Source organism: Nicotiana tabacum, chromosome 22, assembly GCF_000715075.1.
Source record: "Nicotiana tabacum cultivar K326 chromosome 22, ASM71507v2, whole genome shotgun sequence".
In the NCBI taxonomy this organism is placed as follows: Eukaryota; Viridiplantae; Streptophyta; class Magnoliopsida; order Solanales; family Solanaceae; genus Nicotiana; species Nicotiana tabacum.
The window spans coordinates 28,973,274-29,045,362 of NC_134101.1; the positions used below are offsets into that span (position 1 = coordinate 28,973,274).

Consider the following 72,089-nt stretch of genomic DNA (forward strand, 5'->3'; position numbering starts at 1 on the left):
GCTAGTAGCATATGGAGTCTATCCGATATTAAAGAATAGATGTGATTTACTGGAGAAGTTCTTCTCCAGTAAATCATCCAACATTTTGCAATTATCTTTTCAATCATTTCTTCATCAACGATATCAACTAACGCCGAAAGAATAGTACTTGTATGCAAGAAACACTCTGCAATTTATGAAAAGTATAAAACGTAATTAAATGACAATATAAGACTGCAATTTGCAATTCAGTCTATAACATAAGATTTACATCACCTTTCTCTAATTGGAATACTAAAAACATGAAGCAAATGAATTGGTTTAATAGAATTGCAAATAAACAGTCCAGAGTGAGATTTGAACCGCCAACTTCACTCGTAGAGGTACACCAAATTGTGTCCTTTAAATGAAAGGAATTTAGATATCCAGATTCAATCATTAAAAGAACGGTATGGTAGATGAAGATGTAATACATAGAATTCAAAACCGAATGACTGAAATGGAGGAGCCTTGCTGGCTAGCAACGTGAGTGCCACTTATTAGAACAATTGGAAGACCAACAATGTTACATGTGTGTAAATACTGGGCCTAGGTGTCTTAGAAATTTGAATGCTATGAGGGTAATACCAGATTATACGGGATTAGAGATGATTGCGTTAGCAGAGAATGCAACTAACTCACGTACATGTATATGATAAAATGAATAAGTAAGCCTAAGATGATTTGGTTATGCTCCACGTATTCCTACAAAGACATCATTTCATAGCTCTACTTATCCTCAGTTTATGTTCTTCAAAATTAAACTAACAGTGGTGTCCAGTGACTCTGCAGAACAATTTAGTTGAAGGTATAGTTGTATCACTGTCCCTGGTCTATTTTACTTTACAACTTTGATCTCCCACCAATTTTGTTAACCTGCATATCATCATTAAAAACTGGCAAGACAGTCAATATTCTTCACTTGTATGCTTAAAGCCTATTCCAAGGGGAACTTTCTTAGCAATGATGAACAGTGTGGAATTTTGGTTTGAGAGTTGATGTTTATGCCATCCTTGGGCTTGTAAATGGATTAAGACGTCATGAAGTACAGTAAATCGTAAAGATAGAACTTGAACTCTTTTTCAAGCCAAATTCAAATTGAAATATTTTTTCTTGCAAATTTGAAGTCTCAAATTCCTGAAACTTATTTATTTGAAACAGGAAAAAGTTGAACTCACCAGGGTACGTACAATGCATAGTCCAAGGGCAGTGCCATATGCCTGAGTATGAAAGTAATCATAGTATCAAACAATGAAATATCTTTAGTTAGGTATTAAACAGCTTTAAGGTGTGCAGGAAGTAAATTCATTCAGTAGGTGCGGCACTACAGACACCTATCACTATTCCTTTATATGCTAAGATTCTTTTTAATTTTCACAATCGGATAGATTAAAGTTCACGTTTTTATTCATTTTATTATTATAACTTATTTTTCTAATTTTTTTATCACTTAAGAGTGTTTAGACTTCTAGAGACATTTGATTTTTGTATGGACTATATAAGTGATGTTATATATATTTTTTAACTTTTCTTAAAAAGACGTGTAAAGGAAGAAGAAGATCTCAAAAATTGATCTCTTCAGTTTATACATTTAATATCTACTAGTATGTATGTATATATATATATATATATATATATATATATATATATATATATATATATATATATATATATATATATATAATCTTTTCTATTGAATGTGAAAATAACAACGATAACAAAGAATGAAACGAAAAAGAGGTAAAACGAATCCATCTATTCCAATCCATGGAATCACTTGTATGGTCTTACGCAATTTTTTTCCTTTGATTTTCCCTTTTCTTTACCTATTTCATATTTTTCCCTTTTTTCTTATTCCTTCCATACTATCTACCCATGCATATTTAAAAAAAAAAATTACAAACTTCCTTACTTCTTCTCGATAATAAAGAAAGGTAACTTAAAAGACTCAAGACATAATTATAAAAGGAGGTAACCAGAGACTCAAAGCATAGTAGAGGTATGTATTCAAAGATAGTCAAAGCATTATTAGGATGATTTTTTCAAATCAATTTAAAATGAAAAGAGAGAAAATGGCAAAAATAAGAAGGTAAATGAGGTATCTTAGTATTAAAAGTGTCTCACATCACATCACTGTAGATCATAATAATATCCCAAATTCTCAGCAGGGATGTAATCTTTTCATAAGCAAGTAATCTAAAGTCATCAGAAAAATAAGAAAATAATAAAAAAAACTAAATCCCAGTGGGACTTTCACTTAAAACTAAAGATATTCCAGCGTGAGAGCTTTAGAGGTGCTTACAATCTATCCTTCATAACAATTGAAATTCAGCAAAAAAACCTCAATGAAATATCTCAAGCGATTTTTGATATTGACTGAAAAGGTTTTGTAGAACATGTTAAGGTTTTGTTTTTAAGATGAAATATTCTTAAAATGAGGGTGAATGGGAAATGGAGGGAAAATGAAATTTTGAGTAAAATTTTAAGTTTCCCCCTCTTGACAATGAGACATTGTCCCATATTGGAAGAGGAAGACATTTTTGGTGGGTATATATATAATTGCTCTTCTTGTAGCTCTTAAAGAGTTAAGAAGAAAGAAAGCCTCGCGCCGTCGTCGTCGTCGCTCGGCTCGGCTACGGCTACGGCTACGGCTACGTAAGATTATCCGCATTTGTAACGGATATTTTCCAATCCGTGTATTGACCATTTGGCAGCCGCCTAATGCTCTTCCCACCATGAAGTACTTGCTCCACAAACATGTAATGCTTGCTCCACCATGGAGGGTGGACATTTGGTCTTCTTCAACATTTTGCTGCTATATATATGTGCAGCAGATGTTGAAGAAAGACACTCAACACACAACACACAATTCGCTCAACAAATTGGCTATACATTTGCACTCCTTCCTCTCAGCATTTCCATACGATTTTCTGAGTTTATATTCCTTCGTTCTGCATTGTTTTTAACTTCAAACAAAGCAACTGTAAGTGTGATTTGCTACCAAACTTTGTGTTCGCTGAAACACTGGGGTTTGAAGTACCGCTACACCAGTGTGTTATTCGTTCTATCCTGGGAGGAAATAATCCATTACCTTGGGTACTAGGAGGGGATTAAATTCCTTAAGGAAACACTGTGAATTCAGTGGGCTCGAATTTATTATTATTCATAACATTAACTTATATTTTGCAGAATTATTATTTACAAATACAGCAATATTGGCGGGGATAACAATCTTAAGGAATTTAATATTTATTTCTGTATTTGTGTTATTCTTATTATTCTGCAAACTAAAACCTTTGTGGTTTGTGTACTCCCGTTTTGGAGAGTTAAGCCTTCGTGGCGTTTTGTTGGATATTAAAATCTACGTGATTTTTACTCCAGTTTGAAAACGTGTATTAAACGTTTGTTTGTGTCATTCTTTTACAGAAAAAATGATGACTGAAAGCGAAAACCAAGCTGTTTCGATGGTAACTGCCAACGCATCGACAAGCCGAACACCGGCGTTGGCACCGGCAGAAAAACCCGAAAAATTTTCCGGGATTGATTTCAAGCACTGGCAGCAGAAGATGTTCTTCTATCTAACTACGTTATGTCTACAGAAGTTCATCAAGGAAGATGTTCCTAATCTGCCAGATAAAACTTCAGATAATGAACGCTTTCTCGTGATTGAAGCGTGGAAGCATTCTGATTTTTTATGCAAGAATTATATTCTTAGCGGACTGGATGATAATCTGTATAATGTATACAGTAGCGTGGAGACGTCAAAAGAATTGTGGAATGCGCTTGAAAAGAAATATAAAACTGAAGATGTCGGGATGAAGAAATTCGTTGCCGCAAAATTTTTGGACTACAAAATGGTAGTTAGCAAATCTGTTATTACCCAAGTCCAGGAATTGCAAGTGATTATTCATGATCTACTTGCTGAAGGTCTTGTCATCAACGAAGCATTCCAAGTAGCAGCAATGATTGAGAAGTTACCTCCGTTGTGGAAGGACTTCAAAAATTATTTGAAACACAAACGAAAGGAAATGTCCCTTGAAGATCTCATTGTTCGGTTGAGAATCGAAGAGGACAATAAAGTTGCTGAAAGGAGAGGCCGTGGAAATTCAACAATAATGGGAGCAAATATTGTTGAAGCTAACAAAAAGAGGAAGAAGGCTTCTGGTCCGAAATACAACCCAACCAAGAAGCGGTTCAGTGGAAACTGCTACAACTGTGGGAAAACCGGACACAAATCTACGGAGTGTCGTGCTCCGAAGAAAGACAAGAAAAGGGATCAAGCAAACATGGTAGTAAACCATGATGATGTTGATAACTTGTGTGCCATGCTTTCTGAATGTAACTTGGTGGGAAATCCTAAACTGTGGTGGTTTGATTCAGGAGCCACTCGCCATGTTTGTGCAGTTAGAGAAGCTTTTGCTACTTATGCTCTTGCTGAACCCGGAGAGACAGTTTATATGGGAAATGCTTCAACAGCAAAAGTTGAAGGATATGGAAAGATATTTCTGAAAATGACTCCTGGCAAGGTCATGACTTTGAACAATGTCCTTCATATTCCCGAAATGAGAAAGAATTTAGTCTCTACTGGACTTCTTGTTAAGCACAGTTTTAAGTGCGTTTTTGTGTCAAACAAGGTTGTAATTAGTAAGAATGAAATATTTGTAGGAAAAGGTTACCTCACCGAGGGCCTTTTCAACCTAAATGTAATGGTTGTGGAAAATAATAATAATATTTCAGCTTCTTCTTACTTACTTGAGTCAAATGATTTATGGCATGTACGTTTGGGTCATGTCAATTATAAAACCTTGCGGAAAATGATTAACTTGGAAGTACTGCCCAAGTTTGAATGCGAAAAATTAAAATGTCAAACATGTGTGGAATCTAAGTATGTTAAACATCCTTATAAGTCAGTTGAAAGGAATTCAAATCCTTTAGACTTAATTCACACAGATATTTGTGACATGAAGTCAATACCATCTCGCGGTGGAAAGAAGTATTTCATAACTTTTATTGACGATGGTACTCGATATTGCTATGTTTACTTACTGAATAGTAAAGATGAAGCAATAGACGCATTCAGGCAATACAAAAATGAAGTTGAAACGCAACTTAACAAGAAAGTAAAAATGATAAGAAGTGATAGGGGTGGTGAATATGAATCTCCTTTTGAAGAAATATGTTTAGAATATGGAATTATTCATCAAACAACAGCCCCTTACACGCCCCAATCTAATGGGATTGCGGAAAGAAAGAATCGCACATTAAAGGAGATGATGAATGCGTTGTTGATAAGTTCTGGTTTGCCACAGAACTTGTGGGGGAAGCCATTCTTACGGCTAATCGAATATTAAATCGAGTGCCCCATAGCAAAACACAATCCATTCCTTATGAACAATGGAAAGGAAGGAAGCCCAACTTGAATTATTTTAAAGTGTGGGGGTGTTTGGCAAAAGTGCAAGTTCCTAAACCTAAAAGGGTAAAGATAGGACCGAAAACCGTTGATTGTGTTTTCATAGGATATGCGACAAATAGTAAAGCATATCGATTTCTGGTTCATAAATCAGAAAATCCCGACATTCATAATAATACGGTTATAGAATCAGATAATGCTGAGTTCTTTGAAAATATATATCCATATAAAAAGGAATGTGAGTCGTTTGATGAAGGATCTAAACGACCTCGGGAAGAAACAAAAGAAAGTACATGTAATCAGGAGAATCCAAGACGTAGTAAATGTCAAAGAACGTCTACTTCATTTGGACCAGATTTTGTGACTTTCTTATTGGAGAATGAGCCTCAAACATTTAAAGAAGCTATGACTTCTTCAGAATCATTGTTTTGGAAAGAGGCAGTCAATAGTGAAATAGAATCCATATTGAACAACCATACATGGGAATTGGTTGATCTTCCTCCTGGAAATAAACCTTTGGGTTCTAAATGGATTTTTAAGAGAAAAATCAAAGATGATGGCACTATTGATAAATTCAAGGCAAGGCTCGTAGTCAAAGGGTATAGACAACGAGAAGGTCTAGACTACTTTGATACATACTCTCCAGTTACAAGAATTACGTCCATACGAATGTTGGTAGCATTAGCTGCAGTGTATGGTCTTGAAATTCATCAAATGGATGTTAAGACTGCCTTCTTGAATGGAGAGTTGGAGGAAGAAATTTACATGGAACAACCTGAAGGGTTTGTGGTTCCAGGTAAAGAAAAGAAGGTATGTAGACTTGTTAAGTCTCTTTACGGACTAAAACAAGCACCCAAACAATGGCATGCGAAATTTGACCAAACAATGTTGTCAAATGGTTTTAAGATAAATGAATGTGATAAATGTGTGTACATTAAAAATGTTCCAAATCACATAGTCATTGTTTGCCTATATGTGGATGATATGCTGATAATGAGTAATGACATTGCCAACATAAATACTACTAAGCGTATGCTCAATAGCAAGTTTGATATGAAAGACTTGGGAGTTGCTGATTTAATTCTGGGAATTAAGATCCATAAGACTCCTCAAGGTCTGGCATTGTCACAATCTCATTATATTAAGACAGTACTTGAAAAATTCAAGCACTTGGGCTTTAAAGTTGCAAAAACTCCAATTGACGTGAATCTTGCATTAGCAAAGAACAAAGGCCAAAGCATATCACAATTGAATTATGCTCGTGTATTGGGATGCTTAATGTGTATCATGAATTGTACACGACCAGATATAGCTTGTGCTATAAGTAAACTGAGTCGATATACGAGCAATCCAGGCCAATCTCATTGGATGGCAATGAAACGAGTTTTGGGATATTTAGAACATACCCAGAACTTTGAATTGCACTACAGTAATTTCCCTGCGGTGATTGAGGGATACTGTGATACAAATTGGATCACCGGTTCAACTGATTCTAAGTCCACGAGTGGATATGTATTCACTATTGGTGGAGGAGCGGTATCTTGGAAGTCATCCAAACAAACATGTATTGCCCGCTCTACAATGGAGGCTGAATTCATAGCCTTAGATAAAGCCGGTGAAGAAGCTGAATGGCTCCGGAATTTCTTGGAAGACATTCCATTTTGGTCCAAACCGTTGGCACCAATATGTATACATTGTGATAGTCAAGCGGCAATTGGAAGGGCTGGGAGCGTTATGTATAACGGTAAATCTCGTCATATACGACGAAGACATAAAACCGTTAGGCAATTACTCTCTAGAGGAATTATCACGATTGACTATGTAAAGTCAAGTGATAATGTGTCGGATCCACTTACAAAAGGCCTAACTAGAGAGGTAGTTGAGAAATCATCAAGGGGAATGGGGCTATGGCCGAGAACAAGTCATTGTGGCGGTAACTCTACCTAGAAGACTGGAGATCCCAAGATCTAGGTTCAAGGAGATCAAACAAAGTCATTAATGACGGTTCAACATTGTCAAATAAAATTTTAGTCCGTTCTCGTGATGAGACAATGTTCAGTACCAAGGATAAAGCATTAAGGCTTTTTAATGATTTCTAAATTTGATACGGGGTATATCAAATAGTGTATCTATAGGATGACACGTTTAGGAATCACCTATGTAAGTGTGAAGTGTTAGCCGCTTCAAGGAGAACTTTGTAAGGCCAGTTCTCTACGCACTTATGAAACCAGGCGGTGTTCATGGCTGAAACGAACACAACAATGAGAACCAAAGACGGTTAAGGGTTGATTGTGTGACTTATGGTTGTCTAGGTATACACCAAAGATCGACGGTTCAAAGATATCAAATCTACCGATTGACCGAGTATATCCGACATAAGTTTACTACGAAAAGTTCAAAGGGAAACCTACTTATCCAGATGCGATTAATCCTTACTTGTAAATCACACAGTTTTTCCATGCATACTTCCGTGATATAGCCATTCCCCATTCATGTGGGGGATTGTTGAGGTTTTATTTTTAAGATGAAATATTCTTAAAATGAGGGTGAATGGGAAATGGAGGAAAAATAAAATTTTGAGTAAAATTTTAAGTTTCCCCCTCTTGACAATGAGACATTGTCCCATATTGGAAGAGGAAGACATTTTTGGTGGGTATATATATAATTGCTCTTCTTGTAGCTCTTAAAGAGTTAAGAAGAAAGCAAACCTCGCGCCGTCGTCGTCGTCGCTCGCTCGGCTCGGCTTCGGCTACGGCTACGGCTTCGGCTTCGGCTTCGGCTTCGGCTTCGGCTTCGGCTTTGGATTTGGATTTGGTCAAATGATCGATTGATTGATTAATTTTTTGGACCAAATTTATTTGTTAATAGTAAATATTAACGTAAGATTATCCGCATTTGTAACGAATATTTTTCAATCCGTGTATTGACCATTTGGCAGCCGCCTAATGCTCTTCCCACCATGAAGTGCTTGCTCCACAAACATGAAGTGCTTGCTCCACAAACATGTAATGCTTGCTCCACCATAGAGGGTGGACGTTTGGTCTTCTTCAACATTTTGCTGCTATATATATATGTGCAGCAGATGTTGAAGAAAGATACTCAACACACAACACACAATTCGCTCAACAAATTGGCTATACATTTGCACTCCTTCCTCTCAGCATTTCCATACGATTTTCTGAGTTTATACTCCTTCGTTCTGCATTGTTTTTAACTTCAAACAAAGCAACTGTAAGTGTGATTTGCTACCGAACTTTGTGTTCGCTGAAACACTGGGGTTTGAAGTACCGCTACACCAGTGTGTTATTCGTTCTATCCTGGGAGAAAATAATCCATTACCTTGGGTACTAGGAGGGGATTAAATTCCTTAAGGAAACACTGTGAATTCAGTGGGCTCGAATTTATTATTGTTCATAACGTTAACTTATATTTTGCAGAATTATTATTTACAAATACAGCAATATTGGCGGGGATAACAGAACATCCTCTGTATCAAACTTTCCCCCTTCTCACCTCTCGGGGCCCAAAGAAAGAGGAAAAATAAAAATAAAAATTTGTTTTCTTTCTCTCTTTAACTCCTTTGTCTTCCTTGCTTGTGGTACTGTATTCATCTTTGATTTGTTAGTGCTTCTATAGTTAATGAAGATAGGCACTTAGAATAATAGGAAATTCTATAACATTGTGATAGAACATGCCTAGAATAGAAAGGATCGAATTTGATGGTGTTTTTTTTTGAATTCTAATTTCCAAAAGAACCTCTTAAATATAAATATAACATTCAAATATATTATACAACAGATATTATAATATTATTGTCCCAGATATAAATTGCTTAAAGAATATCTTGAGGAAAAAAATAATAATTAGTCACATCTTGGATCACTTCATTAGAAATGGACACCACAAATGTACTTGCAAATTGCAATGCAATTTGTATAACAAAAACACCTTACGTATCCGAAATTTACATATCGGCAACACGTATAAGATAGTTAAAAACAAACAAACAAACACCAAAAAAGGGGGGAAAAAGAGAAAAAAAAAAATCAGCAATTCAATATTCAAACAAATCAGAGTTTCTGAAATCATAACCGAGTTAAGTTGGTAAGAAATAATCAACTCAATTCTAAAGGAATAAACTAGAAAAAAAAAAGAATTATAAAGGACAAACTGATAAAAAGGAATTAGGAGAGAAAACTAAAGAAACTTATCACCATGCAATGAATAAAGATTGATATGAGAAAGTAGAGGCCTTTTTCTTTAATAACAAAAGAAAAGAAAAAAACGTGAGTTATCTTAGACGTTGGAGGGGAAGAGGCCTTTTGCTTTTACTAATACAGTTAATACAGATTAATCACATTATTATAGGGGCAAGGAGATAAGAGTAACAAAATATTTAAAAACTTTTGAATTTTTTAAAATAAGATAAAGGGAAACATAAGGGGGAAAAACCAAAAAAAAGGAGAAAAAAGATAAATTGTTATAAATAGAATTATATTTAAGGTGAATGTCTATATTCTAGAGAAATTTCGGATCCCACTTTTTAGTGAGAAACAAATATGATACATTCTCCTCTCTCAACTCAAATCTCTTTCTCTCTCAATTTTTTAATTATCCTCTTCCTTGTCTTTCTTTTCAGTTTTTTTCATTTACTCCAATTGCTTTCTTGCTATACAGAAAAGTAGAGCTTAAACAAAAATCATAAAAATTTCTCCTCTGTTATCTTCTTGTACGCTAGCTTTTAGCATATTTGATCAGCATTGTCACATAATAGCTGCTTGTGATTAAGAATTAATTTATGCTAGAATTATTGACCTAGGTGGGTTCAAAATTAGATATGATAAGTAATTGATGGAGTATGTTTTTTGGTTGATGATGGTTTTTTTCCTGGGGTTCATGGTAACAACACCAAATAGAAAACTAAAAAATATATAACAACCACAACTACTATTGTGTTGCTGTTAAGTGGCTGCAAGTAAGGTGATTTTCATTGTGGAAAGCTGCTTCTTTGGCGGTGAGATGGTTTTGGGCATTATTCTTGCATGAAATAGTAAGGTAGTGACAATTGGGGATCTTTGGAAATTTTTTATATTTTATGGAATAAAGGATATTATTGAAGGAGGCGTGACGATGGTGTTTCAACAGTGAATGAGGTGGGACAATGAGATGATTCAGTTGATTAATATTTATGGGTGTAATGAAAATTTGTTTTATTGGTGTAGAAATGAAATCAAAACTCAAAAGTGGTAAAGAATGGAGGAGATCGACGACTGTGGGTCTGGTGGGTGAAATTATTTTGATAGCTATGCTCCACAGTACACTTGTCATATAATAAATCCCTCACACAAGTATTATGTGGTATATCTCGCACATAATCAAAATTTCTCGCGCGAGATACAATTTTATTATGCGTGAAACATAATTATTACGTAGCAGACATAAGTTGTATAAAATTTCTCTCATCTTTCGCCAAGTGTCTGTTGGGTCCCACTTTTTAGTGAGAGAAAAATATGATACATTTTGTTGGAACCAAAGTCTCCTCTCTCAACGCAGATCTCTCTCTCTCTCTCTCTCAAAATTTTTGAACTATCCTCTTCCCTGTCTTTCTTTTCTGTTCTTTTCATTTACTCAATAGATTTCTTGCTATACAAAAAAGTAGAGCTTAAACAAAAATCATAAAAATTTCTCCTCTGCTATCTACGAGTAATCTACCTTTCGGCATATTTGATCAGCATTGTCACATAATAGCTGTCTATGATTAAGAATTAATTTGTACTAGAATTATTGACCAAATGAGTTTAAAATTTGATTTGATAAGTAATTGATGGAGTATATTTTTTGGTTAATGTTTGGTTTTTATTCCTTGTGTTCATGGTAACAACACCAAAAATAAAACTAAAACAATATATAACAATCACTATTACTATTGTGTTGCCTTTAAGTGGCTGCAAGTAAGGTAATTTTTATAGTGAAAAACTGCTTCTTTGGCGGTGAGATGATTTTGGGCATCATTCTTGCATGAAATAGTGAGGTAGTGACAATTGAGGATCCTTGAAAATATTTTATATTTTATGGAATGAAGGAGATTGAAGGAGGTGTAGACGATGGTGAGTGAGCGATGAATGGGGTGGGGGAATGAGATGATTCAATTGTTTATTGTTTATGGGTGTAACGATAATTTATTTATTAGTGTAGAAATGAAATGCAAACTCAAAAATGGAAAAGAATGGAGGAGATCGGCAGCTGAGGGTCTGGTGGGTGAAATTATTTTGACAGTCGTGCTCTATAGTACACTTGTCATATAATAAATTTCTCACACAAGTATTATGTGGCATATCTCGCACACAATAAAATTTCTCGCGCGAGACATAATTTTATTATGCGTGAGATATAATTATTACGTGGTAGACATAAGTTGTATGAAATTCCTCTCATCTTTTGCCAAATGTCTTTCGACTCCCACTTTTTAGTGAGAGAAAAATATGATACATTTTGTTGGAACCAAAGTCTCCTCTCTCAATGCAGATCTCTCTTTCTCTCTCTCTCTCTCTCTTAATATTTTGTCACGATCCCAAATTCACCCTCCATAGGATGTCGTGATGGCACATGGTCTCTAAGACTAGGTAAGCCTAACAATTTTTGCGGAAATAGATAAAATAAAACTGAAGCCAAATTCTCAACATATGGAATAAATATAAAATTGCAATCTAATAATTTCAATTCTCAAAACCCAGTAGAAATAAGTCACATGCTTCTTAGAATTTATTCTGAGTGTCTCAATACATCAGAGCCTAAAGAGAAATAAGGAAGACAACATAATAAGGATAGAGGCGGACTCCGAGGTCTGTGGACGCTGTCAGATGTACCTTGAAGTCTCCGTATATAGTTAGTTCACTGATACATGGTCTGATAGAAAGTACCTGGATCTGCACAAAAAGATATGCAGAAGTGCAGTATGAGTACACCACAGCGGTACCCATTAAGTGCCAAGCCTAACCTCGGTAGAGTAGTGATGAGGTCAGATCAGGCCCTACTGAAAATAATAATAAATAAGAAAGAAATTTATAACAGTGTAATGAAGTGACTGAGGAATAAACGAAATTTACAAAGAGATAACAACACAACAATTAGAGGTAAACAACAGGGGCGCTCCCGAGGTACTGCCTCGTAGTCCCTAAAGTAAATTTACAGTACAGAGGGATCTCCCGAGGAACCGCCTCGTAGTCCCAAAAAATAAATATACAGTACAGGGGGATCTCCCGAGGAACCGTCTCGTTGTCCCAAAATTAAATATGCAGTACATGGGGATCTCCCAAGGAACTGCCTCCTAGTCCCAAAAATAAATATGCAGCAGGTAGTCGAAGGAACAATAAATTTTCAACAAGAAATCTTACAGTTAAAGATTTAAATCAAATCAAGGAAGCACGTAATTCAGCTAAGCATGTTGTACATATTGCACGTAAGAGTTAAGGCACGTAGACATGTGATACTAGGCTAAACTTGATCACTACATATGCTAAGGCAACTCAGTTAAAGAATTTAAAAGATTACTACCCAGCAAGAACCGATATTTCTAAATTTAGCCCGTATACATACTTGTCATCTCGTGTACACAACACTCACATATCACAAAATGTTACAACAATATCAAATCATAAGGGGATTCCCACACACAGGGTTAGACAGGCCACTTACCTCAAGCCAAGCTCAACCAGTCAATAAGAATGCATTTCCTTCAATTTTCCGACTCCGATCTGCGCGAATCTAGTCACAATTAATTCGATTTAGTCAATATAAATTATAGGAATTAATTCTATATAAAAATACAGATTTTTCAATAAAAACCTGAAATTTAACTCAAAATATTGCCCGTGGGGCCCACGTCTCGGAACCTGACAAAAGTTATAAAATATGAACGCCCACTCAATCACGAGTCCAATCATACCAAATTTACCAAATTCTGACATCAACTCGACCTCCAAATATCAAATTTTTATTTTGAAATCCCTAGCCCAAATCCTCTAATTTCATCTCAAAAACATGTAATATAGTTGAAATACTCAATGATAATCCAATATTATTGACTAACAATGATTTAAAGTGACTTTCCTTAAGTTTTCCCGTGAATTCTTTCTGAAAATCTCCCCAAAATCGTGTTGGAAATGACCAAAAATAACAAAAACTCAGAACCCTCTGTTTTTATACACTGCCCAGAGGTTCCGCTTCTGCAGAATTTTTAACCGCATATGCGGTTTCGCTTTTGCTGTAAATCTCCTATTTCTGCGACAACCTTCGTTTCTGCGGACAAGGAGTCCACTTTTATGATGAAGCGTTGGCTTCTACGGTCCCAAGCGCACCTGCGATCCTTAATCCGCTTCTGCGGTCGCGCAGATGCGGAATTTTCCTCTGCACCTGCGGCCACTGCTCCACTCTCCCTTTTTCGCTTTTGCGCTCTCACGCTGTAACGATCCAACCAGTCATTTTGAGCTATAGCGTGTCGATCGGCAGTTTGAGGCCATGAGTAGCTTCACTTCAGGTATTGTGACTTGTACGTGTGGTCGGAGTTGAATTTCGGGACTTCCGGAGTTGATTTAGAAAGAAAATTCTCATTTCGAAAGCACTAAATTGGAAGAATTTACTAAGGTGTGATTTCGAGTAAACGACCTCAGAATCGGGATTTGAAGGTTCCAACAGGTTCATATGAAGAATTTGGACTTGGGCGTATGTCCGGATCGGGTTTTGGATGACCCAGGAGCGTTTCAACGCCTATTATGGAAAGTTGGCATTTTGGAAGGATTTCATAAATTTGGGTTGATGGATTTCACCTGAGATTCAGTGTCATGTGTAAGAGGATTTGTGTACTGATTTGCGGATCCTTGGTTCGCTTTAAGGCATTAGTATGACCGATGGTATGGATATGCAGACTTGTTACCTGGTGCGGAAGGCCGTGGGGGCGTATCCCACGGGAGGATTGTATAAGTGTGGCATGTAGTCACTTGATTAATTAAAGATTGGAACCAAGTATGGAGATTGTGGTACTATCGCTAATGTGAGAATTTATGCCTGAAGGGCACTATGTTTAATTGGTTGTGAATTATGGAAGTTTGTTCCGGATTTGACGGCTATTCTTGGGGTGGATCCTTGAAAGGTTATTAGCTCAGTATAGTACGATCAGAATCGGCTTTAGGTCCGTGAATGGATCTAGATGTGAGTGTGTACTCTATATCAGACTGGATATGTTCGTTTCAGCATAGCGTTGCTTGCGGAAGAGTCTTCGGGCCTGGGATGTTATTTTCGTTGTCACCTATTTAGTGTAATCTCTATCGTGCCATGTGGGTTGTGAGGTGGTTTGATTATTCGCACTTGTATTGAGATCCCGTGTAGCTTGTGGTATTGTGAGAGCAGGATGGCTCTCAAGATGCAAGTCATTTATTGCACCTTAGTTGTGTTTGAGTTTCGTAGCGTATGGCGCTATCCGTCTCCCCAAGATTTGTATTATGCACTTCACGTGCTTGTGGTTGATATTCGGGTATTTCGTATGTATAAACATTTCTGGCTTGATGGGTATTTCCCTATTTATTATCATGTGTGGATCGGGTGGCATGCCGCCACGGATATGTTGTTTGGATCGGGTGGCACGCTGCCACGGGTATCATGGTTGGATCGGGTTGCACGCCGAAACGGTATCATGTATGGATTGGGTTGCATGCCGCAACAGTGTGACGTTGAGTACAGTTTCCCATAGCTATTCTTGTGTGTTTTGACTCTTATTTCTGAGGAAGGTTCCTAACATCTTTTCAATTATTAAATTAGTTACGTGGGTTGAGTAGTTCATTCCAGAGTTCATTTTCCTTATGTATCACATTCGATTTTGTATCTTGTTAGCACAACATGGCATTATATGAGGCTTTTGCAGTATCTGAGGTGGATTATTGCCTGAGCAGCTTGTACTGGGTGAAACGAGATTATTGGACCTGGGATCAGTGCGATCAGATTTATATAAGGCATATTAAAGAGTAAATATTGTTATTCAATCCAAAATGAGGTAATGGTTCTTGTCGGGAGGAGAGACTCCATAAATTGTGATTCGGCAGGTGGTTATGAGTTCTACAAATCTTTTCTGTCGTGGCAATATTGCGATAGTTAAAGCAAGGCTTAATTGGTCATGAGGTAAACTACGGGCTGCGGGTTAGTGGAAATTTTAGCTGTTGTGCTTTGGAAAGATTGCCTTGGGCAAATGAGTTACGCGATGCATGGTAAGAATTTAGTAAGGGTATACAATCGTGTTTGGTGCAGTGTGTAGTGATTGATACGATGTTCGTATGTTGGAAACAGGCTTGGTGGAGAATTCCGGATGTTGGAATTGGACACTAAGGCTTACTTGACTAAATAAAGTAGTAGATCTTCAGATTGGCTCGAGCTAATGTGCTCAACTGAGTTGTGTTAGCACGGGTAGGTGCACGAGGTGTTAAACAGTGATTTTAGATAACTCCAGAACAGTTCTTAGCACGTTCGAGGACGAACGTATGTTTAAGTAGGAGAGAATGTAACGACCTGACCGGTCGTTTTGAATCCTAGCGCGTCGTTCGGCAGTTTGAAGCTATGAGTAGCTTCACTTCAGGTATTATGACTTGTACGTATGGTCGGAATTGAATTTCGGGAAGTCCAGAGTTGATTTAGAAAGAAAATTCTCATTTCAGAAGCTTTAAGTTGGAAGAATTTACTAAGGTGTGATTTCAAGTAAACGACCTCGGAATCGGGATTTGAAGGTTCCAACAGGTTCGTATGATGATTTTAGACTTGGGCATATATTCAGATCGGATTTCGGATGACCCGGGAGCATTTCAGCGCCTATTGTGGAAAGTTGGTATTTTGAAAGGATTTCATAAATTTGGGTTGAAGTGCATTTCAATGTTATCAATGTCCGTTTGGGAATCCAAGTCTAGGAATAGCCCCGGATGGTGATTCTGGACTTAGGGGCGCGTCCGGAAGTGGATTTGGAGGTCCGTAGGTCGTTTCGGGGTCATTTGGCGAAGAATGGAAATTTTAAGGTTTTTGGAAAATTTGACCGAGGGTGGACTTTTTAATATCGGGTTCGGATTACAAAAATTGGAGTAGGTACGTAATGTCATTTAAGACTTGCACGCAAAATTTGGCGTCATTCCAAGTTGATTTGATAGTAATCGGACGCGTGCGAGTATTTCTAGAAGTTTTTGAGTTCATGAGTTAATCCATGCATTTTGGCGTCCGATTCATGGGTTTTGATGTTATTTCAGTGTTTCGATCGCTCGAGCGAGTTTGTATGATGTTGTTACACTTGTATGTGTGTTTGGTATGGAGCCCCGAGGGCTCGGGTGAGTTTCGGACGTTCGAGAGGATGAGAAAAACTTCAGTTTTTTTGGTGTTTCTTGGCAGTTGTTGTAGGTCTCGCAAATGCGAGAATTTGTTCGCAATTGCGAACCTCGCATTTGCGAGTAAGGATTCGCATTTGCGAAGAAGCCTGATCTGGGCATAGCTCGCATTTGAGAGAAAGCATTTGCGACCTTGACAGGGTTCGCATTTACGAGTCCTTGGTCGCATTTGCGACCTTGGCAGTGGGAGCCCAGTTCACATTTGCAATATTTTTGTCGCATTTGCGAACCAGATTTCGCAAATGCGACATCTGAGACCTGTGCACAACTTTATTAAATGCAGGACTTAGGCCATTTAGCTCATTTCTTTCATCTCTTGGGCGATTTTTGGAGCTCTTGGAAAAGAGTTTTACCTAGCACTTTGAGGTAAGTAATTTCTATACAACATGAGTTAAATACATAGATTAGGGGTGGATTAACATATAAAAATTGGTGAAATCAAGGGTTTAGATGAAAAACCTAGAGTTTTGATAAAAATGGGATTAACCCACAAAAATGATTAGGGAATTAGATAAAAATCATATATTTGAGTTCATGAGGTTATGGGTAACAATTGTTTTCAAAACTTTCCGGAATCCGGGTACGTGGGCCCGAGGGTGAATTTTAGGAATTCTTCAATTTGGGTTGGAAAAATCACTTTAATAGTTGGGATGTGAACTCTTGAGCATGTATTGACTATTTTATATAACATTTGACTAGCTTCGGGTCGTTTGGCACCGAGTTGAGGTTTTAAAGCATAATTTTGGACCGAAAAGTAAGCTTTGAGACGAGGTAAGTCTCCTGCTTAACTCTGTGAGGGGAAAACTTCCCCTAGGTGATATATTTAATATGTGTAACTTGATGCGGGGGCTACGTACGTACGAGGTGACGAGAGTGCGTACGTAGCTAGATTCATGTTATTATCCGGGTAGACATAGGTTCACACAATGCTATACTTGCACTATAGAGATTATATTTGCTCGTTTAATTCTTTTATTTCGCATTATGACTTGAGACTAGACATGCGTAGAGTGATAGACTTGTTATTGTAGAAACTTCACGAGTTTCATGATTAGTCACGAAACAATTGTAGTCCTCTTATGAAATTGTGTCCGCGATATATATATGTATGTTTCATTGAAAGGTTTTTCGTTAAAGAAATTATAACTCACACGTTTATTCGTGAGTGGGGTCAAGGACCCGTTAAAGCTTCTTATTCTAATGGGATCAAGCCGATCAAGAACCCGTTAAAGCTTCTTATTCTAATCAGATCGGGCCGTTCGCCTCGGAAATATATTAGATGTATCTATGGTTCATGCCGTTCGACCCTCGGCAGTGCACATATTATGATGGGATCGGGCCGTACGCCTCGGCATTTCTATAAAATATCCTCATGAAATCGTGCGTAACATTTGGCAAGAAGCCAGTGTATCTGTGAGTTCTTCCTGATTTGAAGTATAACGACCCATTTTGGTGAGGTCTACTATATATTTATATATATGCTCCGGTTGAGGAAGAAATTTGCTAATTGAGAGCTTGAGCCTATTGTAAAGAGGAGAATTGTACCACATATTTATACTTATTTATTTTATTTATTTATTCTACCTCATATTTGTTCACCTCTTTACTGTACCTAATATTATTGGACCACTAGTTAGTGTCGATGTCGACCCCTCGTCACTACTCCTCCGGGGTTAGGCTAGATACTTACTGAGTACACGTTGATTTACGTACTCATACTATACTTGCTGCACATTTTTGTGCAAGTACTTTTATGACTGGTGGTCTTTTGGGCGCGGGTGCGCGGATGATGCGGGAACTTACCGTGAGCTGCATTTCATGTTACGTTCCGCAGCTAGCAGAGTCTCCTTCAGAGTTGTTTATATTCTCTTGTCCAATATGTATTCTGGATAGATACTGTATTTTATTTTACTTTCTAGTAAATGCTCATGCACTTGTGACACCAGATTTTGGGGATGATTATGGGTTGTTCCGTATTGTTGTTGTGAAGATATTATCATTTACTCTGTAAAATTTTATCTCTTACTATTTAATTGAAGGAAACTTACGATTTCAAAAATACTAAAATGAGTAATTAAGTTAAACTTTTATTGTTGGCTTGCCTGACATTGGTGTTAGACGCCATCACGACCTTTAATGGATTTTGGGTCGTGACACATGCTCTCTTCTGCGAGCTCGCACCTCCGAGCTAAATTCCGCAGGTGCGATTGCATCAGATGACAGAAAGTTTTCAGGTTTGTTCTAAGTCCAAATTTCGATCCGTTAACCATCCAAAACTCACATGAGGCCGTCGGGACCTTAACCAAATACACCAACAAGTCCGAAAATATCATACGAACTTAGTTGAAGCCTCAAATCACATCAACCAATACTAAAAACACGAATCATACCTCAATTCAGGCCTAATGAAACTAAAAAATTTTAACTTCTACATTCGATGTCAAAACCTATCAAATCAAGTCCGACTGACCTCAAGTTTTGCACACAAGTCATAAATAACATAACAGGCCTATTCAAATTTTTCAGAATCATATTCCGACCCTGATATCAAAAAGTCAACTCCCCGGTCAAACTTCCAAACTTAAATTTCTATTTTAGCCATTTCAAGCCTAATTTAACTACGAGATTTCAAATAATTTTTCGGACATGCTCCTAAGTCCAAAATCGCCATACGGAGCCATTGGAATCATCAAAACTCTATTCCGGGGTCGTTTACACATAAGTCACCACCCGATCACTATTTCAACTTAAACTTTAAACCTTGGAAATAAGTGTTCCAATTTATTCCAAAATCTCACCGGACCTCAACCAATCACCCCGGCAAGTCACATAACAACTGTAAAGCATAAATTGAGCAGTAAATAGAAAAAAGGGTTGTAATACTCAAAACGACCGGCCGGGTCGTTACATTCTCCTCTTTTTAAACAAACATTCGTCCTTGAGCGGGTTTAGAATTATACTTGGAGACTCAAATAGGTGTGGATATATTCTCCGCATCTCTTGCTCATTCTCCCAATTAGCTTCTCCGACTGGATGGCCTCTCCACTACACTTTCATTGAAGCTATGTTCTTTGATCTCAACTTTCGAACCTGCCAGTCTAAAATAGCCAACAGCTCCATATCATAAGTCAAATTACTATCCAACTGTACTGTGCTGAAATCCAAAACATGAGATGGATCCCCGACATACTTCCGGAGTATAAATACATGAAACACTGGATAAACACTCGATAGACTAAGCAGCAATGCAAGTTCATAAGCCACCTCTCCAATCTTCTTAAGCACCTCAAACGGCCCAATATACCAAGGGCTTAACTTGCCCTTCTTCCCGAACCTCAACATACCCTTCATGGGAGAAATCTTGAGCAAAACCTTCTCCCTAACCGTATAAGCAATATCACGGGCTTTCCGGTCGGCATAACTCTTCTGTCTAGACTGCGCCGTGCGAAACCGCTCCTGAATCAATTTAACTTTTTCCAAAGCATCCTGAACCAAATCAGTACCCAGTAGCCTAGTCTCACCCGGCTTAAACCAACCCACCGGAGATCGACACCGTCTCACATATAAAGCCTCATATGGAGCCATCTGAATGCTATATTGGTAGCTGTTATTGTAAGTAAACTTTGCCAGTGGCAGAAATTAATCCCAAGAACCCCCAAAATCAATGACACAACTGCATAACATATCTTCCAATATCTGAATAGTGTGCTCGAACTGTCCGTCTGTCTGAGGGTGAAATGTCATACTCAGCTGAACCTGTGTACCTAATTCTCGCTGCACTGCTCTCCAAAACTGTGATGTGAATTGTGTGCCCCGATCTAAAATGATGGACATTGGCACACCGTGTAGGTGAACAATCTCGCGGATATAAATATTAGCCAACCGCTCCGAAGAATAAGTAGTACCAACTGGAATAAAATGTGCGGATTTGGTCAACCGATCTACAATCACCCAAACAACATCGAACTTCCTCAAAGTCCATGGGAGCCCAACTACGAAATCTATGGTAATATGCTCCCACTTCCACTCTGAAATTTCAAGTCTCTGAAGAAATCTGCCCGATCTCTGATGCTCGTACTTTACTTGTTGACAATTTAAACACCGAGCTACAAACCCAACTAATATTTCTTCATTCGCCTCCACCGATAGTGATGCCTCAAATCCTGATACATCTTCGCGACAACTGGATGAATGGAGTACCGCGAACCGTGAGCCTCCTGGAGAATCAACTCACGCAAACTATCTATATTAGGCACACATAGCCTACCCTGCATCCGTAATACACCGTCATCCCCAATAGTGATTTCCTTGGCATCATCGTGCTGAACCTTGTCCTTAAGGACAAGCATATGTGGGTCATCGTACTGACATTCTCTGATATAATCATAAAGAGAAGACTGAGAAACCACACAAGCCAAAACTCGGCTCGAAAATATCCAATCTGACAAACGGGTTGGCCAAGGCCCGAACATCCAAGGCTAAAGGCCTCTCTGCTACCGGTAAGTATGCTAAGGTGCCCAAACTCTCTGCCTTACGACTCAAGGTATCGACCACCACATTGGCCTTTCTGGGATGATACAGAATGGTGATATCATAATCCTTGAGCAACTCCAACTACCTTCGCTACCGCAAATTAAGATCCTTCTGCTTAAACAGATGTTGTAGACTCCGTAGATTGGTATAAACCTCACAATGGACACCCTACAAATAATGCCGCCAAATCTTCAAGGCATAAACAGATAGCTGCTAACTCAAGGTCGTGGACAGGATAATTCTTCTCATGTACCTTTAATTGTCTGGATGCATAGAAAATCACCCTAACGTCTTGCATTAACACTGCGCCGAGACCAATACGCGATGCATCACAATATACAGTATAAGGTCCTGAACCTGTAGGCAACACCAATACTGGGGCTGTAGTCAAAGCAGTCTTGAGATTTTGAAAGCTCTCCTCACGCTCTTCGGTCCACCTGAATGGAGCACCGTTCTGGGTCAATTTGGTCATAGGTGCAACAATAGAAGAGAAATCCTCTATAAATCGGCGATAATACCCCGCCAAGCCAAGAAAACTCCTGATCTCCGTAGCTGAGGACAGTCTGGACCAACTTTGCACTGCTTCAATCTTCTTCAGATCTACCTTGATCCCCTCGTACGAAACTATATGACCCAAAAATCCTATTGAATCAAGCCAGAATTCACACTTTGAAAATTTTGCATATAAATTCTTTTCTCTCAAAGTCTGGAGCACAGTCCTCAGGTGTTGTTCATGATCCTCCCGACTCCGGGAATACACCAGAATGTCGTCAATAAACACAATGTCGAAAGAATCAAGATAGGGCTGAAATACACTGTTCATCAAATGCATAAATATTGTTGGGGCGTTGGTCAGCCCAAATGACATTACAAGGAACTCATAATGACCATACCGAGTCCTGAAAGCAGTCTTTAGGATGTCTGGCTCCCGAATCTTCAACTGATGATAGCCTGAATGCAAATCAATCTTAGAGAACCCCCTGGCACCGTGAAGCTGATCAAATAGGTCATCAATACGTGGCAATAGATACCTATTTTTCACTGTAACCTTGTTCAACTGGCGGGTTTCAATACACATCCGCATAGAACCATCCTTCTTCTTCACAAATAAGACAGGAGCACCCCAAGGCGATACACTGGGCCGGACAAAACCCTTATCATGCAGCTCTTATAACTGCTCTTTTAATTCCCTCAATTCTGCTGGGGCCATACGATATGGTGGAATAGAAATGGGCTGAGTGCCCGGTAACAAATCAATTCCAAAGTCAATATCCCTATTGGGTGGCATACCCGGAAGATTCGCTGGAAATACATTAGGAAAATCCCTTACTACCAGAACTGACATCACGACAGGAGTATCAATACTAACATCTCTCACATAGTCTAGATACGCATCACACCCCTTCTCAACCATTAATTGAGCCTTAAGAAATGAAACAACCCTACTAGGAACATAATCTAAGGTACCTCTCCACTCTAGCCGCGGTAGACCTGGCATAGCCACCGTCACCGTCTTGGCGTAACAATCAAGGATAGCATGATAGGGCGACAACCAGTCCATGCCTAAAATAATATAGAAATCCACCATACTGAGCAATAATAAATCAGCTCTGGTCTCAAAACAACTGATAACAATCAAACACGACTGATACACACAGTCAACAATAATAGAATCACCCACGGGTGTAGATACATAAACAGAAGAACTTAAAGAATCACGGGATATGCCCAAATACGGGGCAAAATAAGATGACACATAGGAATAAGTGGAGCCTGGATCAAATAAGACTGATGCATCTCTATGACAGACCAGAACAATACCTGTGATACTGCCTCCGTCCTAGCAGGAAGGGCATAATATTTGTCATAGCCTCCCCCTCTAGGGCGACCTCTACCTGTCCAACTTCCATCTCTAGCTGGTTGTGCAGGTGGAGTAGCAACTGGTGCGGTAATCATGGGCTGAGAAGCCTGAGGGCCCTGTGGAATAGGTGGGGCCTGAGAGATCTATGGAGGCGCACCCCTCCTAAGTCTGGGGCAATCCCTCACCATATGACGAGTGTCACCACACTCAAAATAAGATCTCGGTGGACGTGGATGTTGTGACTGGCTCGGGCCTGATCGACTGGACTGACCGCTGGAAGCACCTCGTACAGGAGGTATACTAGACACTGGCAGTGGATAACAGGGATCCTAGGGCCTAGGAGTGGCCGGAGTACCGCTGGCGGCTGGAAGTGTTGAATGAACAGGGCGACTCTCATAGCCCCTACCCTGACGAGCTGTAGCTGGGGCACGAGAACTGTTATACGTTCGAGAATCTAGAGGACTCTTAGCTTCTCTCTCTTCAATCTCCCGGATCCACATACCCTCCAATATCCTAGCAATTGACACCACCTGCTGGTATGCGATGTCCATCTCCAGCTCTTGGGCCATACTGAATCTGATACTAGGGTGGAGCCCCTCAATAAATCGACGAACCCGTTCTCGAATAGTAGCAACCAAGGCCGGTGCATGCCTAGCCAATTCACTGAATCAGACCGCATACTCTAACAAAGTCATAGAACCCTGGACTATCCAACTCGTATACAGCAAGAACATATCTGAAAACTGCATCCAAGTGAGTGAAGCTCACTCAGCTGGACTATCCAACTCGTATGCCCGTCACCACTGGTAGGCCACTCCTCTAAGTTGGAATGCCATAAAAGAAACCCCACTAGAATCCACAATACCCATAGTACGGAGGATGCGATGACATTTTTCAAGAAAACCCTGAGCATCCTCTGAAGCCAAACCGCTAAAAGTGGGAGGGTAGTACTTCTTGTACTCTCGAGCCTGATTTGTTCCCCCTCTGAAACTTCTACCCTAACCTCGGGCTAAACTGGGACAACTGGCTACACTGGTATAACCTCCGAGGCATGGTCAACCTAGGCCCGTGGCTCTGGGGTATGGGCGGCGGGAGTCTGTGCTCCTCCCCCGGGCCTGAGATATGGCAGGAGTAAGTGGAATCAACCCTGCCTGAGCTAGAGTGCCAAACATGCTCAAAAGCTGGGCAAAAGTCTCCTGAAGTGCAGGGGTAGTAACAGGCATCTCAGGTGCCTGCTCTCCAACTGGAGCTACTGGTGGCTCTGCTACAGCAGCTCGTGTAGGTGCTCTGGCTGCACCACGTGGTCTTCCTCGGCCTCTGCCCCAGGCCGCTGCCTCTTACGGCTCCAACAGGGGGCGTGGGCGACTGATCATCGGATCTAGTTGTGGGTGTCCTCACTATCTGCGAGAGAATAGAAAGACAAAGATTTAGAATTTCGAAGTCAACAAATGCACACGATAAGGAATCAAAGAAGTAAACATTTTCCTAACAGTTCCATAGCCTCCTGAAGATAAGTACAGATGTCTCCGTACCGATCCGCGAAACTCTACTAAACCTGCTTGTGACTCATAACACCTATGAACCTAGAGATCTGATACCAACTTGTCACGACCCCAAATGCACCTTTCGTAGGATGTCGTGATGTTACCTAGTCTCTAAGACTAGGTAAGCCTAACAATTTTTGCGGAAATACATAAAATAAAACTGAAGCCAAATTCTCAACATGTGAAATAAATATAAAACTGCAATCCAATAATTTCAACTCTCAAAGCCCGATAGAAATAAGTCACAAGCTTCTAAGAATTTATTTTGAGTGTCTAAATACATCAGAGTCTAAAGAGAAATCAGGAAGACAACATAATAAGGATAGAGGGGGACTCCGAGGTCTGTAGACGCTGGCAGATGTACCTTGAAGTCTCCGTGTATAGCTAGTTCACTGATATCTGGTCTGATAAGAAGTACCTGGATCTGCACAAAAAGATGTGTAGAAGCGTAGTATGAGTACACCATAGCGGTACCCAGTTAGTGTCAAGCTTAACCTCGGTAGAGTAGTGACGAGGTCAGGTCAGGCACTACTGAAAATAATAATAAATAAGGCAGAAATTTATAATTGTGTAATGAAGTGACTGAGAAATAAACAAAATTTACAGAAATACAACAACACAACAATTAGAGGTAAACACCAAGGGTGCTCCCGAAGTACCGCCTCGTTGTCCCAAAAGTAAATCTACAGTACAAGAGGATCTCCCGAGAAACCGCCTCGTAGTCCCAAAAATAAATATGCAGTACAGGGGGATCTCCCGAGGAACCGTCTCGTAGACCCAAAAGTAAATATGCAGTGCATGGGGGTCTCCCGAGAAATCACCTCCTAATCCCAAAAATAAATATGCAGCAGGTAGTCAGAGGAACAAATAATTTTCAGCCAGAAATCTTACAGTTAAAGATTTAAATCAAATCAAGAAAGCACGTATTTCAGCTAAGCATGTTGCACATATTGCACGTAAGAGTTAAGGCACGTAGATATATGATACTAGGCTAAACATGATCACTACATATGCTAAGGCAACTCAGTTAAAGAATTTAAAAGAAGACTACTCAGCAAGAACTGATATTTCCAAATTTAGTCCGTTTACGCACTCATCACCTCGCGTACATGGCACTCACATATCACAAAATGTTACAACAATATCAAATCCTAATGGGATTTCCCCTACACAGGGTTAGACAAGCCACTTATCTCAAGCCACGCTCAATCAATTAATAAGAATGCCTTTCTCTCAATTTTCCGACTCCGATCGGCTCGAATCTAATCACAATTAATTCGATTCAATCAATACAAATTATAGGAATTAATTCCATATGAAAATACAGATTTTTCAATAAAAACCCGAAATTTAACTAAAAAATCACTTGTGGGTCTCATGTCTCGGAACCCGATAAAAGTTACAAAATATGAACGCCCACTCAACCATGAGTCCAACCATACCAAATTTACCAAATTTCGACATCAACTCGACCTCCAAATCTCAAATTCTTATTTTGAAATTCCTAGGCCCAAATCCTCTAATTTCACCTCAAAAACATATAATTTAGTCGAAATACTCAATGATAATCTAATATTATTGACTAACTATGATCATAAGTGACTTACCTCAAGTTTTCCCGTGAATTCTCTCTGAAAATCGCCCCAAAACCGTGTTGGAAATGACCAAAGATGACAAAAACTCAGAACCCTCTGTTTTTGTACACTGCGCAGAATTTCCGCTTCTGCGATTCCACTTTTGCGGTAAATCTCCCGTTTCTGCAACAGCCTTCGCTTCTGCGGACTCGCTTCTGCGATGAAGCGTCCGCTTCTGCGGTCCCAAGCGCACCTGTAATCCTTCGTCCGCATCTGCGGTCGCGCAGATGCGGAATTTTTCTCCGCACCTGCGGCCACTGCTCCACTCTCCCTTTTCCGCTTTTGCGCTCCCACGCTCACTTCTGCGAGCTCGCACCTTCCGCATGTGCGATTGCATTAGATGACAGAAAGTTTTCAGCTTTGTTCTAAGTTCAAATTTTGATCCGTTAACCATCCGAAACTCACCCGAGTCCCCCGGGACCTCAACCAAATACATCAACAAGTCCTAAAACATCATACGAACTTAGTCGAAGCCTCAAATCACATCAACCAATGCTAAAAACACGAATCATATCTCAATTCAGGCCTAATGATACTAAGAAATTCCAACTTCCACATTCGATGCCGAAACCTATCAAATCAAGTCTGATTGACCTCAAATTTTTTTACAGAAGTCATAAATGACATAACAGACCTATTCAATTTTTTCGGAATCGGATTCCGACCCTGATATCAAAAAGTCAACTCCCCGTCAAATTTCCAAGCTTAAATTTTTATTTTAGCCATTTCAAGCCTAATTTAATTACGTGCTTCCAAATAATTTTTCGGACACGCTCCTAAGTCCAAAATTACCATACAGAGCCATTGAAATCATCAAAACTCTATTGCGGGGTCGTTTACACATAAGTCGCCATCCGATCACTATTTTAACTTAAACTTTAAACCTTAAAACTAAGTGTTTTAATTTATTCCAAAACCTCACCGGACCCGAACCAATCACCCCGGCAAGTCACATTATAACTGTAAAGTATAAATTGAGCAGTAAATAGGAAAACTGAATTGTAATAATCAAAACGACCGGCCGAGTCATTACATTTTTAAACTATCCCCTCTTTGTCTTTCTTTTCTGTTATTTTCATTTACTCAATAGCTTTCCTACTACACAAAAAAGTAGAGCTTAAACAAAAATCATAAAAAATTCTCCTATGCTATCTACGAGTACTCTAGCTTTCAGCATATTTGATCAGCATTGTCACATAATAGCTGCCTGTAATTAAGAATTAATTTATGCTAGAATTATTGACCTAAGTGAGTTTAAAATTAGATCTGATAAATAATTGATGGAGTATATTTTTTTGGTTGATGACTGATTTTTTTTCCTGCGGTTCATGGTAACAACACCAAAAACAAAATTAAAAAATATATAACAACCACCATTACTATTGTGCTGCCGTTAAGTTGCTGTAAGTAAGGTGGTATTCATTGTGGAAAGCTGCTTCTTTGGCGGTGAGATGGTTTTGGGCATTATTCTTGCATGAAATAGTGAGGTAGTGACAATTGGGGATCCTTGATATATTTTTTGGAATGAAGGAGATTATTGAAGAAGGCGTAGACGATGGTGTTTGAACGGTGAATGGGGTGAGACAATGAGATGATTCAGTTGATTAATGTTTATAATGAAAATTTGTTTATTGGTGTAAAAATAAAATCAAAATTCAAAAGTGGTAAAGAATGGAGGAGATCGACGGCTGAGGGTCTGGTGGGTGAAATTGTTTTGACAGCCGTGCTCCACAGTACACTTGTCATATACTAAATCCCTCACACAAGTATTATGTGGCATATCTCACACATAATAAAATTTCTCGCGCGAGACCCAATTTTATTATGTGTGAGACATTTAAATGTAACTAAAGATAACGATAATTAACAAGTCAAGTTAACCCCAAAATAATAAGACGACTAAATTTTTAAGTAGTAGGTTAAATTGCAAATTGCAAATGCTAGATTAAAGGCAAAATTGTCCTTAAATTCCCTTAAAGCTAAAGGATATGAAAGGACATTTTTGTAAACAATTACTTTTCTTAAAATTATGCAATGCATTTTAATTTTAATTACATCACACCAAACAATGGATAAGAAATAATCTATGCATAACTAATGCTTGCATTACTAACTCATGCATTACTAATTTCTGCGTTACTAATACACCTTATTCAGCACTATTCTTGTACACACTGCCAAACAACATTTATACTATACTTTCATTGGATAGAAGGGCAAGAATTCTTGGATAGATTTCTGGATTTCAATTTGCTACTCCTTCTTTCGTGATGCACCTTTTGTTTTTGTCTATAACTATTTTAGAAATCATATATATTTTAAAAAAATCTTTGTTACTGTTAGTGAGACGATTTATAATTACACATGTATCTATGACTTGTTTTAGATCACACATTTTAATTTTTTTTATTTCTTTCTTAAACTCCATACATGTCAGTCAAAGTGTATCACATAAGATGAGATTGAGGAAGTAATAAGTTTTAAAAAAGAAGAAGAATTAACTAAATAAGCGTCCAACAAATCGCTAAAACTAAAAATAACATGCAGTTATATAATATATATATAAGCGTGTATGATCACATTGTATAATTTATATAAACAGAAGAAAAGAAGTAAACATTAAACTCGACTAGCATTTGGGTAAAAGTACAAAAAAGAAAGTCCAAGTGCCTAGATAAAAATAACAAAAATTACATGTAATAATTCTGGTTTAAAAGCAAAAGCTAGCCCGTTTCTTTTTCTTTTGGTAGAACAAAGTTGGCCCGTTTGGCCATTTCACACAAGCAGTACTCCCTCTATATAAAATAAGCTAACGGTCACATTTGCAACATTTCATTCAAAAACACCCCCCTCTCTCCCCCTCTCTTTGTGACAAATTCTTTCTGTTTCTCTTTCATGGCAGAGAATCAAGAATCTTTGGAAAACCCCAATTTACAGACTGAATTAGAGAAGAAGATTCCACTGTTTACAGTGCTAAAGCATGGAGCCATCCTCAAAAACATCTTTCTTCTTGATAATCCCCCACCTATAACCACAGCTTCTATTGAAGAAACGAAACCAGATTTTGAAGAGATTTTGTTGGTGGTTGGACGACATCCAGATTGTAACATAGTCTTGGAACACCCAAGCATCAGCAGATTCCACCTCCGCGTTCATTCTAATCCCTCTACTCACTCCCTCTCTGTTATTGATCTGTCTTCTGGTAATTCTTTAATTTCTCTTATCTTATTTAGACTATATATTCAAGCTCTGCCGGTGCAAGCCACATTTAAAAGAAGAGGGTTGTGGAAATTTTACTACTGTTTTTTTTCCTTCATAATCTTGCATATTGGTGATTTTATTAATGCACTAATGTTTCTTTATTTTATTTTTTTCTTGATTAAGACAAGAATTTTTATGCTTAGTATTTCTCTCTATCATTTTGCTTCAGCGTACTATGAATTCTCTGTATAATTTATTGTTTAACATGCTTCATTTCTCTTTGCTCTAGACATTTTGATTGATTCTTTTTTTTTTTTTTCCTGTTTTCCTTCATTTGATTCTGGTTTATCTAGTCAGTTGATTTTCTCTGCATATATTGATGAATTTCCAGTTAATTCACATTTCTTTTGTTGTTTATCACGCCCTCTGTCCCAATTTTGACTGGGCATGGAGTTAGAAAAGAAAGGACTTTGAAACTTGTGGTCTAAAATAAGTCATAGACATTTGCGTGTCTATGAATCATCTCATTAACATAAATGAAAAAGGTTAAAATTAAATTATTTCTAAATATAAAAATATATAATTATTTTTGCGACAAACTAAAAAGGAAATTGTGCTACACAAAATACGAAAGTGAAAGAGTAGTTTCTGACTGTGGTTTTGCTGTTGTTTTAGTCCATGGGACATGGATTTCGGGCAACAAGATTGAACCAGAGGTTCGAGTAGATTTGAAAGAGGGCGATAAAATGCAGCTTGGAGGTTCAAGCAGGGAATACAGGCTTCATTGGATTCCATTCAGCCGTGCATATGATTTGGGGAATCCATTTGCAGCTCCACTAGGTGAGGCAGAATCAATGGAAGAAACCGATCAAAAAGAACATCAGGTGAGCTATAGTAATAGTATGTGGAAACAGAAAAAAGCTTTATCTGTATGTTTTCTTTTTATTGTTGTCTTCGCTTTTAACTATTCTATCACCTTACTGTCTAATTTGTCAATTTTCTAGGATGAGAGTGACTTTGCCCTTCAGAATGAGGATGATGATTCAGTGCAGGGTCTAGATTCATCATTCTCTGATATGAGTTTGTTGCCATGTGTAAAAAGTTTGACCCCATCAGCTCCTCCAATGCCTGAAGAAATGAAGTTCTTATTTCCTGTTGGCGACAAGGCAGTAATTGTAATTCCACCTGAGAAAATCCATGGAGAGAGTGAAATCAGTTTGCTGCAGCCTGCTTATGAACCTGACAAAGAAAACAGCACTCCGCTAGCGTTTCTTGTCTCAGGAGGGTCCCAAACAGAAAATGCAGATAGTACACTAGTAAGATCTCACCAAAGATATTTGAGCATTTGGTCTAGAAGGGGAAAATGTTCCAGTGTTCAGATTCAAACAGGTAGAGATAGAGCAATTATTGAGAAAGTTGACATTGATACTGAAGTTCACTCACTTAATCATGACAAGTTTGGAATGGAATCAGTTTCAAATGATCCTTTTTCTAGCGAAAACAAGGATGACGAAGATATCTTCACTCCAGACAAAGAGAACCATACTCCTAGTTCTCTCTTCCTTGATTCCAAGATAAAGTCATCTCTTGCTGATGGACAAGCATCTAAACCTGTGCTTTCTTGTTGTATGGATGAGAATGCTGAAGAGAGTTTCACTCTGGACAAAGTGGATCTTTCACCAAACACTGATTTACTAAGGTCAAAGAAGAAAATGAGCAGTTTGAAACATATTAAGCATCCAAAACCTTGTAGATCTTCCCCAATGAAAGAGATTTTTGATCCCATACTCCATCAAGCCAAAGGTCTTGAATACTACAAGAAAGAGAATATCGGATCATCTATAATGCTGCCAAGTATGAGTAACAATAGTGAAGAAATTTTCACTCCAGATAAAGAGAATATGAAACCTGATAGTTGTTCAATGAGATCGAAAAGGAAGGGGAAAATGGTGGAAGTTAAACATATAAAACCATTTGAGAAAGAAAACTTGATTGGCAAAGTTCTTGAAGAGCAGAAATCAGCAAGTGTTGCTTCCAGAAATATGGATAGTTCGGAGGTAACCATACTGAAGAACAGAACAGATAGACCACCATTTCGATCTCTGCTTGTGAACTCCCCCAGCAACACCAATTCAGAGTCTCCGGAAGAAGTCAAGCTGAATGCTAATCCAATCAAGTGTCAACAAATTATGGAAGCAGGCCCCTTTTCTGTAAGTTGCATTTACCTGTTTCTTATGTGAAAACTTCTTCAGATTCATGATTTTTAATCTGTAGTATTAAGTTGTTAGCCTTTGAAAGTAATAGATTTGATTTAGGCCAGGACAGAGGTTTACTATTTATATTTGTTACACTATTCTTTTACACTTTATTCAATGAGGCAATGCTGATTGACATAATGATTGTTCAGAGGTTAGCTATTAGGAGTTCAGACCATACAGCATAACAATTGTAAATTTGAGTCTCTTGGATGACCACAACCAATGAGAACTGGGAACGTTGATAATTCCTAATTTATCCTTCAAACAATATCTGCAGGATAACAATGCCAGGGAAGAGAAAAGAAGGTGGAACATGGTAGTGGACACCACTTCTTTGTTAAACAAAGAGTCAAGAAAAGCTTTGCAGCTTTTGCAAGGTCTCAAGGGGACTTACCTGATAATCCCCAGAATTGGTAATGAACTTACTTTGGCATTCCCTCAGAAAATTTCCCTGACATTTTCATGTATTTCAATAACTTCTATTATGCAAAACCGCTTTACGTGATCTTTACCTGTTACTTGATGTTAGTCTTAAGGGAACTGGATTGCATGAAGAGGCGTGCTGGCTTTTTTAGGAGAGAAACAGAAGTATCTGCAGCACTAGAATGGATAGAAGACTGCAAGGTAAATGCAGAATCATGGGTTCATGTGCAGAGTTGTGTGGAGGAAGCAAGGCCAATGGCACCAACTCCTCCTGCTACTGCACCACCGTCTTTGTTCAGTAAGGAGAATAGCATCTTTGCAGTCGGCTCAGTTCTATCCTCTCCACATTGTGGTCTAGCGGAAATTGTTTCACCCACAGCAGAAGATCATATCCTTGAATGTGCCCTCCTATTCAAACGAACTAACAGAGATGGACAAGTTGTTCTCCTTAGCAATGATCTTACCATGAAGATCAAGGCCATGGCAGAAGTAAGACACAGTAAATAATCCTCCCTTCAGCATCTGCACCACCCCTTCTGAAAACAAAAGAAAAATGTTTCTGCTTGTGCCATGAGCATCAACTGAAACTTCAGTTTTTGTTTATTGATCGGCAGGGTTTAAACTGTGAGACAGCAGAAGATTTCCGGGAGAGTCTGGTGAATCCATTCTCAGAGAGATTTCTTTGGAAAGACAGCTCTCCCAGGGGAAGCACTTGGTCATGTGTGGATGACTTTGTTCTTGGGGAGCCATACTATCCTGGAGCTCTAAAGCAGTCATCAAAGTCAGGACAAGCAGCAAAAGGCTTGAAGCTGATATTGCTTCATAATTCTCATTATAGGCAAATCTGTTCAGGCAGCGGCAGTTAGCTGAGTAGAGTAGTTTCCGTAACCAATAGAAGCTGAACCACTTAGCCTAGCCAGTGAGCGTCCCCCCTTCTTATTAAAGATGTTGAAGATGAATTCAGATCTTCTGGCTGCATCTAAACCTGTAAATGACCATTGTTTCAATCTCTTGGAACTTCTGTTTGTCATTGCACTGAAATTGATTCTAGATGATTCAGAGACTTTCTTCATGAAATCAGGATACTTTGTAGACGTTTTTGTTAATACATCTACATTTGCAGTCCAATATCTTCAGTATTTTTTTTTTCACTTTTCTTCTTCTTCCTCTCTTTTCTTTGTTTGTTAAATTTTCTAGGGACACAACTCAACACTTTGGGATATGGTTGTTATCATCTGATTTGCTCGGCATCTATCCTGATACTCTTGCGTAAGTAAATAAGGAGCAGTTTGTTAATGAAATTTGTTTGCATCTAAAAGCAGATTAATAGATATTCTGATCCGAATCAAGGATTATCTAGAAAATTTATCTTCCTCTGAACTTCTATAGAAAAGCTTTAGACGATTAATGCATTTATTGTTGACTTGCTGCAACTAGGACTACAGATTTGCAAGTTAAAAAACATACCTAGTCGAGCCAGATATAACATTTTAAGCAATCAAAAAGAGCATTACATACTAAGAAAAGACTTCACTTATTGCCAAAAGGAACTGACATAACAAGAAAACAGACCGCTATATCAAACCAACGACAAATTCACTTTGACCTATTCCAGTTCAGTAGAACCTATATTTTCCCAGCCCTCTGAGGGTAATTACATGAACCTGACAGTAGAAAAGAGAATGAGTTTTCTGGGTCCTCAAATGGTGGCTGGGGAAACTCTTGGAGTTCGCTAAGCTTGCAAGTTTCAATGTTCAAAGGTGACAAATAACTGCCAGGATTATCTGCATCCTCTTTTACATTTATAGTAGTTTGAAGCCCACTACCATTCTGAACATTTAACTCAAAACCGATCTCTCCAGCCTCTGTCGTTGCTTTACCTATTTGGCCTTGATCAGATGTCCCAGCAAAACCTTTGGTTTCCTCTAGAGGAATTGCAGGTGTATGTCCTTGGAAAAGGGAAATGTGTCGAAAAAGCTTATCTTTCCTGGAAAAGGTTGTTCCACAAGAACAAAGCCATTTATCTTTACCACAATGCTTCTCATGTGTTCTAAGATCTGCAATAACTGAAAATTTCTTTAGATTGCACCTACTACAAGCATAGCTTTTCTCACAGTGGGTTCTTCTGTAATGTTTTTTCACACATAAGATAGTTTTTAACGGCTGAAACCTTTTATGTTCCTTGTTGCGCTTGCAACCAACACAAGGACAGGAATACCTTTTAATAAGAGTCATCGTCCCAGAGCTGGGATCCTTGTGAGGCTTTGCAAGAGCAGCTGGAGTTTTGTACTCATCCCCATGACCCCTCATATGCATCCGCAAATTGGCATCTCTCTTAAATCCCTTCCCACAAATTGTGCAGAAGTGAGTGTGAGGTGCAAGAATTTCCTCTTTCTCCAGCTGCAGAATCTCGTAGGAACCAGGGGGAAGGTTCTCTTCGTCATGGAATTCATCTTCATCTTTCGCCTCATGTTCATCAACATCATACTTCTGTACAATGCCACAATCGCCCATTAGATCAACATGGTTGGGCTGATCTTCTGCCTTAGTTACATTAACACTGTGTGGTAGTGCACCGGCATCAATAACTTTTCCAGAAGGAACCCAAACACCACCAAACTGTGCAGGTTGCTTAGTAGTTGGGCTCGCGGAGGAAAGTGTATGATGCTTTACGGTTGGAAGAAGACTCCCTGCAGTTGATATTAATTGAACAATGATAGAGGTAAGATCAGCAATTATTAGCTGTTGTTGCTGAATTGAAAGGTCATTTCCCTGAATCCCAGCTAGACTTCTGTGGTCAACAATTATACGCACCAGCTCCTGCAGTTGATGAATCTTTTGTTCAAGAAAAGACATATTGTTTAACATGGCTTTTGGATCCCAATCTTGTCTTCTGGTAAAATCATGATTTTCACTCCTTTGATTAACCTGTTGTTCCATGCGAGATGAGTGCTCAATCCTAGACTGCTTATCTGGAAATGAGAAACTTTCTCAGTTTTGTTGATGCTAAGTGTAATTGGTAATTGAGTGGTTATTTGAGGGCACAGCTTTCAGCAATTCATTGCCAGATGAAGAGCAGCAGGTTCTATATTCGAATCTGCTTCACAAAGTAACAAGATTCCAACAAAAAAAACCTGAAAGCAAAAGAAAAATTAGAAAATCCTTAACCAAAATCATGGAGGTGAAATAATTGATCAGTTAACATGTTAGTTAATCAACCATAATTACATAAAATTTCAGTGACTACTAATGACCAATAACAACAGAAAATGAGCTTTACAAGAATAAGACAAGACAACAAGACAATAACAAACCCAGTGTAATCCCACAAGTGAGGTCTGGAGAGGGTAGTGTGTGCCTTATTCCTATCTTATGTTTTACAAGAATAAGAATTTGAAAAAAAAAGAGAAACAAGGAAAGAAAGAGGAACGTAAAAGATAGAAGTCTTGATCAGACCAAATCCTTCTACTTCTTAGGGTGGTACCTTAAAAGTGTTATCTATTCTTTCAAACAACAGATTGTTTAAATACTTTAAATCGAATGTATTAATTCTACTTCTTATTCATATTATTTACGCTTTCATGATTCCGGTTTCTGAATAGAGCGAAATAGATATACAGGATTCATATAGAAGGCAAGGTTGATTTAATTTACCAACTTCAAAAAAGGCTCTGACATCCTTCTAGCTTATTTAACTCTTTATTCATAGTTCCAAATCAACATATTATACATTGTGAAATAAAAAATTATTGAAAACCCCCTCAATATGGTTTTGTTAATATACACATCAAACTCACATAAAAATTCAATCTTTCTCCAAAATGATGCTGACTTGCAACTTATTCAAGCTGTTTAGTGATAGAAATTATCAACAAATTAAACATTTCAAGATCCAACTACAAACTTAATAAATCCACCACACATAATCCAGCAGATGAAATCCAATCAAATTAAAGCACAAGTAGTGAGGACTAACCAAACCAGACTGAAGATAACCCAGACGCTCCTTTTCCTGTTCTAACTTGAATTATAGCAAGAAAAGGGGAAAGAATGGTAAAGGGTTAAGCAGCAGAACCTAGTCGTTAATTATTGAAGATAGCAACAATGAATGTCTATTCTGGAAATTAAATTTATATAATGGATCCCACACTCACTTTGTTGGTAAAAAGCTAGCCGTCACCAACCTTTGGCTTTTTCTGCCATTTAGCTCAATGTCAATCATGAATTACTGTTTCAAAAGGTGGAACGGAGCCCACCAATTAATCCCACTCCTACAGCCTACATGCATGCACAATATAATGAACCAGTACAATGAAAGTCTTTAGGTAAAGGGTGGATCCAGTATTTAATGGTATCGATCCAAATATATAAAAGTTAACATATGAAAAATCAAGGGGAATATATATATATATATTCCCTCGTCCCTCCGTTTCAATTTATGTGAACCTATTTAATTGGGTACGGAGTTTAAGAAAAGAGAGAAGACTTTTAAACTTGTGGTGTAAAATGAGACACATATATTTTGTGTGGCTATAAATCATTGCATAAAGGTAAATTGTTTCCAAATAAGGAAATGAGTCATTCTTTTTGGCACGGACTAAAAAGGAAATAAGTTCACATAAATTGAAACAGAGGGAGTATATATATTTAAAATAAAGCTACCCAGATGAAGGTTCTGGGTTATATTGTATTCACAAAAACTTACATGAGGGGAGCATAAACCGTACCTCGAAACCAATACAACAGGGGTGGTACCATCACCCAAATTAAATAGAGGAGGACTGGGTAAACAAAAAAGCACAGGTCCTCACTCCAATCGCCATATACAACTCTAGCTAACAAAGAAATTAGAGTTTTCATACTTTATTCTTATTGTGGGTTGCTGCCATTTATCAAGAAGGAATATACTTTTAGCCATGTTTGGGAGTTGTTGGAAGTTCTGGAAACTCTTGACCTGATTAGAAGTAGCAGCGAGTTTAGCCAAACAATCAGCTACCTGGTTACCCTCCCTAAGGCAATCTTGCACGCAGACACTAACATCATTTATGGTGTTGATGATATTGTCCACAATCTGCTTAATCTTGAGGTTGTTGGCATCTTTGTTTGTCAACATCTTTGCAATGATAAGAGATTTAAGTTCAAGAACAAAATTAGTGAACCCATGTTGGCTACACCATTTCACTCCAAACTCAACTGCAAGAGCTTCAGTCATATTGTTGCTATTACTCTGTACGGGGACTGAGAAAGTCATGATTAAGTCACCATTATTATTTCTCAGAATACCCCTAATACCAGCTGCACCAGTTTCTTTGATGTCATCAATATTGACCTTGATAGTATCCGCCGAGGGTATTTTCCATCTAACTTGCTTCCAAGTTTGAACCGACTAGAGTTTTTCTATTTTATCACAGCAATTAGGTCACTGGACCTTGCTATCCATACCAGGAACCACCTTCACAATTGTATGCTTGATGATCCAGACCCATTGGTACTTCATAGTGTTGTGGTTGAACTTGTTTTTGTTGCCGTATCTACATGAGATCCATTGCTTTCAAATTTCCTAGCATATGATAGTGGGCGCAATCTGCATAATATGTTTCTGTATTGTGTTAGTAGTTTTTGCATCCCATCATCTCTTGAAAGTTCCAATAATAGGTTCAAGTTGATGTTTCATTCCCAGAGGTCCTATTTCATTCCATATGAACTGTGTTGTATCACTTCCATTGAACGCATACCGCATGGTCTCAAGCTGTGAATGATTACAACAAAAATATCTAGAAACATGTTTTCAGGGTGCACCACTGAAACATCTAGCCTACAGTGCACCACCAACTCTTATTAGTGCACCTCTGCTCCAGAGTTTTCATGGTGGTTACTCGGATCGACAGAGTCAGTTTCAGGGTTAGCAGTCATAGCAACCGAGGTCCTGTTATACTTGTAGTGATCCGAGGCACATTGCTAGATTTTGCCCTCGGGCACCAGACAGCTCACAGCAGCAAGGTTCTTGTGCCATGGTCCTGGCAGCGGTTGCTTCACCGCCCGCTCAACCAGCTAGAGGTAGGGGTCAGGCAACTAGAGGTGGAGGTCAGGCCATTAGAGATGGAGGTCAGGCCGTTAGAGGTGGATGCCAGCCAATTAGAGGCCGTCCTAGGGACGCAGTTCAGAGCGGTGGGGCACATCCCCCGATTTTATGCCTTTACAGTAAGGCCTAAGGGTGAGTCATCTGACGCTATTGTCACAGGTATTGTCCCAGTTTGCCATATAGATGTTTCAGTTCTATTTGATCCGGGCTTTACTTATTACTACATGTCATCATACTTTGCTTCATATCTGGTTGTGCCTCGTGATTCTTTGAGTGCTCCTGTGTATGTATCCACACCTGTGGGAGATTCTATCGTAGTAGATCGTGTCTATTATTCGTGTGTGGTTACCATTGGGAGTCTTGAGACTAGCGTAGATCTCCTACGTCTCGATATGGTAGATTTTGATATCATCTTGGGTATGGATTGGCTGTCACCTTATCATGCTATATTGGATTGTCACGCCAAGATGGTGACCTTAGCCTTGCGGGGGTTGCCTCGATTAGAGTGGAAGGGGACTCCTGGCCACTTTACCAGCAAGATTATCTCTTATGTGAAGGCTCGACGTATGGTCGAGAAGGGGTGTCTAGCTTATTTGGCTTATGACCGCGATTCTAGTGCGGAAGTTCCTTCCATGGATTCAGTACCAGTTGTTCGTAAGTTTCCAGAGGTGTTTCCTGCAGATCTGTCAGGGATGCCGCCGGACAGAGATATTGATTTCTGTATTGATTTGGCTCCGGGCACTCAGCCCATTTCTATTCCGCCGTATCGTATGGCCCCGCCAGAGTTGAAAGAATTGAAGGAGCAGCTGCAAGATTTGCTTGATATTCATTAAACCTAGTATCTCGCCCTAGGGTGCACCTGTGTTGTTCGTGAAGAATAAAGATGGATCGATGAGGATGTGCATAGACTATCAGCAGTTGAACAAAGTCACCATCAAGAACAAGTATCCGTTGCCGAGGATTGATGACTTATTTGATCAGGTGCCAAGGTGTTTTCGAAGATTGATTTGAGGTATGGCTACCATCAGTTGAGGATTAGGGCATTCGATGTCCCTAAGACAGCTTTTCAGACTCGTATGGGCAATATGAGTTTCTAATGATGTCGTTTGGGCTGACTAATGCCCCAACAACATTTATGGATTTGATGAACCGGGTGTTCAAGCCCTACTTGGATTCCTTCGTGATTGTTTTTATTGACGATATCTTGATCTACTCCCGTAGTCGAGAGGAGCACGATCAACATCTTCGGATCGTACTTCAGACTCTGAGGGACAACCAATTATATGCCAAGTTTTCAAAGTGCGAGTTTTGGTTAGACTCAATCGCCTTTTTGGGGTACGTCGTATCTACAGAGAGCATACATATGGATCCTAAGAAGATTGAGGTAGTTCGGAACTGGCCTAGACCCACTTCAGCTACGGAAATCTAGAGTTTCCTGGGTTTGGCGAGTTATTACCATATGTTCATGGAGGGGTTTTCATCTATAGCAGCACCATTAACCAGATTGACCTAGAAGGGTATCCCGTTCAGATGGTCAGTCGAGTGTGAGTTGAGCTTTCAGAAGCTCAATATTGCTTTAAATACGACGCTAGTGTTGGTGTTGCCCACAGGTTCAGGATCTTATACGGTGTATTATGATGCATCTCATGTTGGGCTCGGTGCAGTACTGATGCAGGATGGTAGGGTGATCGCATATGCGTCACGACAGTTAAAGGTTCATGAGAAGAATTACCCTGTTCATGACTTAGAGTTAGCAGCCATTGTTCATGCACTGAAGATTTGTAGGCACTATCTTTAAGGCGTGTCGTGTGAGGTATTCATAGATCACTGGAGTCTACAGTATTTGTTCAAATAAAATGATCTCAATTTAAGGCAGAGGAGGTGGTTGGAGCTGTTGAAAGATTATGATATCACCATCTTGTATCATCCCGGGAAGGCCAATATGGTGGCCGATGCCTTGAGCAGAAAGGCAGTGAGTATGGGCAGCCTTGCGTACATTCTAGTTGGTGAGAGACCGCTTACGTCAGATATTTAGGCCTTGACCAATAAGTTTGTGAGGTTAGATATTTTAGAGCCCAGTCGAGTTCTAGCTTACACAGTCGCCCGGTCTTCCTTGTATGAGCGCATCAGAGAGCGGCGGTATGATGACCCTCATTTGCTTGTCCTTGGGGACATGGTGCGGCACTGTGGTGCCAAGCAGGTTACTGTTGGAGATAATGGAGTTCTGAGGATGCAGGGTCGTATTTGTGTGCCCAATATAGATAGACTTCGTGAGTTGATTCTTGAGGAGGCCCATAGTTTCCGGTATTCTATTCATCCAGGTGCCGCCAAGATGTATCAGAACTTGCGGCAACATTATTGGTGGAGAAGAAAGAAGAAAGATATAGTTGCATATGTAGCTCGGTGCCTTAATTATCAGCAAGTAAAGTCTGAGCATCAGAGACCTGGTGGTTTACTTCAGAAGTTAGAGATTCCTGAGTGGAAGTGGGAGCATATATCACTATGGATTTTGTTGTAGGACTCCCACGGACTCAGAGGAAGTTCGACGCGGTATGGGTTATCGTGGACAGGATGACCAAGTCAGCACATTTCATTCCTGTGGCAGTTACCTATTCTTCAGAGCGGTTGGCTGAGATTTACATCCGCGAGATAGTCCGTCTTCATGGTGTGCCCATGTCTATCATTTCTGATCGAGGTACGCAATTAACCTCGCACTTCTGGAGAGCAGTACATCATGAGTTAGGCACGCAGGTTGAGTTGAGCATAACATTTCATCCTCAGGCGGACGGACAGTCCGAGCGCACTATTTAGAAATTAAAGGATATGCTCCACACTTGTGTTATAGATTTCGGGGGTACTTGGGATCAGTTCTTGCCACTTGCGGAGTTTGCATAAAATAACATCTACCAGTCGAGCATTCATATGGCTCCCTATGAGGCATTATAAGGGAAGCAGTGCCGATCGCTAGTTGGATGGTTCGAGCCAGGGGAGGCTCAGTTGTTGGGTACATATTTGGTATAGGATGCCTTGGATAAGGTCAAGATTATTCAGGATCGACTTTGCACAGCTCAGTCTAGGCAGAAGATTTATGCTGACCGTCGAATTCGTGATGTTGCATTCATGGTCGGAGAGAGGGTATTGCTTCAGGTTTCACCCATGAAGGGTGTGATGAGGTTTGGGAGAAGGGCAAGTTGAGCCCTAGGTATATCGGACCCTTTGAGATTTTGGAGAGAGTAGATGCGTTGGCTTACATGCTCACATTGCCACCTAATTTATCAGCAATCCAACCGGTGTTCCATGTGTCTATGCTTTGGAAATATCATGGTTATCCGTCCCATGTGTTAGATTTTAGCTCAGTCCAAATGGACAAGGATTTGACTTACGAGGAGGAGCTGGTGGCTATTCTAGCCCGACAGGTTCGACAATTGAGGTCAAAGAGTTATCCTTCAGTTCGAGTGTAGTAGGGAGGTAAGTTGGTCGAGGCAACTACTTGGGAGTTCGAGCCGGATATGCGGAGTAGACATCCACACCTTTTCATTGGTCCAGGTACTTTTCTATGTCCGTTCGAGGACGAACGGTTATTTTAGAGGTAGAGAATGTGATGACCCGATAGGTCATCTAGAGTTTTAAACCTTAATTCTGTATTTCGAAATCTCAAGTATCATTTTAGCCTTTCTCGATTTGCGTGTGTAGTCCGTGTCTTTTTCCGGGAGGCTTTTATGTTAAAAATTGATAAAATATAAAATTTTACCTTAAAGATCCATTTGAGTTGACTTCGGTTAATATTTTGAGTAAACGAATCCGAATCCATATTTTGATAATCTCGGTGGGCCCGTATCATGATTTGGGGCCTGGACGTATTCCCGAAACCGAATTTAGAGGTTCCTATCTCGAGTTATCGCATTTTGCCGAACAAGTTTAAAGGTTTAATGAATTTAAAGATTTGACCAAGGTTTGACTTTATTGCTATCGGTCCCGAATTTTGGTTCCGGAGCTTGGTATATATTTATTACTATATTTATGATTTGTCTGCAAAATTTGGTAAAAAAAACGGAGTTGATTGACGTGATTTGGACGTCCGGTTATTAAAATAGAAATTCTAAAGTTTCATTGAAAATTTTATTTGATTTGGTGTCTAATTCGTAGTTCTAGGTGTTCTTTTGGCGATTTAATCACTCGAGCGAGTTCATATAAGATTTTTGGACTTGTGTGCATGTCTGGTTTGGAGCCCCGAGAGCTCGGGTGAGTTTCAGATAGGCTACGGACGGATTTTGGACTTAGAATCATAGCTGAAGCCTTTGTGCTTTTGGTGTCTGCTGCAGACTTCGCATTTGCAAAGAAACCATCACTTTTGCGAGCTTGGGCATGGCTGGGGGGTCCTCGCATTTGCGAGGTAAAGTTCGCATTTGCGAACTTGCCATTTTCGCTTTTGCGAAGGCAGAGTCTCATTTGCGACTAAGCATATTATTGATGATCTTCGTATTTGCGAAGAACAAGTCCGCATTTGCGAGGGCATCATAGCTCGCATTTGCGATCAATTTATCACAATTGCGATTACTGGGATTCTGAGAGGAGTTCGCAATTGAGACCTCTTTCTCACAATTGCGACATGTGCAGCTGGGTTAAAGCCGAGTTAAACAGAATTTTTCTCATTCTTTCAAATTTCCAAACCTAGAAACCTTAGAGGCGATTTTTTCAAGAGCTCTTCTTCCCCAATTCATTGGTAAGTGATTCTAACCTATTTTCTTTCAATTACCTATTATATTTTTATAAGATTTCAAACCTAAAATCTAGGATTTTCATGGTAGAAATTGGGGATTTGGGTAGAATTAGGTATTTTTGTAAAATTAGAATTTAGACCTAAAATTGAGGCAGTTGTATTTATTTCAGACGTTATTTGTAGAATTTCTAGAAGCTCGTGTACTTGTGACTCCATATCCGGGTTGTACTAGATATTGGATTATTATTCTATTTCGTACTTCATTTTAGCTTCATTTATGTTTGATTGGTTAAATTGTTTAAAGTATTTAAATGGTAAAAGAATTACTCTAACGTTGGCTTGCCTAGCAAGTGAAATGTTAGGCGTCATCACGGTCCCGAAGGTGGGAATTCCGTGTCGTGATAATATACTAGTTAAATCCGATGAAGTAAAAAAAAATTATAGAAAAAATATATAAGGGCGAACTATATATATGTTATGAATACCTCAAAAAAAAATATTGTTGGGGCAAAATTCGTGGAATAAATTGGAATTCACTTATTAGTTGTTCATGTCCTCTACTAATAAAATTTTAATGATCTAGCCTAACCGTGAAGTGGTCACCGGATAATTTCACGGGTAGTCAAATGAAACATAATTAAATATGAACTAAGCAGAACCTATAGAGAAGCTTAATTTCGTGTATATAGCATGATTAGTGTTGTAAATAGTAAATCATAATTATAGAAAAGCTTAAATTTTGTGTATATGGCATGATAAATGTTGTAAATAGTTAAGACCTACTTTTAGAAATAAAGGAAATTAAACTAAAATTGATTAATAGAACAATAATTCTAACTTGCCTATGGTTAAAACAGGAAAACCTTGCTTTCTGTTTCCACGAAGCTTTTAATTAAAAGGGAATTTTATTCGTTCGCGCAAACAATCAAGGCGAAAGACAGAAATACAGAAAAATAAAATGCTCTCGTTGAGAGGTGGTCTAACCAACTGAGTTACATCTTGTTTCAGTTCAAAATAATTGATCTCTTATTTCAATAATGCATGTGAATTTCTATAAAATTCAAATATAACTACAAATGGTAATTTTGTAAAAATATATCTACAAATAATAAATACAGTGTATATAGAATTAGTCATCTCTCCTTATCATTTTAATAGAATTAGTTATATTAGACTTTGTGTTTAAAGGCACCCAGACGTACTATATATATACCCAGCACTTTGCACTTCCCTCTTCACCAATTTCACTCTTCTGCTATATATTTGCGCAAAAGAAGAAGAAAAAAATAATTGTAGCTTGCATTTATTTTCTGGAATAGGTAAATGGAAGGAAAAGGAGCATTGAAAAACAAGCAAGTAGTGTTAAAACAATATGTGAAAGAATTCCCAAAAGAGGCTGATTTTGATGTTAAACATTCGACAATTATCCCATCAATTCCTGATGGAACAAAAGCTGTGTTGCTGAAGAATCTCTAGCTACTTGGACGTTGATGCTGACTTACGTCGCCGATTGTCTAATCCAGATAACATTCAGCTGCACCTTCATCCCATGAAACGTGGATCAGTACGTACTACTAATCCAGTTCAATTTGATTTCATTTTTTAATTAATTACTCCCTTATTATCATAATTAGCCACTGATTTAATAATTTGTAACTTTCAGGTTATATCAGGTTACGGCGTGGCGAAAGTCTTCAAGTCTACTAATCCAAATTTTAGGGAAGGCAATTATATCAGGTTGGGAAGAATATACCTTGGTAAAAGATGATCCTCAATTTCTATCTTGGTACCAAATCTTATAACACGAGAATTACTTGCCTTACACTATTTAACGTAACTACTAGTAATATGTACTGTAGTAATTAATATTCTATCTTAGCATATATAAATTAATTCTATTCTATTAATATGTAGGTATTGGAGGATATGCAGCGTATGTTGGCATTTCGTACGTAGCAGAACCTAAGCAAAGGGCAGTTGTGTATATCTCAGCCGCAGCAGGAGGCGTTGGTCAACTTGCTGGACAATTTGCCAAATATCTGAATGGCTGTTACGTGGTTGGAAGTTCAAGCACTGATGAAAAGGTACGTTAATTACCTGCTTTTGTGCAGAAATGCAGGTAAGATTGCGTACAGTAGACCCTTGTGATCCGGTCTTTCTCCGAACCCCGCGTATAGCGGGAGTTTAATGTGTTGGGAATAAACCCCCCACAGAAATAATATTCACGGTAATAAAAGCGGAATAATAACGTAACACCAAGATACGGTAATTAACAAGAATAAAAAGATGACAACGACACCAAGATTTTTACGTGAAAAATCCTTTTGAATAAGGGAAAAAACCACTGCCCCGAGACGAGCAACTGATATCACTATAGCAAGGAATTTTACACTTTGTAAGTCCGAGTAAAATACTCCAAAGACCACTACAACACTCAAAAGAAATAACCCTCTTTTGATATTCCTACCTCACTACATTATCGCTCACTCTTTATTTTTTCCACAGACTATTTTCTTATACCCTGTCTGTGATGCCTCACTCTTTCTTTCTCTCTTTGTTGGTGTGGTAAAATAAAGAAGCCGAAGCTCTCCTTTTATAGGAGAAATAACCTACCTCTTCAACCAATCAGAATGAAGGATTGGTTGAAAATTTACAATGCAAATTTTTTCTTTCTTCCGCCTAAGAAGTTTGACATTTTCCTTCTGCTGCCTACCTTATTTGACAATAAGAAAGAAAAGATGACTGCCAATCAATTTCTTCCTTAATTTATGAGATGGACCCCACAAATCTCCCCCTCGAGTCCTATTCACCTGAAGGAGGTAACAGTGTCTTCTAGTTTGAGTGCATGCCGACAAGTTCTTTGCATAGCTCGAACTTGTATCTTGGTACCACCTTGGTCAATATATCAGAGGGATTTTCACTCGTGTGAATCTTTTTGACCTGTAAAGATTCGTTCTCCACCTACTCATGAATCCAATAATATCTCACATCTATATGCTTTGTTCTTGTATGGTACATGGAGTTCTTGCTCAAGTCTATTGCACTTTGACTGTCATAATAGACGACATACTCCTTTTGATGCAATTCCAGCTCTTGAAGAAACCGCTTGAGCCATACCATCTCCTTGCCAGCTTCTGTAGCGGCAATGTACTCTGCTTCAGTTGTTGAAAGTGCAACATACTTCTGCAATTTATACTGCCATGATATAGATCCCCCTGAAAATGTAAACAAATATCCAGTAGTGGATTTTCTGTTATCAATGTCACCTGCCATATCAGCATCTGTATAGCCGTTCAAGATTGGATGAGATCTTCCAAAGCACAAACAATCTCCCGTGGTACCTCTCAGGTACCTGAGTATCCACTTGACTGCTTCCCAATGTTCCTTTCCAGGATTTTCAAGGAATCTGCTAACAACACCAACTGTATGAGCAATATCAGGTCGGGTGCATACCATTGCGTACATCAAGCTTCCGACTGCTGAAGAATAAGGAACTATAGCCATGTTCCCTTTATCCTCCACACTTGTAGGACACATCTTCTTGCTCAACTTTAGATGACTAGCAAGAGGTGTGCTGACTGGCTTAGCATTCTTCATGTTGAAACATTCCAGTACACGTTCAATGTACTTTTCCTGAGACAGCCACAACTTTATGCTTGTTCTCTCTCGAACTATCTTTATACCTAGAATTTGTTGTGCTTGGCCCAAGTCCTTCATATCAAATGACTTGGATAAATCTCCCTTCAACTTTGCGATCAGCCCCTTATCTTTTCCTACAATCAACATGTCATCCACATACAACAACAATATAATAAAGTTATTTTCAGAAAATCTTTTGAAGTATACACATGGATCAGAATATGTCTTTGTGTAAGTTTGACTTTTCATGAATGAGTCAAACTTCTTGTACCACTGCCTTGGTGCCTGCTTCAACCCATAAAGACTCTTATTCAGTTTGCACACCATGTGTTTCCTTTCAGCTACTTCAAATCCTTCTGGCTGCTCCATATAGATTTCATCTTCCAAATCTCCGTGAAGAAATGCAGTTTTCACGTCCAACTGCTCCACTTTAAAATCCAGGCTAGCTGCTAAGCTCAAGATTGTTCGAATAGAAGTCATTTTGACAATAGGTGAGAAAATTTCATCAAAATCAATACCTTTCTTCTGCTAGAAGCCTTTTACTACCAATCGAGCTTTGTATCTTACTAGCTTGCCATTTCCACCTTTCTTGAGTTTAAAGACCCACTTACATTTGAGTGGTCTTTTACCCTTTGGAAGTTCAACCAGCTTGTACGTGCCATTTTTCTGCAAAGATTCCATCTCCTCTTGCATGGCTTTCATCCACTGGTTCTTTTGTGGATGGGACATCACCTCCTTAAGACTTTCTGGCTCCCCCTCATCACTGATGAGGACATACTCTGTGGAAGGGTACCTGCTTGAATCTACCCCTGGCCTTTCTGATCTCCTCAGAGGTTGAGGTTATTCTTCTCCCTGAGTGGGGTGATCCACTTGCTCGACATCATCATCAAGTTGCTCCCCCTGCTCAATAACCTCACCAGGTTGCTCCCCTTGCTCAGCAATCTCGTCGGTCGTACTCTGTGCACTTATGGGATTGTTAGAAGTAGAAGGAATAGTAACAAGGTTAGGAATAATACCATTCTTGGCCTTCTCTGACATATCATTAGTAGTTCCAAGTTCACTTTCTCGGAAGACTACATCTCTGCTTCTGATAACCTTCTTCTTTATGGGATCCCACAATCTGTATCCCAATTCTTCATCTCCATATCCAATGAATATGCAAGGAACATATTTATCATCCAGCTTTGTTCTCTGCTCCTTTGGTACATGTGCAAAAGTTTTACAACCGAACACCTTCAGATGCGAGTAGGACACCTCCTTGTTGGTCCAAACTCTCTCTGGGATGTCAAACGCCAAAGGAACTGATGGACTCCTATTGATAAGGTAACAGGCTGTCTGAACTGCTTCACACCAGAATGACTTAGCTAGTTTAGCCATTCTGAGCATGCTTCTCACCTTCTCCACAATGGTGCGGTTCATCCTTTCGGCTACGCCATTGTGTTGTGGGGTTCCAAGAAATATCTTTTCATGTCTGATCCCATGGTTCGAACAGTAATCTTCAAATTCCCTTGATGTGTACTCACCTCCATTGTCACTTCGGAGACGCTTTAGCTTTTGGCCTGTCTCTCTTTCCACCATAGCATGAAAATTCTGGAAATATAAACCCATAATTTTCGTGAAGCATCATCAATAAAAGTAACAAAATATTTGTTACCACTCATCGATTCAATTTCTATTGGAACACAAATATCAGAATATACCAAATCAAGTATATTCAATTTTCTTTCAGACGATGTCTGAAATGAGACTCTATGCTGCTTACTAAATAAACAGTAGTCATAGGGTTTTACCGTTGTACCTTTGGCATAATAAATGAGTGATTTTTTGGCAAGAATCTGCAATCCCTTCTCGCTCATATGACCCATTCTTTTGTGCTATAAATCTGCAGAAATCTCATATTGTGCCGCATTCAATTCACCTTGGCATATTTCTGCATTTGTCCTGTACAACGTGCCATGAGAAACTTCCTTTGCAATCACCAATGATCCCTTGGTGAGTTTTCACTTTTAATTTGTAAAATAGTTCTCGTATCCATCTCGGTCTAAAGCAATTCCCGAGATCAAGTTCATCCGCAAATCAGGTACATATCACACGTCCTTCAGAACAAATGTACATCCGATATTTGTCTTGATACAAATGTCACCAATCCTCGCAATATTTGAGTAACTTGTATTACCCATTCTCACAAGGCCGAAATCACCTACTACATATCTGCAAAAAAGATCTCTTACCAATGTGGCATGGTAAGATGCTGCTGTATCAACCACCCATTCCGACTTTGGACCTGATAAGTGCATGCATTCCTCTTCTTCGTTTATACAGAGGACAACATTATCATTGTTTTGCACCATGTCGGCTGTGTTGTCGTCATTTTTCTGGCCACTAGTTTCACCTTTGCCCTTCCTTGGATTTGGAAAATCTCTTTTGAAGTGACCTAGTTAATCACAATTGTAGCAATTTCTAGCTCTTGATTTGGATAGGTTCTTAGACTTCCCACGAGCTTCGGATCTACCATAGTTGCTCGAACTCCTTTGATAACTCTTGCCTCTACCTTCTGTGATGAGAGCATGTCCTTGATTTTCAGGTTTCTTTCTCATCTTCTCATTGAGTAGAAGAGCCGGTGTGACATCTTTCAACTCAATGGTAGTGTTACCGTGCAGGATAGTTGTTGCCAGATTATCGTACGAAGATGGCAACGAGTTCAACAGCAAGATGGCTTTATCTTCTTCCTCGATTTTTACTCCGAGATTGGCGAGCTGTGTGATTAGTCCGTTAAATATATTTAAATGTGACAAAAAATTCGTACCTTCACCCATGTGTAAGGCGTATAGTTGCTTCTTCAGGTACAATTTATTTGTTAGCGTTTTGGACATGTATATGCTTTCCAACCTTGTCCAAATGCCACATGCGGTGTTTTCATCAATGATGTTATTTACCACATCATCTGATAAGTGCAACATGATTACACTAGCAACCCTTTCATCTAAGTCAGGCCCAATCCTCAGCTTTCATGGTATTAGGCATTTTGGCCTCAACATCTAGTACATTGTGTAATCCTTGTTGGATGAGTAGATCTCTCATCCTTCTTTGCCATGTTGAAAAACCGTTATCTCCGTTAAATTTTGCTACCTCGTACTTTACTCCGGACATTTTTATTTTTCACCGAGTATAGTACTACTGACAGTGAATAGTATTTCTATGAACGAGCAGAACCTGGGCTCTGATACCAGTTGTTGGGAATAAACCCTCCCACAGAAATAATATGCATGGTAATAAAAGCGGAATAATAACGTAGCACCGAGATACGATAATTAACAAGAATAAAAAGATGACAACGACACCAAGATTTTTACGTGAAAAACCCTTTTGAATAAGGAAAAAATCTACGGCCCCGAGTCGAGCAACTGATATCACTATGGCAATGAATTTTATATTTTGTAGGTCCGAGTAAAATACTCTAAAGACCACTACAACACTCAACAGAAATAACTCTCTTTTGATATTCCCACCTCACTACCATATCGCTCACTCTCTATTTTTCTTACAGACTATTTTCTTATATCCTGTCTGTGATGTCTCACTCTTTCTTTCTCTCTTTGTTGGTGTGGTGAAATGAAGAAGCCGAAGCTCTCCTTTTATAGGAGAAATAGCCTACCTCTTCAACCAATCAAAATGAAGGATTGATTGAAAATTTGCAATGCAAAATTTTTCTTTCTTCCGCCTAAGAAGTTTGACATTTTCTTTCTGCTGCCTACCTTATTTGACAATAAGAAAGAAAAGAATCAATTTTTTCCTTAATTATGGGATGGACCCTTAATATTATAACATGAATGAATTAATTAATTGTTTATTTACTTGACTTTGCAGGTTCGTTTATTAAAGAATGAATTTGGATTTGATGATGCTTTCAACTACAAAAAAGAAACGGATATAAGTGCAGCTTTAACAAGGTTAGTATGAGAAATTAACCCCCGACTCCTTTTTTTATATATATATATATATATATAATTTTCTGACTAACTAATTACATTAATTAATTAATTAATTAATTTCAGTTAGTTTCCAAATGGCATTGACTTATATTTTGACAATGTGGGAGGCCCCTCTATTGCACATGAATGCTAATAGTAAGATCGTTGCTTCTGGAATGATATCTCAGTATAATCTTGAAAAACCAGATGGTATTCACAACTTATTTCAGCTCATCACCAAACGGATTACAATGGAAGGGTTTCATATTGTTAAGGATCATTTGAACCATTACGATGGATTTGTCGACAAGGTTGCAGCAATGCTAGAATGTGAAAATATATACTATAAGGAAGATCAAACTGATGGATTGGAAAATGCAGCTGCTGCTTTAATTGGAATATTTCATGGAGAAAATGTTGGCAAGGGAGTCATCGTTGTCGCAGAGGACTAGACATGCATTTCAAAGAACGAAGACGACGATCATTTGATGTTATTGCAATTGCATGCTTCCAATAATATTTGTATCTTTTGCTTGTTTTTTCACTGACAACAACTCGTTCTGAAAAGGCTGAGTTTTGTTATCAGTTTGAATAAAATCCACTTGGTTCGGGTGGATTCGCTATATTGTGTTTTCATTGTTCTGCTTTTTAAATATTATTCCCTCTTGAACTAATAATAAAACTTTCTTGAGTTTTTCCTTACTTTCTTTTTTCTTTATTCTTCTCCTTATTTTGCTTATAACTGACCGCAACTAGCTGGTTCAAAAGTAAGACTATTATTGTTCTTGTTGCTTAATTTTCATTTCATCATTTTCTCTTCAGGTATCATAGGTCAATGCTACATATATTAAAACGAAATTGTAATTTCACTAATGAGTTTAACAGTTTTAAATCAAACGGGTTATGCTTCCTCTAACTGAGAAGAAATTGAAGTAGCTATGTTGGACTTTATCTGTTCATTACACTCTCTGTGATGCACATATCTTTTTTGGATATACCCTTTCCAATTTCAGCTGGTTTACATCGATTAATCTTACCTTGTAAAAAAAAAAATACAAAAAAAAAAAACAGATAAATACATGATTCTGTTAATATTGGTACTGGTAACTGAATTAGATGTCATAGTATGATTTAGGTTGTGTTAGTTTTTGGGATTACAATATGACATCCAATCATCAGTATGACTTACTATCTTTACTATTTTTGATGATATGTAATTACTGCATTGACAGTACTTCTGATATGTAATTACTGTATTGACTATTGACTGTTACTGCTTGTTTAATGTTAGTGAAGTTACTGCTCAGTTATTTACTGTTAGTGGTCTGACTGCCTAGTTTTTTCTGCATTAGAGTCATTATTCTGTTCTAAAGTTGTTCTATATTCAGAACTTCATATTCTGTAATTACTGCATCATAGAATGAATTTACTGCATTAGAGTGGATGCCCAGATTTTTACTGTTAGTGAACTGCCCAATTTTTTTACTGCATTAGGGTCATTATTCTGTTCTAAGGTTGTTCTATATTCAGAACTTCATGTTCTCTAATTACTGTATCATAGAATGAATTTACTGCATTAGAGTGGATGCCCAGATTTTTACTGTTAGTGAACTGCCCAGTTTTTTATTGTATTAGAACCATAATTGCCCAGTTTTTTCTGTTAAATCCACATTATTCTGTTAAACTGAGCATTAACATGCCATATGAAGAACTATAATTAGTGATTACAGCCAAGCTGACCAACACAATAAATTCGAAAATGAAAGGTATTACAACCAAGCTGTCCATATTTGTGCCATATTCTGTTAAAATCGACATTAACATGCCATATAAGGTATTACAACCAAGCTGACCAACACAAAATATTCATGAAAATCTGGATTTTACAACAATTAACTTCATCAAAACCCTACTGCACTACACAAAATGCAAGATTCATTTCATCAACAATGCCACAACAAATCCGACTAACAGTGCAAATGCAACCATAATGAACATCTTCATCTGCATCACTTTCACTTCCATCTCCCTTGCTTTATTCACTTCAACATCATTTATATCCTCCAAAACATCAACTTTTTCCATCAATTTGTCCTTTCAAGCTTGCACGCATCCAACAACATATTCAGCGTCCTGATTTTGATATTGGCAGCATCTAATTTAGATTTGAAATTATTGATTACTATCAACGCTTTGTCCGGGGGGGCTTCGTCTTGCCATTCCCAATATCCACATGACTCATTCTTACAAATACAATCAATAATTATGTTAAAGAGCAGAAAATATTAAACTTTAAATGTATCGACGAGTAATGAATCACAAGCAAAATTCAAACTTACTTCAGGTTTAGCACACTTGTAGAATCTCCTTCCGGGGTTGTTTGTAGTCGTCGAAGTGAAGTCGTTCGCAATCTCCCCACAATAGCACCTCCTTCTCGATGTAACACTAGAACTAGACATTGAACCAAGATTATCAGATAAACGAAGAAGAACAAAGAAATAGAATGAGAAGTTATAGCATTTCAGTTGTGGAAGAGAGGGAGGGACAAAGAGCTTTTATTGCTGGAACCAAAAATGAGTGAACAAATTAGGGTTCACACATTAATAAGGGTGAAGGTTCTAGTATTTTAGGGTCGTGTAATGGGTTTGGGTCGGATCTATATTAAAACTAACCGGATGAGTTTGGTGTTGCAACGTGACCCATTTGTTAAAATAAGGGTATTTGTGTTTAATAGTAAAACGACAAGGGCTCTAATGTTCTAATAGTATAGAGGGCTTATTTAAACTATTGATGATACTAGAGGAGATCCTTTTTCGTTTATTAAATTAACTAAAGAAAGGTGTATATGCTATATTTCTCAAAAGTAGGGGGTTCACCACTTTATTAGTTCTAATAAAGTACTAAAGAACAGAATAACTCATCCTATTTTTGAAAATGTTAACCAAAAAAAGCAAAAACAAAGGTGGCCAAGAAGTCAATGTTTTATTGACATATCCAGAGGGCTAGACAATATATATCACCAATGGTTTACTGATCTAAGATATCGACAATAGACGCAGAAAAAATGATCTATTAGAACTCATAGTTAAAGTGGAGAGCATTATGATTCTAAAATAAATATTGATAAAATATATCTCTAAAACAAAGTAGAGAATAAGTCTTATGAGTCACGTCGGGCAAATCTTGTCTTGTTTATTTAAAGCACAACAAATGTCAAAATTCCGCGCAACTATTCCAAGATTTCCTTCAATTATCATATTCAACTATATCCTTCAACTTGTCATGTTGTTGTTCATTTTCTGATTCTAAAGTTACAATTAGCTTAAGCTCATCATATATATAAATGCACTTTCACACTCACTTTTCCAATACATAGGCACAAAAGTCATCTCTTTCTTCCATTGTTAGTAGAAGAAGAATAGATATGGAAGCCATGGTTCCGTACCTATATTAGCTCTACTTTTCCTTCCTCTATCTCTCTCTTTCATCTTCTTCCTCCGCAAACGCGATTCGAATAGCAAGAAACTTCCAAACATCAAAGTTAGAATGGAAAAATACTCAACTAAAGTGTTCCAAACATCAAATATCTTAAAATTTCCAAGAATCCCGGCCTGGATAGCACAAACGCGTAACGAAAATATAGAATACTAAATAGTGAGGAAGGTCAGAAAGCATTGCTAAGAGCTGTTTTTATAGTGCTTTTTATATACAGTAGCAGAACCATATGCTAGCATAATGGGACACTGGGCAAAGAGTGTCCTGTCAATGCGGATTGCTTTAACCATATAACGAGATCAAAGATCCATTAACCCACAGATGTGGAAATTCAACACCCCACACGCCCAGACCGACAACTGAAGCGTGAATAATATAAGATAGGAGACCCAACATCTGATACCATAATAAAGAAAATAAACTTTGAGTCTAACTCCACCTTAAAATCTAGCGCATAAAAAAGTTAAAGAAAAACTTAGAAGGGAAAAAACCCAAGAAAAGGAAAGAAGACAGTACTAAGCTTGGTAGGTTTCCCATTGGAGCGGAAGTAAAATGGATAAATACAATTTAAAAGGGGAAAGAAATAGCGATCAACACTGACCATTTACTTGAAAAACCGACATTGAGGTCATTAGTGCTCTCCCCTAGGTGGTGTCAATATAATGTCCAGAGTTTCAAATCTGGATATGATCTGTATTTGATGTGCATTATGTTTAATGGAGTAGCGAAACACTGTGATAGGAGGCTAAGTTTTAAGTAAAAATTAGACTTATTATTACAACTACGTCCCAATTACTTCGACGAACTGTTATACTCTTGAATTAGGTAGTGATAATTAAAATTCTTCTCAAACTTGAATCTATAATAGGTGAAATCAGAGGTGTCAATTTGAGCACAACCCATTTGATCCCCAACCCTCGGGCCCATCATTGACCCGTCTATTTGTTGAATTCAGCCCATATAAAGTTGGGCTGATTTTTAGTCTAAATTGATCCATAAGTAATAGCACCGGCTAGTCAGTTTTCGGACCGGTAAATTAAAAAATAACCAGTATTTGTAAAGTCATTAAAAAAAGCCACTGTTTTGCTGAATTTCGGAATGCTTATGGAGCTCTTACGTATAAACTTTCATCATATTTTGTTGGAACTCCAGCACACGGAAAGTTCCAGCATAATATGCGAGATTATGGAGCTCCTGTACATAACCTTCCAGCATATTATGATAGAACTTCAGCACATTATAAAATTACAGCATATTATGTTGGGAGCTCATATGTAAAAAATTCGAATTCCAGTATATTATGCTTGAATATTTCCGGATTTTTAAGAGTGTTTTTGTTCATATTTTATCTTTACATGAAAAGTGGCTAAATTTTAATTACTTTTAAAAATGTGACTATTTTTCAATTATCAATTGTAAATCTGGCTATTTTTGAATTTCACTAAAATATTCTTATAATAATTCTTTGTTTGTTTGATATGTTATATATGACCATAATAAAAGAAAAAAAAAGTCTTATTTGATAATTAAACAATTCATAAGAAAATAACATATATTAATTAAAGAGTTGGCGGGTTGAGTTATGACCCAAATTTTAGCCCATCTTGACTCAGCCATCTCAACCCAAGTAATTTTTGGGTAGGTCATTAGGTGACCCGCCCAATGACTTACCCATTTATTAACTCATCCCATTTTAAACCGCCCAAAATCACCTCAACGCGCGTATTTGACACCACCAGATGAAATCTTCATAGGACTGTTATACATTTGAGATGAAAAATATTGTAAATTTTGGTAGCCTCATCGTAGGCTTAGATTTATGTCATTCTTATTAATATAGTTTCATCTCTTCTGCAATGGGCATGATTTTGTTTTCTTCAATGGGCATAGATTAGCAATAACATAAAAAATAGTTTAGGATTGTTCACGTTAAGTAGTTATGTTTTAAGAAGTCGCCAGTGGGCAGTGGGTACTTGAATGTGTGTTTAGTATTTGCTTTGCGGAAGATTTTATCTCATGAGCACAATCAATAACAAATAAAAACATTTTGGCGGATTATTGGGAAGGAATATTTCATTAAAGTAAATAAAGAACATTAAAAGAGGAGGCTAACGTAGATTACATATGCTATGAATTTGTAAATTAAATAAATCTTAGCAAATGATGATTGATGAATCATATAAGTATTAAAAAGCTACTCAGCCAGCCTTAGTGTTAAATTATCCTTAGTGGAAAGCCATCCACATGACTTTCTTCATTATTCGTATAAATTACTTTAGAAAAGAAAGTAAAAACACTAAAGAGAATATTGAAATTACATGGGAATATAAATGCATATTAGAAATATGTAGCGGAGTTCAATGCACACATACATAACTACCAACTTCTAATACCAAGCCGCAGTCACAACACACAATCACTGCAATCACTCTTCGTATTACAACCTTTTCCGCAAGTTAGAAGGTCATTAACTTGTGGGAGTAGTCTTCTTTAATTTGGAATTCTAAAGGATCGTGATTAATATCCCGTGTTGACATAGCTTGCGTTTTTTAAAACCACGACGAGTTAACTGAAATATTTCAAAATCATAATTTTGGAAATCAAATTATAACATTGTAACGACCCAAAAATCCTAACTTGTCGTGATGACGCCTATCTCAGTACTAGGCAAGCCGACAACATCAATAACCCACGATTTCTTTTAAATTTAAAAACGTAACGTTTAATACAATACCAAAAATCAAGCAATTTCCGATACAACACTCCCAAAACCTGATGTCACTGAGTACATGAGCATCTAATAAGAGTACAAGACTGGAAAATATGGTCTATAATAGTCTGAGACCAAACACGATAAACAAGGAGATAGAGAAGGAGCGACAAGGTCTGCGGAACATGACAACTACCTCAAAATCTCTTGAAAATTAACTGCGCGAAATGATCAGCACCCGCTATGTTCAGGAACACCTGGATCTGCACACGAAGTGCATGGTGTAGTATGAGTACAACCAACTCAGCAAGTAACAATAATAACTAAGGAACTGAAGATAATGACGAGCTACATAATCATAGTTCACTTTCAGTAGTTCCAGCAAAGAATAGACATGCTTTCAAATCCGACAGTTTAAGTCAAATTAATTTATACAGTTTAATTTCAAGTAATCCGGATATAAATTCTTTCAGAGATTTCACAACAATGACAGATAGCAACCAAGTGCAACAACAAATGCAAAGCAAGTACAGCCTCTCAGGCAACAATCACTCAGCTCATCACAACAGCTCAACCACTCGCCTCTCAGCCCTCAGCACTCACACTCAATGGGTACCCGCGCTCACTGGGGGTGTGTACAGACTCCGGAGGGGCTCCTACAGCCCAAGCGCCATAATCTGCACAGACAACCCACGTGTTGCACGGACAACTCACGTGTTATAATATCCTGCACGAACAACTCACGTGCCATAATATCCTTACCTCACCGACAGGCCCTCGGCCTTACTCAGTCCTCAACCTCTCAAATCTTTCGGGCTCTCAGAAATCATAAAGGTCAGCGCAAACACAGATAATATAGTATATCAATAAGTATCGAGAAAGACTAAGGTATAATATGCAAGAAAAATCATAACTGAGTACAAGATAATAATTAGCAAATAATTCAACAAGTACGCGACCTCTACGGGTCTCAACGGTACTATAACATAGCCTAAGCATGATTTCTAACATGATTTATAGTCAAATTTCTTCAATACATAGAGATCATATAGCTAACAATAAATTTTTTAACTTTACAGTTTTTCGGAACGGACCAAGTCACAATCCCCTCGGTGCACGCCCACACGCCCGTCACCTAACATGTGCACCACCTCCAAAATAATCACATGATACCAAAATCCAGGGTTTCATATCCTCAGGACCATATTTATAATTGTTACTTACCTCAACCCGTGTAATTATTTATTCCGCTATGCCCTTGCCATGAGAATTGGTCTCCGAAAGCCTCGTATATCTAGCCACAATTAATTCGAATCAGTCAATACAAATTATTGTAATTAATTCCATAAGGAAATACTAATTTTTCCAATAAAATGCGAAATTAACTCAAAAATCATCCGTAGGGCCCGCGTCTCAGAACCCGACAAAAGTTACAGAATATGAACGCCCATCCAACCACGAGTCCAACCATATAAATTTCACCAAAATCTGACATAAACTCGGCCCTCGAATCTTCAATTAAAGTCTATGAAGATTTCTACCATTTTCAACCCAATCCTTACCCATTTGAACTTAACAATCCTTCCACAACCTTATTGGTATGTATACATAATACTCTTACACCCAAGAATCATACTATAAATCAACCATTTTTATTCCAAACCCTAAATTGAAGAATTGAGGAAAGAAATTTTTACCTCTTTGAAGCCCTAGCAAGATCCTTGTGAAATTTTCAAACCTTGAACAAGAATTGATGGATAAATGACTAAGTCTTCACTTTCTCTCTCTAAAATGCTCTCACCTCTCTCTAAAATATCTTATTTTGGCTCAAAAATGAGCTTCAAGGGCTATAAATCGAAGTTGGGTCGGGTAAAAAATTAGAAAGAATAGAAACTCCGATACAGTTATGCGGTCGCATATGTGATCGCATAACAGGTATGTGATCCGCATACCGGCCGCATAATTTGGCCTCCAAAGCTGGGCGTTACTGACCCGGTCTGAGGTCATTATGTGGCCCGCATACTTATTATGCGGTCGCATAATGCACCGCAAAACAGGTCTGCGGTCACATAGTGCACCGCAGATTTTTCTCAAATCTTGCCCCTCTCCTGATCCACTTTGCGACCATTTTGCGGTCCGTAGAGTGATTCTGCGACCGCATAGTGGTCGCAGAAATGACCATTTTTCGACAAAATTTCCTTTACACATCGGTGCATTGTTCAACCCGAAAAGTCCGAGCCGAGAAATTTCTATAATCTTTGTACTAATTGATCTACCTCGGCACCACCAAACCTTAATTTCCTTTGCAAAATTTTTCCGGGGTCGTTACACATTAGTTAATATCTGGTCAACCTTTTTAACTTAAATTCTAAACCTTGGAACTAAGCACTCTAAATTATTTCAAAACCTCACCTAATATAAACCAATTACCCCGGCAAGCCAAATAACAACTGTAATTTACAATTTGAGCAGAAAATGGGGGAACGAGATTGCAATAGTCAAAACGACCGGTCGGGTCGTTACAATCTCCCCCACTTAAACAAACGTTCCTCCTCGAACGAGCTTAGAATCATACCTGGAGTCTCAAATAGATGTGGATATTTGCTCCGCATCTCCTGCTCAATCTCCCAAGTAGCTTCTCCGACTGGCTGGCCTCTCCACTGCACCTTCACCGAAGCTATGTTCTTTGATCTCAACTTTCGAACCTTCCGATCTAAAATAGTTACCGGCTCCACATCATAAGTCAAATTACCGTTCAACTACACTGTACTGAAATCCAGAATATGAGACGGATCCCCGACATACTTTCGGAGCATGGATACATGGAACACTGGATGAACACCTGATATACTAGGTGGCAAGGCAAGTTCATAAGCCAATTCTCCAATTTTCTTAAGTATCTCAAAAGGCCCAATATACCGAGGGCTCAACTTGTCCTTCTTCCCAAACTTCAACACACCCTTCATGGGTGAAATCTTAAGCAGAACTTTTCCCCAACCATGTGAACAACATCACGAACCTTCCTGTCAGCATAACTCTTCTGTCTAGACTGTGCCGTGCGAAGTCGTTCCTGTATTACTTTAACCTTCTCTAAAGCATCCTGAACCAAGTCAGTACCCAATAGTCTAACCTCACCCGGCTCAAACCAACCCACCAGAGACCGACATCGTCTCCCATATAAAGCTTCATACAGAGCCATCTGAATGCTTGACTGGTAGCTATTATTGTAAGCAAATTCTGCGAGTGGCAGAAATTGATCCCAAGAACCCCCAAAATCAATGACACAAGTGCGTAGCATATCCTCCAATATCTGAATAGTGCGCTCGGACTGTCCGTCCGTCTGAGGGTAAAATGTTGTACTTAACTGAACCTGTGTGCCCAATTCTTGTTGCACTTCCCTCCAAAACTGTGAGGTAAACTGCGTACACAGATCTGAAATAATGGACACCGGCACGCCGTGTAGGCGAACAATCTCGCGAATATAAATCCCAGCCAACCGCTCCGAAGAATAATTAGTACCAACTGGAATAAAATGCGCAGATTTGGTTAGCCGATCTACAATCACCCAAACAACATCAAACCTTCTCAAGGTCCGTGGGAGCCCAACTACGAAGTCCATGGTAATACGCTCCTATTTCCACTCCGAAATTTCAAGTCTCTGAAGTAATCTTCCCGGTCTCTGATACATTCGCCGAGCTACAAACCCAACTATATCTTTCTTCATTCGCCTCCACCAATAGTGCTGCCTCAAATCCTGATACATTTTCGCGGTGCCTGGATGAATAGAGTACCGCGAACCGTGAGCTTCATGGAGAATCAACTCGGGCAAACCATCTACATTAGGCACACATAGCCTACCCTGCAACTGTAATACACCGTCATCTGCAATAGTGACTTCCTTGGCATCGCCGTGCTGAACCGTGTCCTTAAGGACAAGCAAATGGGGATCACCATACTGGCGCTCTCTGATGCGATCATATAAAGAAGACCGAGAAACCATACAAGCCAAAACTCGATTCGGCTTGGAAACATCCAATCTAACAAACTGGGTGGCCAAAGCCTGAACATCCAATGCTAAAGGCCTCTCTGCTACCGGTAAGTATGCTAAGCTGCCCAAACTCTCCGCCTTACGACTTAAGGCATCTGCCACCACATTGGCCTTTCTGGGGTGATAGAGAATTGTGATATCATAATCCTTAAGCAACTCCAACCACCTTCGCTGCCGCAAATTAAGATCCTTCTGTTTAAACAAATTTTGTAGACTCCGATGATCGGTATACACCTCGCACTCGACACCGTACAAGTAATGCCGCCAAATTTTCAAGGCATGAACAATAGTTGCTAACTCCAGATCGTGGACTGGATAATTCTTCTCATGTACCTTTAACTGTCTGGATGCATAGGAAATCACCCTACCTTCTTGCATAAGTACTGCGCCGAGACCAATACGCTATGCATCAAAATATGCAGTATACGACCCTGAACCTATAGGCAACACCAATACTGGAGCTGTAGTCAAAGCTGTCTTGAGCTTCTGAAAGCTCTCTTCACATTCATCCGACCACCTGAACGGAGCGCCTTTCTGGGTTAATTTAGTCATAGGAGATGCAATAGACGAGAAACCCTCCACGAAATGACGATAATAACCGGCCAAGCCGAGAAAACTTCGAATCTCAGTAACTGAAGATGGTCTGGGCCAATTCTGAACTGCCTCTATTTTCTTCAGTCCCACCTTAATTCTTTCACTGGACACTATATGTCCTAAGAATGCCACCGAACTAAGCCAGAACTCACACTTAGAGAATTTGGCATAAAGCTTCTCCTCTCTCAACCTCTGCAATACAATACCCAAGTGTTGTGCATGCTCCTCATGGCTATGTGAGTATACCAGGATATCATCAATAAATACCACGACAAATGAGTCAAGATACGGCTGGAATACACTATTTATCAAATGCATAAATGCTGCTGGGGCATTGGTTAGCCCAAAAGACATCACAAGAAATTCATAGTGGCCATAACGAGTTCTGAATGTCATCTTCAGAATATCCGAATTCCGAATCTTCAACTAGTGATACCCAGACCTCAAATCAATTATGGAGAACACCCTCGCTCCCTGAAGCTGGTCAAATAAATCATCAATACGTGGCAAGGGATATTTATTTTTGATTGTAACTTTGTTCAACTGCCCATAATCGATGCACATCCGCATAGTACCATATTTCTTTTTCACAAACAGAACCGGTGCACCCCAAGGTGACACACTAGGCCTAATAAACCCCTTTTCAAGGAGTTCCTGAAGTTGCTCTTTCAATTCTTTTAACTCAGCTGGTGCCATACGATACGGAGGAATAGAAATGGGTTGAGTGCCCTGCACCAAGTCAATACCGAAATTAATATCCCTGTCGGGCGGCATACCCGGCAGGTCTGCAGGAAATACATCAGGAAAGTCTCTCACTACCGGTACAGAATCAATAGTAGGAGTATCTGCATCAACATCTCTCACAAAATCCAAGTATGACAAACACTCCTTCCCAACCATACGTTGGGCTTTTAAATAAGAAATTACCTTGTTAGGAACAAAATCTAGAGAACCTCTCCACTCAACCTTTGGCAACCCCGGCATGGTCAACGTCACGGTTTTTGCGTGATAGTCTAGAATAGCATGACATGGAGACAACCAATCCATACCCAGGATTACATCGAAATCAACCATACCGAGTAATAAAAGATCAACTCTAGTCTCCAATTCCCCAATAGTTACCACACATGACCGATACACACGGTCCACAGTAATAATATCACCCACCGGTGTAGATACACTAACATGTGAAACGAAGGACTCACAGGGCATATCCAGATAATGAGCAAAATACGATGATGCATATGAATAAGTAGAACCAAGGTCAAATAATGTAGAAGCCTCCCTGTGGCACACTGAAACAATACTTGTGATAATTGCATCTGAAGCAACATCATCTGGCATGGCAGGAAAAGCATAGAATCGGGCCTGACCGCCACCTGATCGGCCTCCCCCTCTTAGGCGACCCCTAGCTTCCTGACCCCCACCCCGAGCTGGTTGGGCGGGTGGTGTAACTGTTGGTGCCGTTGGTAGAGAACTCTGCTGTGGCGCCCCACTCAACAGCCTAGGACAATCTCTCTTGAAATGACCCAATTCTCCGCACTCGAAACAACCCCTCCACTGACGAATATGCTGCTCTTGATAACCCGAAGAATTACCTGTAGAAGCCTGAGCAAACGAGGCATGATGAGAACTCTGCGCTGGTAGTGCACTGAATGAATACTGGCCTGAGTGAGCACTGTAAGAACCGTGGCTAGCTGATGCACTACGATGAACTGGACGACCCGCCTGAGCGTGTCTATAAGAACGGCCCCTACCACGGTAAAACTCACCCCCTAAAGGAACATCGCAGAAATCACCGGAACCACGAGTCCTCTTAGCCTCCCTTTCAACCCGCTCCTGGCTATGAAGCATCTCAATCTGAGGAGCAATGCCAACAACCTCGTCTAAAGTAGCACCAGACACTCTCTCTCTAGTCATGAGTAATCGCAGCTGAAAAGTGAGGCCACCTATGAACCTCCTGATCCTTTCCTTGTCTGTAGGAATCAACCAGATAACATGACGGGCAAATTCTGAAAATCTCATCTCATACTGCGTCACAGACATATCACCCTGACGAAGCTGCTCAAACTGTTTGTGCAGCTCCTCTCTGCGGGACTGAGGTACGAACTTCTCCAGGAATAGACCGGAGAACTGCTTCCAGGTAAGGGGTGCTACACCAACCGGCCTACACCTCTAGTAAGACTCCCACCATCTGAAGGCAGCCCCAAAAAACTGAAAAGTAGTGAATGAGACCCCACTGGTCTCCAAAATACCCGCTGTCTGAAGCATCCGCTGACACTTATCCAGAAAACCCTGGGCATCCTCTGACTCAGCACCGCTAAAAGATGGAGATCAAAGCCTCTCAAATCTCTCAAGTCTTCTCTGCTCATCATCTGCCATAACAGGAACTATCGGGGCCTGAGCAGCTGCAACCGGCTGGGCTGGTAGTGCCCCCGGTTTCTGAAGTCCTTGTACTACCTGGTCTGGAGTACGGTTAATGGGGGTATAAGTACCTCCCCCGGCCTGAGAAGCGGCAGGTGCGGCCTGAGCCGAAACTACCTAAACCAGACCAGTGCAAGCTGCCAATATATGGGCCAAAGTCTCTTGAAGGCCTAGAATCTTAATGGGCACATCCGGTGCCTGAGCTGATCCTGTCGGCTCAACTATATCTAGATTCTGCTCCTGAGCTGGATCAACTGGTGTTACTACAGGTGCTGGTCCAACTGTGGTACGAGCTACACCTCGACCCCGGCCTCTACCACGGCCCCGGCCTCTCGCGGCCCTAACTGGTGGCACTAGTGGTTGACCATCCAATCCAGTAGTACGTGTCCTCACCATCTGTGAGAGAATAGATTAAGAGAAATTTAGTTTTTGGAATCAACAAATTCGCACGATGGAATACAAGAAAATGAAGTTTTCCTACGGTTTCTGCAGCCTCTCGAAGATAAGTACAGACGTTTCTGTACCGATCCGCAAGACTCTACTAAACCTGCTCATGACTCATGAGACCTATGTAACCTACGCTCTGATACCAAATTGTCACGACCCAAAAATACTAACTTGTCATGATGGCGCCTATCTCAGTACTAGGCAAGCCGACAACATCAATAACCCACGATTTCCTTTAAATTTAAAAACGTAACTTTTAATACAATACCAAAAATCTAGCAATTTCTAATACAACACTCCCATAACCTGGTGTCACTGAGTACATGAGTATCTAATAAGAGTATAAGTCTGGAAAATATGGTCTATAATAGTCTGAGACCAAATACAATAAACAAGGAGATAGAGAAGGAGAGACAAGATCTGCGAAACACGACAGCTACCTCAAAATCTCCTGAAAATCAACTGCGCGAAATGATCAGCACCCGCTGTGTCCAGGAAAATCTGGATCTGCACACAAAGTGAAGGGTATAGTATGAGTACAACTAACTCAGCAAGTAACAATAATAACTAAGGAACTGAAGATAATGACGAGCTACACATTCATAGTTCACTTTCAGTAGTTACAGCAAAGAATAGACATGCTTTCAAATCCGGCAGTTTAAGTCAAATCAATCTATACAAGTCAATTTCAAGTAATCCGGATATAAATTCTTTTAGAGATTTCACAACAATGACAGATAGAAACCAAGTGCAACAACAAATGCAAAGCAAGTACAGCCTCTCCGGCAACAGTCACTTAGCTCGTCACAACAGCTCAACCACTCGGCTCTCAGCCCTCAGCACTCACACTCAATGGGTACCCGCGCTCACTGGGAGTGTGTACAGACTCCGGAGGGGCTCCTACAGCCCAAGCTCCATAATCAGCACGGACAACTCACGTGCTATAATATCCTGCACGGACAACTCACGTGCCATAATATCCTTACCTCACCGACAGGCCCTCGGCCTTACTCTGTCCTCAACCTCTCAAGTCTTTCGGGCTCTCATAAATCACAAAGATCAACCCAAACAAAGATAACATAGTATATCAACAAATATCCAGAAAGACTGAGGTATAATACGCAAGAAAAATCATGACTGAGTACAAGACAGCAATTAGCAAATAATTCAACAAGTACGCGACCTCTACGGGTCTCAACAGTACTATAACATAGCCTAAACATGATTTCTAACATGATTTATAGTCAAATTTCTTCAACACATAGGGATCATATAGCTAACAATAAATTATTCAACTTTACAGTTTTTCGGGACGGACCAAGTCACAATTCCCTCAGTGCACGCCCACACGTCCGTCACCTAGCATGTGCGCCACCTCCAAAATAATCACATGATACCAAAATCCGAGGTTTCATACCATCAGGACCAGATTTATAATTGTTACTTACCTCAACCTGTGTAATTATTTATTCTGCTATGCCCTTGCCATGAGAATTGGTCTCTGAAAGCCTCGTATCTAGCCACAATTAATTTGAATCAGTCAATACAAATTATTGTAATTAATTTCATAAGGAAATACTAATTTTTCCAATAAAATCCAAAATTAACTCAAAAATTGCCCGTAGGGTCCACGTCTCAGAACCCGACAGAAGTTACAGAATATGAACGCCCATCCAACCACGAGTCCAATCATATAAATTTCACCAAAATCCGACATCAACTCGGCCCTCAAATTTTTAATTAAAGTCTATGAAGATTTCTACCATTTTCAACCCAATCCTTACCCATTTGAACTTAACAATCCTTCCATAACCTTATTGGTATGTATACATAATACTCTTACACCCAAGAATCATACTATAAATCAACCATTTTTATTCTAAGCCCGAAATTGAAGAATTGAGGAAAGAAATTCTTACCTCTTTGAAGCCTTAGCAAGATCCTTGTGAAATCTTCAAACCTTGAATAAGAATTGATGGATAAATGACTAAGTCTTCACTTTCTCTCTCTAAAATGCTCTCACCTCTCTCTAAAATATCAGATTTTGGCTTAAAAATGAGCTTCAAGGGCTATAAATCGAAGTTGGGTCGGGTCAAAAATTAGAAAGAATGGAAGCTCAGACACAGTTATGTGGTCGCATATGCAATCGCATAACAGGTATGCGGTCCGCATACCGGCCGCATAATTTGGCCTCCAAAGCTACGCGTTACTGACCTGGTCTGACCCGGTATGCGGTCCGCATACTTGTTCTGCGGTCGCATAATGCACCGCAAAACAAGTCTGCGGTCGCATAGTGCACCGCAGATTTTTCTCAAATCTTGCCCCTCTCCTGATCCACTTTGCGACCATTATGCGGTCCGCAGAGTGATTCTGCGACCGCATAGTGGTCGCAGAAATGACCTTTTTCCGACAAAATATTCCTTTACATACTGGTGCATTGTTCAACCCAAAAAGTCGGGAGCCGCAGCTCGCAAGCTCGCCGGGAGAAATTTCTATAATCTTTGTACTAATTGATCTACCTCGGCACCACCAAACCTTAATTTTCTTTGCAAAATTTCTCCGGGGTCGTTACACATTAGTTAACATTCGGTCAACCTTTTCAATTTAAATTCTAAACCTGGGAACTAAGCGCTCTAAATCATTTCAAAACCTCACCGAACCCAAACCAATTACCCCGGCAAGCCAAATAACAACTTTAATTCATAATTTGAGCAGAAAATGAGGGAACGGGATTGCAATAGTCAAAACGACCGGCCGGATCGTTACAAACATATAACATGAACAACATGCATTAAAACATCTTGCACATAATCACATGATTGTTTAGATATATGAAATATACATAAGGTGGCATATGTATCTAAAACATATTGCCAACGATAATAATATAATTAGATTCTAAATATAAGCAAGAGATTAATACTTACTACTAGTTGTGATCAGGAAAAGAATAGTTGTGCTGCTCGTTTTATGAAAGTTGTTGTCTAATTAAGCATCTCAATGTTGCTTTTCGAATGGCGTAATTTATAGGCCTCCTTTCTAAAGAATCTCCAGAATGGTCGTCATAGCTTATTTATTTATTTATTTGTCTGTTTATTTATTTATTATTTCTTAGCTTGCTTTTATGTTCAAGTGTCGATTAAGCTGGCCTCTCTTGTAGTAATGTATTAATATATAAGTTTAGTTCCTTTCTCTCCCACGCTTCCCTCCCTTGAAAAAAGGAGATGTTATCAATGAAACCTAAGTTGTATGGTTAGTTTAGACTTATTAACCCAAATTAAAATAATGAATTGAACTGGTTTCAGATCCGTTCTTTTTGGAATATGCGTGTGAGTATCAAATTTACGATGAACTCGATCGATATATAAGATTTTGCAACTTGAATGTGGTTATTAAAATATGCTATTAAACTGCACATAGTTCCTTTTTGAATGGAATTTGTACACATTTTCTTGTCTTAATTTTGTACATTTTCACCGCAGGATTTTAATAGGGTATTAAGTAATATTATTCACAATTAAAATTTCTGATTGAGTTCTTAGTAATATTGTATTCAGTGGGTTCACCACTGTAAAAATGTATATCAGAATACGTCAATGGCTTTATCTATAATAAAATAATACTAGTGCACAACTCATGCTAACTAAAAATGAAAAACATCTACTCAAACTTTAACTGGAAGAAAAATATACTAATTGAAGTTATCTATCACATTCTTAGTAGTTTCTCCAATACATAAAATATAATTTCAATCAACACTTTTGCAACTTTTATTTTAATTTTATCTCTCTTTTTTCTTGTTTCTCCTTATGTCATTAATGCAAATCAGTATATAATACAACAAAGCATAGAAAATATTACTCTATATATTATATTACGTCGAAGAGTAGTTGACTATTTATTCCGTTAAACTTCATTACCCCTTTCTCCATGTGAAGATTTACAGAGATTATTCGGCAAATCGTACGCATCGGATTACAACAACTCATAATATATAAAGATGAGCAACTTTTTCTAATCCAGCGTATCGACATAGATTTGGTTGAAATTTGAAAAAATAATTAACTTTTGGAAGTTGAAGTGGTGTTTGAACACGTAATTTATTTAAAAAATAGTTGAAGTTTTGTGAGTGGAAAAAATATTTTCACCCAAAAATTGACAGTTTTTGGGAACTTGAAATTCTTTTTCATTTTTAAAAAAAAACTGATTATATTGCATGAATAAACAATATTTTCAAAAGGATTTTGAAAACAGTTACCAAAACTTATGGCCAAACGAAAGTTTGGTTTTTCTCTTTCTTTACTCTTCTTCTTATGCTACAATGCAAACCTTGCTGTGCTTTTTCTAACCTTGCTTTTGCTGCGGAAGCCGAATATATAGAGAGTGATTAAATCACAACTACTAAATTTAAAGGTAGCTAATAAATAGTAAATGAGATAATAATAAAATGAACACTAAAAATTAACGAGGTTCGGCAAAATTTGATTTTTGTCTAGTCTTCGGACACAATCAACTCAAATTTATTTCACTTCAAAAATACAAGTGAAATACAAGAGAGAAAGAAGATTCAAATGCCTTAGGATATAAGAAGGCAAGTGAGAGATGTTTACAAATGAACAAAACTCTTGCTATTTATAGAAGGAAAATGGCCTTAATAATGTCATGCATGACATCATATTAAGTGTGATCATGCAATGTAAATACATGAAAAATACATCTATCAATTTTTTCCAAAAAAGAGGCTTCAAATATTCACACTAGTTCACATTAATCTTGTCAAATTCAACAAATCTCCACCTTGGCAAGATTTCACTTTTTTAATTTTCTCTCACTGATAAATTTTGATTGTATCTTCAACTTCAATCTTCAAAGTTCAACAATGTTGAAACTTGATCGCAGTCACTACTTTTGTTAGCATATCGGCAGGGTTGTCTGTAGTCCTAATTTTCTGCACCATGACTCCACCTTCTTCTATAATATCTCGTACAAAGTGATATCGAATATCAATGTGCTTCGTCCTTTCATGATAAACTTGGTTCTTTGTTAATTGGATAGCACTCTGACTATCACAAAATAGTGTGATGCTTTCTTGACCAATACCAAGCTCTCTAAGTAACCCTTGAAGCCAAATTGCCTCCTTTACAGCCTCCGCAATTGCTATGTACTCTGCCTCAGTCGTAGACAAAGCAACCGTTGACTGCAAAGTAGACTTCCAATTAACTGGTGCATTTGCAAAGGTGAAAATATAATCAGTAGTTGATCTACGCTTGTCCAAATCACCTGCATAATCCGAGTTACAATATCCAACCAGATACTGACTATCTTCCTGCTCAAAAATCAATCCAACATCTACAGTATTACGAATATACCGTAGAATCCATTTCACAGCTTGCCTATGCTCCTTTCCTGGATCATGCATATACCTGCTTACAACTCCGATAGCATGTGAAATATCAGGTCTTGTGCAAACCATTACATACATCAAGCTACCAACGGCATTTGCATATGGCACTCTTGACATATACTCTCGTTCAACTTTATTCTTCGGCGACATAGCAGCACTAAGCTTAAAGTGAGGAGCAGGAGGAGTGCTAACCGACTTCGTATTCTCATTCGTGCCAAATCGATCTATTACTCTCTTCAAGTATTCTTTCTGAGATAGATAGAGTTTCTTTGAATGTCTATCTCTTTTTATCTCCATGCTAAGAATTTTTTTCGCCTCACCCAAATCCTTCATCTCAAACTCCTTTCTTAGTTGAATCTTCAACTTCTCAGTTTTCCTCTTGACTTTTGGAAGTTATCAATATATCATCAACGTATAGGAGAAGATATATGAAAGATCCGTCTTCAAGCTTACGCAAATACACACAATGATCATATTTGCTTCTTCTGTACTTCCGCCATAACATAAACTTGTCAAATCGTTTATACCATTGTCTAGAAGATTGTTTCAATCCGTACAACGACTTTTCAAGTTTGCACACCATATTTTTCTTTTCAGCAACTTTGAATCCTTCTGGCTGAGTCATATAGATTTCCTCTTCCAAGTCTCCATGTAAAAATGCAGTTTTTACATCTAACTGAACTAGTTCCAAATTCAACTGTGCTACCAAAGCCAACAAAACTCTAATGGAGGAGTGTTTCACGACTGGAGAAAATACCTCATTGTAATCAATTCCCTCCTTTTGAGCGTACCCTTTGGCCACCAATCTTGCTTTGTAGCGAACATCTTCTTGGTTAGGAAATCCTTCTTTCTTTGCAAATACCCATTTGCACCCAATTGCTTTCTTGCCCTTCGAGAGATTGGCCAATTTTCATGTGCAATTCTGATGATATAAGTGTTACAGAAAAAGAAAAAAAAAAGTACCACTTGGGAGATAGTTAAAAAAATTCAGTTCAGAAGCAACCCTACGAGCACAAAAGTGCGGAGGTAAGTAACTGAGGATAATTATGAGCGAGTAAGAACATCAAAAATTCCTTCAGGTATACCACGTAATAAGCTCGCAGCTTTATAAGAGTCATAGGATCTCCCCTAAGTACTACAACGAAAGACTAGCTGAGAAAATAAGGAAGAAGGCTTCAACTTAAGCATAGTGACATAAAGAAAAAATGGTCTTGTAACAACAGTCTCACTACAAAATTGTATGCACTCCATAAGAAAGTGGCACCTATCGTGGCTAATTATCTGGAAGAATAAAAAAATCAAAAGGTGATATTTGAGATCATATGAGTTACAGGAAATTCCAGTATTCGTGGGCAATGAGATATGCCATGTATTCATGCAACAAGTGGTAGAATGACTAGGAAAAATAGTTGCTTATGTTTAGAGGCAACTGAGAAGGCATGAAAGGAAATCTATGGTGCTAGCAATTTAAAGGAAGATTACGAGTAGTATAAATAGATATGTATAGGTCGCAAGCTAAAGTATGATAGAGCGACAAGGTTTTAGGTAGATAAGAGTAAGAATATGAAAAGGTGAGTGAGAAGATGACGAGAACAGGTAAGGCCTCGAGATTAAGCCCATCAAAACAAGAGAGTTGATGGTTTCCATAAGTTATAGAAATCTCGGTACAGTCTAAAGGAACTTAGAGGAGTCTAAGAATATGAGCAATTAGAATAGATGAAATGATGCCCTGGTAGTAGAATAAGGATGTAATGGTGATAGATAAGAGGATGGAGTTTAGGCTTTTGACTGAGTAATGATTTTAAGAAAAGGGATTTCATGAATTGCATGGGATTAGAATACCCATATAAGATGAATCACGCTGGGATACTATGAAATACGGTTATTGAAGTATAGTATCACCCCTAGGTGGATCAGGAAAATCACTTCAGATGTTCCCCGATGAGACGTGAGCCCTAGTGACAATGTATTACGTAAGAGGTATCAAGTTATCAGTGGTAGATATAGATCAACATTAAGGTGAATTAACAATAGATGGATAACAATTCTGAAGTATAAGAGGAGGTTATGATGTCATTCTTTAGATGGACAGTAATAAGGAAGAATTAAAGGACTTAGATTTATACATATGGAAGAAGTAGTGAGAGAGTAACCTAGAGTTGGGTAGTAGACCTCGGTAATAATAAATCGAAGTAAGTGTTATAGTAAGGTATGACCCAACTAGATGCACTAAAGCCATAAGGACAGATAATCAAGGCTAGG

General features: G+C 38.7%; 3 protein-coding genes across 3 annotated transcripts; 2 read left to right on the forward strand and 1 right to left on the reverse strand.

The window, feature by feature from the left end:
• Positions 1-29,230: 29,230 nt before the first annotated feature.
• Positions 29,231-33,546, forward strand: LOC107799578 (FHA domain-containing protein PS1-like). The gene is made up of 6 exons (XM_016622709.2): positions 29,231-29,613; positions 30,288-30,496; positions 30,617-31,822; positions 32,148-32,283; positions 32,400-32,782; positions 32,908-33,546. Exons 1-6 carry the CDS (start codon positions 29,307-29,309, stop codon positions 33,157-33,159), a joined length of 2,493 nt encoding a protein of 830 aa, XP_016478195.1. The 5' UTR covers positions 29,231-29,306; the 3' UTR covers positions 33,160-33,546.
• Positions 33,547-33,674: 128 nt separating this feature from the next.
• LOC107799585 (protein SENSITIVE TO PROTON RHIZOTOXICITY 1) lies at positions 33,675-36,423 on the reverse strand. The gene is made up of 2 exons (XM_016622723.2): positions 36,270-36,423; positions 33,675-35,427 (listed from the first exon to the last, which is right to left on the reverse strand). Exon 2 carries the CDS (start codon positions 35,231-35,233, stop codon positions 33,920-33,922), a length of 1,314 nt encoding a protein of 437 aa, XP_016478209.2. The 5' UTR covers positions 35,234-35,427; positions 36,270-36,423; the 3' UTR covers positions 33,675-33,919.
• Positions 36,424-44,418: 7,995 nt separating this feature from the next.
• Positions 44,419-51,157, forward strand: LOC107799569 (2-alkenal reductase (NADP(+)-dependent)-like). Its single transcript, XM_075242759.1, has 5 exons — positions 44,419-44,550; positions 44,759-44,852; positions 45,010-45,179; positions 50,602-50,684; positions 50,794-51,157. Exons 1-5 carry the CDS (start codon positions 44,419-44,421, stop codon positions 51,155-51,157), a joined length of 843 nt encoding a protein of 280 aa, XP_075098860.1.
• Positions 51,158-72,089: the final 20,932 nt, after the last annotated feature.

Coding starts and splice junctions, on each gene's coding strand:
- LOC107799578 (XM_016622709.2), top strand. CDS start 29,307: ATGGCAGAGAATCAAGAATCTTTGGAAAACCCCAATTTACAGACTGAA. Junction 29,614..30,287: donor TGTTATTGATCTGTCTTCTG/GTAATTCTTTAA, acceptor CTGTTGTTTTAG/TCCATGGGACATGGATTTCG. Junction 32,284..32,399: donor CCTGATAATCCCCAGAATTG/GTAATGAACTTA, acceptor ACTTGATGTTAG/TCTTAAGGGAACTGGATTGC.
- LOC107799585 (XM_016622723.2), bottom strand. CDS start 35,233: ATGGAACAACAGGTTAATCAAAGGAGTGAAAATCATGATTTTACCAGA.
- LOC107799569 (XM_075242759.1), top strand. CDS start 44,419: ATGGAAGGAAAAGGAGCATTGAAAAACAAGCAAGTAGTGTTAAAACAA. Junction 44,551..44,758: donor TTCCTGATGGAACAAAAGCT/GTGTTGCTGAAG, acceptor TGTAACTTTCAG/GTTATATCAGGTTACGGCGT. Junction 44,853..45,009: donor GTTGGGAAGAATATACCTTG/GTAAAAGATGAT, acceptor ATTAATATGTAG/GTATTGGAGGATATGCAGCG.